The sequence below is a fragment of the Geotrypetes seraphini genome, chromosome 5, assembly GCF_902459505.1.
Source record: "Geotrypetes seraphini chromosome 5, aGeoSer1.1, whole genome shotgun sequence".
Classification (NCBI taxonomy): domain Eukaryota; kingdom Metazoa; phylum Chordata; class Amphibia; order Gymnophiona; family Dermophiidae; genus Geotrypetes; species Geotrypetes seraphini.
In genome coordinates, this window is record NC_047088.1 from 147,934,768 (window position 1) to 148,006,856 (window position 72,089).

The 72,089-nt window shown below is 41.8% G+C and overlaps 1 protein-coding gene across 1 annotated transcript; it reads right to left on the reverse strand.

Annotated features, from left to right (window-relative positions):
• Positions 1-16,702: 16,702 nt before the first annotated feature.
• On the reverse strand, positions 16,703-35,174 carry LOC117361523 (cytotoxic T-lymphocyte protein 4-like). The gene is made up of 4 exons (XM_033946972.1): positions 35,120-35,174; positions 28,234-28,584; positions 21,092-21,201; positions 16,703-18,182 (listed from the first exon to the last, which is right to left on the reverse strand). The coding sequence occupies exons 1-4, from the start codon at positions 35,172-35,174 to the stop codon at positions 18,078-18,080; spliced, it is 621 nt and encodes a 206-aa protein (XP_033802863.1). The 3' UTR covers positions 16,703-18,077.
• Positions 35,175-72,089: the final 36,915 nt, after the last annotated feature.

Below are 72,089 nucleotides of genomic sequence, written 5' to 3' on the forward strand. Positions count from 1 at the left end.
GTGAAATTATTATATAATGACCTCTGTAATAAAAAATTCCCAGATGCAATAAGCTTATTCTCTAGTTTTAAATGTATTTCAGTGTATTTAAATATTGAAAGATCCCTTTTACATTGAACAATATTTTAAAAAGATTATTCAGCAGAAACATATTGTACTCACCACACAAAGTAAATAGATTAGTTTTTCAGAAAAGCCCTAAAATAAGAATGAAAAATAGTTCCAGAGAGAAAAAACAGAATCTTATAACATTTGGCAAAGGAAGGAAAGAAAACTAAAGATGATCGTGGGGCAGAAGGTCAGGGTGAGGGAGGGACAGAATTCCAGCCATAGCAGATATATCTTCCTGGGCCTCTACAATTGCAGAGGAAGAGCAAACAACAAAAGATGCAGCAGGAAGAAGAAGAAAGAAACTGCAGAGCAATGGTCAGACAATAGCAAGAAGGATAAATAAAGGAAGTTGCAGCTAACTGAACTGTGTTGAGGTAAAACTATCTGATCAATATTCAGCCAGTGGTAGTCAATAGTTTTTAAACACTGATGACCATGAGCAGAATTAAGCCCTGCTATTCAGTGCCAAGCCATATCCAGGCACTGATTAGAAATTGTAAGGCTAATGGCCCTTATGCAGATCACAACTGATAGTCTGCTGGTACCTGCCTAAGACAATTAGATAGGTCCTGACTGAATAATGTCTGGGAACCACATAGCCCTGTGTCCATGCTCCCCCTCACACCCTTCTGACAAGTAAATACCCCCATCCCACCTCCCTAAACAAGTAAAGACCTGTCTCTCACCCACCACCCAGTCAGATTAGGCCTGGGCAGGAGTATACCCTATTCACTCCTGCCCCTAATGACTAGTGGCAGTCTCTTAGGGTTTGCTCATGTAAGCCTAGGGTGGGACTTATTTTGATTGGGGGGGTGGGGGGGTAGGGAGGGTTAGAGTTACCAAATGGCTCTAGAAAAATGAGGATGGATTGAGACATCCAGGTTTTACTTCCATTTGGATATCTCAATCTGTCCTCTTTTTTCTGGAGCCTAGGGAGGGTGGAAGTGAGGTCTTTACTTGTCAGGGAGTGGGAGGGGGTCTTTACTCAGAGATGCACCTTCTTGTCCAGTTTGCCTGTCTTGACTAGATTGTAAGCTCTTTTGAGCAAAGACTGTTGTTTCTGTTGTAGAGTGAAAATCACTTACCCAGGTAGCAACCTCCCTGGTCTTAGTAGGGGAATTCTCACTGAGTTGCTAAGAGAGAGAGGAGAAACATACCAGGCACACACAACTAGAATCATATAATATACTGTAACTGAAACTTCAGGGAGATTTCTATCTGATGCTTATGCAGCCTCATCAAGAAAATGTCTCAGAGAGGCAAACAGCACCGATTCCTTTTCTTGAGAAGTTTGGAGGCAAAATAACAAGCAAAAATCAAATTATTGGTAATGATTACATATCACACAATATATATTATACCACTTATTCTGAAAAGTGTTATCTAAACCACTTGGGTTAGTTATCATAATGATTACATATGTCACAAGATGCAAGCCATAGGTCATATGGTCAATGGACAAAAGATACATTGCACATGTCATAAATCACAAGGTCATAACATCATAAAACCCTTTATCTTCAAGCATGGATGTGTTCTAGGGCAGAGTGCAAACTTTCTACCATTGCAAGTCTTAGCTAATATATCAGAGCAATATTTTCTATACCTATATTTCACTATATAGGTTTTCAGCGGGGGGGGATGGGGGGATCCTCACATAGCCCCTTTCAGGGTCTACATTTCGATGTTTTGAAGTACAGTGCTTTGTTTTTCTAGTAGCACTATAGAAACAAGAAGTAGTATTAGCAGTAGATGCAAAGGGTGGCCCATTCCAAAGCTGGAGTCTTATCACTGCTATGCTGGAAATTTAAAGTCGAGTGAGGTTTTTCTCATGAGCCCCAGCCACATCTTAAACTGGACGAGGACTAGGGGGCATGCGATGAAGTTACTAAATAGTAGATTTTAAACAAACTGGAGAAAATATTTATTCACATGTGTTATTAAATTCTGGAATTTTTTGCTGGAGAATGTGGCTTAGTGGGGTTTAAAAAAGGTTTGGATAATTTCCTAATAGAGAAGTCCATAGGCCATTATTGAGGTGGCTTGGGGAAATCCACTGCTTATTCCTAGGATAAGCAGCATAAAATCTGTTTTACTACTTGGGATCTAGCTGGTTACTTGGAACCTGGGTTGGCCACTGTTGGAAACAGGATACTGGGCTTGATGAACCTTTGGTCTGTCCCAGGATGGCAATTCTTATATTCTTATGTTCTAACGCAAGAGGAAGAGAGTGAACAGCAGTATATTTGGCTGCTTCATTCCCCTGTGCTTGCCTAGATTAAGGCACAGGGGGAGGAAGCAGCCCAACATACAGCCTATCACACTCTCCTCTTCCAGTGTGATTTTAGAAGGGAAGAGGGATAGAGGGTGAACCGCACAGCTTGAGGGGGGGAGGGGGCAATACCCCTGTAGAATCAAAATTAGTGTTTAAAATTACATGTTTAGGCCTAATGGGCCTGATTCTATAAATAATGCCTAACTCCTAGGTGCCAGTTGGCACAGTTGTCATTCAACCACTAGGTACCATTTACAGAATCATGCCTACTGGAGCCTAACTTACTAGTGGAGCCTAACTTACTAGTGGAGCCTAGTTTACTAGTGCCTGCCACAGACACCTAACAACGCCTAAGTCATATCACACCTATTCTCCACCCCTAACCATGCCTAATTTTCAGGTAGGGGTTGTTAGGTGCTGGTAGGCGCCACGTGGAATTCTAAGCACAACTTTAATTAATCCCTTTTTAATTTTTAAAAAAATCAGTTTTCATGGAGTGGTCAAATACCATTCCAATTAAACTAATTATAAAAATAAATTGCAAATGGATTTTGGCTAGGCATCACTAGGAATTGCATATTAGGACACCATTTATAAAATTCCCCCCAGAGGGGAGGTTCAAGATCCAAGATGGCGTCAGGCTAGACGCGCTGAGGAACTGCTCTGAAGAATCTCTCTTCTAATTAACTTTATGGTGAATTCCTTTTTTCTTCTCACCTGAATCTGAAGCAGAGAGGTCGGAGCGCCGCTGGCACCTTGCGGCACACCGATATCCCTGTCATAGGCAATATTGAAGAGCTCTTCAGGCGGATACAAGGAGCTCTCTTGGCATCAGAGAACAGCCTGCTGAGGACCCAGGGAATGAGTGAGACCGTGGCAGTTCCTCCTGGACTATAAACAACTCTAAGCCCTGATGTAAGGGCGCCACCCCCACAGCCTCAGATTTCCAGTTCTCTAAAGGGCATGAAAACCCTGGAGGTTGGGGGTTTTCACTCTCCTGAGGCATGCAGTACATCGAAGAATTTGACATTTGGAGCTCATTTTAGTGTGAACCCTATTGAAGTATCTGGGACAATTTCAACATCGGAGGGTGGATTGAGCCAACAGGGACAACGACAAGAAGTACAGCAGTCCGGTGAGCACTATTTCACTACTCAACCTTTAATTTCATTGGAAAAACCTTCAGAGATAACCCTGGATTCATCATGGGATCTTATGGACGGCCTAGTGAAGACCATAAGCCCTAATTTTCAGCTAATTGAAGGAAAATTGCTTGAATATACTAAAGAGTTGAAAAATTTGGAAAGTGAAATGACTGCCTCTAATTCCTCTGTTCAGAAACTTGAACAGGAAATAAAGACTTCCAGACAATTACAGGAAAGTTTAATGAAAGACAATATTAGCCTTAGGAGAAAGGTGGAAAATTTGGAAAATAACTCCAGATACAACAACTTAAGACTGATCAATTTCCCTAGGTTAACGTTGGTCACACCTAGGGAAATGTTTAAGAGGTACCTTCTTGAAATTTGGGGGGTTTCGGAAGACTCGTTACCCCCCTTATCAAGAGTGTATTATCTACCTGATAAAAATCAATCTCTAAAAAGGTCCTCAGACCAAGAATTATTGAATGTATCGGAGCTATTGGAGAAATCAGATAAAGAGGCAGCAGTGCCAAGTACTTTGATTCTATCTGTAGCTCTTTCTATTGATAAAGTCTGGTTGCTAAAACTTTCTTAAAAACAGACAGAAATAATTTATGGGATTTAAAATACAGATGTTCCCTGATCTTTCATGGGAGACTCAAAAGCGTTGCCGTGAATTTCTTCTGATGAAACCTGGGGTTGTATCTTTAGGTGCCACATTTTACTTACGGCATCCTTGTAAGTATATAGTGCACCACCACACTGCTAAATATGTTTTTTTGAGCTTACCCAGGTGACTTCTTTTTTAGCGTTGTCCCATTTGGAAGTAGAAAAATCTTAAACCCTAAGGACTAAAGAATTTAACTCCTATACTCAGCCTTATAGCCATTATCATGTATTAGAATGTACATTTAGTTCACTTTTTCTTCTTATTTCTCACCAATTGTAACATCTTGGATCTTATAATTGAGGACTTGAGCATAATTGGCTAAGATTTATTCTTATGTTATTGTATGAATTTCTTGATGTATATATAGTAGCCAATCTTGCTTTCTGTACAAGTTATTCTTGGTTGTTTGATTTGAGAATCAATAAATATATAAATAAAATTCCCTCCAAAATGTATTGGTGGCCTCCAGAGCTTTCTCATCTCTACTTTGCAGCTCGTTATGTGAAAAAGGTTGGAAACCAATGCTCTAAAGTTAAAGAATTAGAACATCTTTGGATTAGTTACATCAGTACAATAAATCTTATCACAGTCTTGACAATATAGTTTGCTGAAAGTGTAATACAGTTACTAGAGCTCTGCTCACATAGTTTAATTCTTATTTAAACTAGAACCAAGAATCAGATGGAAGAAATATGTTTTTTGCCTGAAACAAAAAAATGTTCCAGGTTACTAAATCTGTTGTCGAGAGAATACTTTGCATGTGAAGGGAAATGGCAATAGCACTGTGCTAGAGGTTTCATAAGTTTTGGTAACAGCATGGAAAATATTAATCATCAGCAGCTAATCTTATTGTTATGCATAAGATATCATAAAAATACAGAGCCATATTCTGAACCGTTACCCACAAGGTATAGCCTCTCATTCTCTTAAGATAAAGAAACCAAGCCATGCTGCTGAAAAGTGCTCACCATGCTGTCTTTCGTGCTTACAAAGTGTGCAGTCAGTAGGTTGTCAAGGCTTCGAAGGTTCCCACATAGTCATTTACCAGAAGGACTGGGCACATTTGCAAAAAAAGAATTGTTTTGCTTCTTTTAATCAAGATCAAATATTGCTAAGAATTCATGTTCCATGCCATTCTTTCATTTTTAAATGCTAACAATGTAATGAACATTTCAGTTGATTTTCTTTTAAGTCTAACAAAGGGGTTTAATAAATATAAAATATTTTTCTTTTATGTGTATGAAATGAAAATTGTTTATAGGTCTATATATTATGGAGGGAAGAGGGATAGAGAGAGAACCGCACTGCTTGGGGGTGGAAGGGGAGGAAGGCAGCAGCCATGGGCAATGGAATGGGGTAGGCAATATGTTGCCAATATTATATACAGGTTAAGAAAGAATCTATAATTCTTTAAAAAATACCCTTCTCAAAAATAGTTCATAAATTTAATCCAAATCATTCAGAGGTGTTATTCTGCTCTAACACGCTCCTTAAACACCTTCATCACTTTAAATATTATTAATTTTAAGGACACAGTCACCGGGGCGCAAGATCTTCATATATCACGTATCAACAAAGGATCCAAGAGGAAAAAGAACAAAGAACTGGCATGGCTCACTGTAGAGGTGAAGGAAACGATCAGAGACAAGAAAACCTCGTTTAAGGAATGGAAAAGGTCAAAAACGGATGAAAACTGGAATAAGCACAAATAACATCAACGCAGGTGCCATAAGGCGGTAAAAGGAACAGTGAGAGATGGATTTGGAGGAGGACAGAGGGAGCAAGAGAGGGGGAGATGGATATGGGGGAAGGCTGAGGGGGTCAGGTAGAGATGGTAGAAAGAGGTGAAAGGAGGTAAAAGGGAGAGAGGGAGAGATGGAAGAGGGGGAGAAAGAGAAAGATGAATGTGGAGGGGCAAAATTGGGATAAGAAGAGATGGAGGGGGCAAAATGGGGAAAGAGAGAAATGGATTTGGTGGAGAGGGCAAAATGGGGAAAGGGAAAAAGATTCAGGGAAGGGGAAGAATGGGGAGGGAGAGATAGTTGACTTGGAGAGCAGAGGAGGGAGAGGAAAGATGGACAGGGAAAGGCAGGTATGGATATGGACTGGGGGCTGAAAGGGATAGGAAGGAGAGATGGACAGATATTGCACTTGTGGAGGGAGAGAGAAGAGAGGAAAGAAATGAGGGTGGAGTAAGCCATAAGGAAGGGAGATTCTATAAATAGTGGATCCATGTAAGAGAACTGTCAAGGAAATGAGTGAGCAGAATAATGAGTATACGAGGGTAGAAATGTGGTAATGGGAAGCAGATAAAAGGGAATAAGAGGATGAGAAATGTGAAAGATAGGGGGTGGAGAAAGAGATAGAAAGTTGATTATATAAAGAGTGAAAAGGAATAAAGCAATGTTTCCTCTAAGCTGCGTAGCTGTACACCTTTTGGTAGCAGTCCACTCAGCCAGCACACCAGGACTTCTGGTCATACTCTGTGGCTTTGCGAAGAAAGAAGTGCAGCTGGACGAAAGGAGAAGGAAGCCTACTTGGATGTTTTAGAGCTGGTCAGAACACAGGTACACACCCTTTGGAGGGGGGCACAAACTTGGGACAAAGGCTGGAAGTAAGGGAGGGAGCATGAAGTTGGTACATAGGATGGAAGGAGGGAGGAAAAGAGATGCTGAGGTGGGGCAGGGAATAGAAAGGGAGAATTTTTGAGAATGTTTCAAGTTTATTAGTTTTTTATATACTGCTTATCAAGGTTGTCTAAGCAGTTTTACAGTCAGGTACTCAAGCATTTTTACTATCTGTCCCGGTGGGCTCACAATCTATCTAATGTACCTGGAGTTATGGAGGACTGAGTGACTTGCCCAGGGTCACAAAGAGCAGCATGGGGTTTGAACCCACAACCCCAGGGTACTGAGGCTGTAGCTCCAACCACTGCACCACTGAGTGAGAGGGAAAGAGATGGTGTACATGGGGAAAGGAAGAAAGAGGAGAATTTCTGGATATAGGGAAAGAACTGTTGGACATGGGGTGGGAATGAAGTGAGGTAGAGAGAGATAAGAGGGAAAAATTTGGGTTATGGTGGTGGAAAGGGAACAGTGGGACAGACTGAAAAGAATGCAAGAATGCAACAAATTGATAAAGATTTGATTGTGGATATCCAAAAGTTTGGAAGGAAAGAGGAGGTGCTGCTGTTGGGAGATTTAAATCTATCAGATGCGGACTGGAATGTTCCATCTGTGGAAAGAAGTAGGGAGATTGTGGATGCCTTTCAAGAGGCTCTGCTCAGACAAATGGTGACAGAACCCATGAGGGAAAAAGCGATATTGGATCTGGTCCTCACAAATGGAGAGAGTATCTTTAATGTTCGAGTGGGTGCTCACCTGGGAAATGGTTTACCTTACATTAGTGACTTCTATTCCGCCTGTACCTTGCAGTTCTAGGCGGATTACAAAAGATCTAACTGGACATTTCCAGGATAGTTACAATTTTTTGATTACACGTGAGATAAGAGAGCTGGATATTCTGCCTGTACCTTGCAGTTCTAGGCGGATTACAAAAGAGCTAACTGGACATTTCCAGGATAGTTACAATTTTTTGGTTACACGTGAGATAAGAGAGCTTGGTTTGATATAACAGTTAAAGTGGAGAGCGGCCAAGTCCTAGATTTCAAATGACTTTAATTAAATGGGAGAGTACCTGAAGAAAGAGCTGTTAGGATGGGAGGACATAAGAGAAGTGGAAAGACAGTGGTCTAAGCTGAAAGGAGCAATAAAAATAGCTACAGACCTTTATGTGAAGAAAATAAATAAAAACAAGAGAAAAAGGAAACCGAAATGGTTCTCCAAACTAGTGGCGGAGAAAATAAAGGCGAAAGAGTTGGTATTTGTGAAATATTAAAAAAAAACTAGAAGAGGAGTCCAGAAAGGTCTACAGGGTGAAATTGAAAGATGCCAAGAGAGAGATATGTCTGGCGAAAGCGCAGGTGGAAGAACAAATGGCTAAAAATGTAAAAAAGGGAGCAAAAATTTTTTCAGATATATTAGTGAAAGGAGGAAGATGAAAAATGGAATTGCTAAACTAAAAGATGCTGGGAACCGATATGTGGAGAGTGATGAGGAAAAAGCAAATGTGCTAAACAAATACTTCTGTTCTGTGTTCACAGAAGAAAATTCTGGAGAAGGACCGAGATTGTCTGGCAAAGTTACACAAGAAATTGGAGTAGATTCGGCACCGTTCACGGAGGAGAGTGTTTATAAGCAACTTGAAAAACTGAAGGTGGACAAAGCGATGGGACCAGATGGGATCCATTCCAGGATACTGAGGGAGATCAAAGAGGTTCTGGCAGGTCCTATTAAAGACTTGTTCAACAAATCTCTGGAGATGGGAGTGGTTCCTGGGGATTGGAGGAGAGCAGATGTGGTCCCTATTCACAAAAGTGGTCACAGGGATGAAGCTGGAAACTACAGGCCGGTGAGCCTCACTTCATTTGTTGGAAAAATAATGGAAGTGTTGCTGAAAGAAAGGATAGTGTACTTCCTTGAATCTAATGGGTTACAGCATCCGAGGCAACATTGCTTTACAAAAGGTAAATCGTGTCAAACGAACCTGATTGAATTTTTTGATTGGGTGACTGGAGAGCTGGATCGAGGACATATTCTAGATGTAATTTACTTAGATTTCAGCAAAGCCTTTGATATGGTTCCTCATAGAAGGCTCTTAAACAATTTGAAGGGCTGAAGTTAGGACCCAAAGTAGTGAACTGGGTTAGAAACTGGCTGTCGGACAGACGCCAGAGGGTGGTGAAAAGGTTCTGGTCCCAATACTGCCTCACACGCTCTGTCGTGTAGCATTATACATGGGTCAGTTTTTTCAGCATATGACTGTAGGAAAGACCATATTTGGTAACAGGATACATTAGAAAGAGGTAGCAAACATAAGGGGGGGTTTTAGTGGGAAGTTTCCATCTAAGGTCTAGCAATATTTCTTATCTCTCTAAAGCACAAAATGTAAGACACAGAGCTCAGAACACAAAGAGAAAACGGCCTTGTGATTTCTTGGCACATACAACCTGTTTTCAGCAGTTCAAATAGAAAACTTACAAGGAATATATACAAGGAATATATGTGCCCCTTCAGGTGGTGGTTAACGGAAATCGCACGGAGGAAGGAAAGGTGAGTAGTGGAGTCCCTCAGGGTTCGGTGCTGGGGCCGATCCTGTTCAATATGTTTATGAGTGACGTTGCTGAAGGGTTAGATGATACCAAGATTTGTAACAGAGAAGACACCGAAGAGGGAGTGGTAAATATGAAAAAGAATCTGCAAAAATTAGAGGAATGGTCTAATGCCTGGCAACTAAAATTCAATGCAAAGAAATGCAGAGTAATGCATTTGGGGATTAATAATCAGTAGGAACTGTATATGCTGGGAGGTGAGAAGCTGATATGCACGGATGGGGAGAGGGACCTTGTGGTGATAGTGTCCGAAGATCTAAAGGCGAAAAAACAGTGTGACAAGGTGGTGGCTGCTGCCAGAAGGATGTTGGGCTGTATAAAGAGAGGCGTAGCCAGTAGAAGGAAGAAGGTGTTGATGCCCCTGTACAGGTCATTGGTGAGGCCCCACTTGGAGTATTGTGTTCAGTTTTAGAGACCATATCTGGCGAAGGATGTAAGAAGACTTGAAGCGGTCCAGAGGAGGGCAACGAAAATGATAGGAGGCTTGCGCCAGAAAACGTATGAGGAGAGACTGGAAGCCCTGAATATGTATACCCTAGAGGAAAGGAAGGACAGGGGAGATATGATTTAGACGTTCAAATACTTGAAGGGTATTAACGTAGAACAAAATCTTTTCCAGAGAAAGGAAAATGGTAAAACCAGAGGACATAATTTGAGGTTGAGGGGTGATATATTCAAGAGCAGTTAGGAAATTCTACTTTACAGAGAGGGTGGTGAATGCCTGGAATGCGCTCCTGAGAGAGGTGGTGGAGAGGAAAACGGTGACTGAGTTCAAAGAAGCGTGGGATAAATACAGAGGATCTAGAATCAGAAAATAATATTAAATATTGAACTAAGGCCAGTACTGGGCAGACTTGCACGGTCTGTGTCTGTATATGGCCGTTTGGGGAAGGATGGGCTGGAGAGGGCTTCAATCGCTGGGAGGGTGTAGATGGGCTGGAGTAGGTTTTGACAGAGATTTCAGCAGTTGGAACCCAAGCACAGTACTGGGTAGAGCTTTGGATTCTTGCACAGAAATAGCTAAGAAGAAAAAATTAAATAAATTTAAATTGAATCAGGTTGGGCAGACTGGATAGACCATTTGGGTCTTTATCTGCCATCTACTATGTTACTATGTTACTATGTTACTATGTAGACATGGCGGTGGAGGTAATGGATGAAGAAATGTGGCATAATGCTAGAGAGGGGTGATAGAAGGAGGAATATTGGGCATGGGGTTGGTGGGCAAGGGCAAAAGATGCTGCACACTGTCAGGTGATAAGAGGAGAAATGTTGGCTGTGGTACCAGAGGGAGTTGGAGAGGTACAGCCTGGATTCTCCCCCCCCCCCACCCTCTCTTTAAGGTTAAGTTTATTTAGGTCTTAATTTACCACTTTTATGTACAAAGTGGTTTACAATTTATACAAAATCTTAAAATGATGTAAAAAATATAAAATCAAGGGGAACAATTTTGCAAGAACATTACAGACAAAATGAGATACATATTGGCAAATAGGGAGGATATAGTACATTGCTTAAAATAAAAGAAAGGGCAAGCAAAATACAATAGGGGTAAGGGGAATCTTAATCTTTCCCCACTCCCTTTGCTACAAGGGAGGGAATCAGAGAGATGGATGGTAGACAGTGTGAGAGAGAGAGAGAGAAAAATATTGCACATGGGGGTGGAAGAGAGAGGAAGAAATGTTGTGCAGGGGTGGAGAGGGGGAAAAAAGTGTGCTTTGTGTAGTTTAATTTTGTGGCTACCACTATGTATTGTTGTTTTTTTAAAAAAATTATTTATTCATTTTTAAACATACAATAAGTGCATCAATATAATATAACAAATAGATCATAAATATATCACTTAATAGTCATCAAGAGTACACATAAAATGCTATTAACCCCCATCCTCCCCAACCCTTCCTATTATATAATCAAATACAATGTACAATATACAATAATAAAATTATCCCCCTCTCCCCTCGTAATTGAACCTGTAAATCAAGGGAAAAGAATCATTTAATCATTGCAATATTTTGTTAATGGTTCCCACACATCTTGAAATTTTCTAAAACACCCTCGCTGTATTGCAATATATCTTTCCATTTTATATATATGACATAGGGAATTCCACCAAAAATTATAGTTTAGTCTACTCCAGTTTTTCCAATTGTATGTAATTTGTTGAATGGCAACCCCGGTCTTTTAAGTAATAATTTGTTATTATTTGAAGAAATTTGACTTTTTGCTCTCATTGCCATACCAAACAACACAGTATCGTATGACAATGCCACTGGATTGACTAATAAACAATTAATCTGGTCCCAAATTGATTTCCAAAAGGTCATAATAAATGGACAATAGAACAATAAATGCTCTAAAGTCCCTGCTTCGAGATGACAATGCCAACATCTATTAGACTTAGAGCTATCCAATTTTTGAAACTGAACAGGGGTCCATAATGCTCTTTGTAACAGAAAAAACCATGTTTGTCTCATAGATGCTGACATTGTACATCTCAACCTCCAAGTCCAAATTTGTGTCCATTTAGACACAGAAATTTGATGTTTAATCTCTATGCCCCAAATGTCTCTCAGACCAGTGTTTGGTTTCTTTTTAATAAGTCCAGTTAATAATTTATACCATTGGGCAGCCTGATGACCCAGGAAGTCCGCCTGAAAGCATAAGAACTCCATACTATATTGCTCACTAAGATTTTTCCATTCAGGGTACCCAGCCTGAATGGCCTGCTTCAATTGCAACCATCTAAAACTTTCTGATTTATTAAGGCCATATTTGTATTGCAATTGTGAAAACTCAAGCAGTTTACCATTAGAGATAACATCATTTAATAAACGTATACCTGCAATCATCCAATGCTTCCAGACGATCCTTTCTCCGCCGATTTGAATCTTGGAGTTCAGCCATATAGATTGATTTGTAGATTTGTAAATTGGAATAGTTGTTAAATTACTTACATACCGCAATGTTTTCCATGTATAAGCTAATATTCTATTATCTTTACTGTAACTAGGCATTTTAATACTGAGCACACGGCACCACTATGTATTGTTAATTAGATTATATTGTGTGTATATGAAAAATGAATGGAAGAAATTGCATTACAATTAGTACTATTATTATGGGGGTGGAATGTGGGGCGGAGTTGGGCAGAGTCTGGGATGGAGCTTGGGCATTCTGGGGCAGGGTCTAGGGCAGAGATTTTGGGCCTCCCCAAACAAAAAAGTGTTCTGCAGCCTATGGGCAGTAGAGGAGAAGGGTACAGATAAGAGAGACTTACCCAATGTTTCTAAAACCACTCAGGAACGAAGAAAGGATTTTCTTTCCCTACATCAAGAGACAATTAAGTTAGGTGCTACATTTCTTCTTGTGTATTCCTGTAAGTGCCTGGTTAGGTACTTGGGTGTCAAATACACATTTTATTCTCCAGAACACTTGAAGCAGTTCCTAGATATTAAGAAAATCATCAAGGAATGATTGGAAAAGGGGACTGTTTTGATAATTTAGTCGTTGATTCACACTAAGCTTTTTCTGCAAATGATATGTATTTCATTTCTACTTGTAATATACGTTGACTACCTCTTTTGTTATTGTGGTCTAAGAAAGGGGATTAAGATCTGGATATATTATAAGAATTTATTTTTTTTTATAATTTTCCTTCTCTGTGTTTCATGCAGCAAGATGTATTCTTGTGAATTTTATTTGAAAGTTATAAATAAATAATTTTTTTTTAAAAAGAGAGACTTACCCAATGAACAGGCGGAGTTTAGGGAAAGATAGGAGAGGAGAGGTACTGAGGAACTGCAGAGTGAATACACTTGTAGGTCAATAAGAGGAATTACAACTGTATGCAGAAATGTCAGGGAGCCAGTATAGTAATTTGAGAAAATGGATAATGTGAGCATAATGACACTGGTAAATACGAGGCATGTATCAGCATTCTAAACAGATTGGAAGGGAGAGAGCTATTTTTTCCTATGATATGAAAAAAACTGGAAACTTGCTGTTCTATAGGGCTGATTCTATAAAGGGCACCTAATTGGCAAACTACCCTTAACAGCTTCAATAATTGGTTAAAAAATTAATTGGGTGGTAGGTGCCTATCACAATGCACTTAGCAGTGCCTAATGCCTAAGTGGCTGTTTCTATGGATGGCTTATGCATCAGGTGCACTGGGGAGGGTTCTAAGTCCCTGTTTGGCCCAGGCACCTAAGGCCCCTCCCATAGGAGGGGTTTTAGGCACCTGGGCCAACCAGAGTCATAGGCCTTCTTCCTAGTGCATTCTGGGATGCACTGAGAATGGCCTAAGACTCCAATTGACCAGATACCTAAAGCCATTCCCATGGGTAAAGTTGATGTTGAAATAGATGCTTTAGGATCAATAAAATATATTGGAACCTACTATACATTACATTACATTAGGGATTTATATTCCACCATTACCTTGCGGTTCAAGGCGGATTACAAATGGATTGTCCGGAGATTAGAAGTATTTAGGGAGTAGTTTGTACATTTCTTTGAGTTGCTAAGGATTACATCTGAGTTGTCATGATATTGGAAGTTCATATGTAGTAGTTGCAGTGATACAGGTGATGCTTGGGACATGTCTGATTGTGTTAGTTTCTATAAATAGACCCTATCAGTTACTGGGGAGGGGGGAGGGGTGTCAATTCAGGTTTCTGAATCCTTTTCCTTCTTTGAATTTTTTTATTCTTTGAATTTAAGCTTTTATGTTTTATTTAGAGATCTTTTGTTGGATTGCTTTGTAAAAATATCTTAGCCCTGCCCTTATAAAGCCTTGATTGTAACATAATATTTCTTTTATCTCTCACCCTCTTTCCCCTGTAATTTACAGGGTTTTAAAAAATTTGTAAACCTCTTAGATATATTGGCTATTTGCGGAATATTAAATGAAGATGAAATGTGAAATGTGACACCTAAATCCTTTACCTGGGCAGTTACTCCTAATGTGGAACCTTACATTATGTGGCTATACATTAGTTTGGGCTTTTCTTCATCAAATGCATCAGTTTGCACTTGTTCACATTAGATGTCTTCTATCATTTGGATGTCCTTTCTACCAGTCTCAAAAGGTCCACTTGCAATTATTCGCAATCTTCTTGTGATTTAACAGCTTTGAATAATTTTGTGCCATCAGCAAATTTACCCCCAACCCAACCCCCCCCCCCCCCTTTTTTTACAAAAGCGCAATAGAGATTTTTAGTGCCGGCCAGCACACTGAATACTCTGCACTGTTCCGATGCTCATAGGAGCTCTATGACTGTCGGGGCAGCACAGAGCATTCAGCATGCTGGACAGCACTAAAAACCTCCATTTTATTTGTTATTCCCATTTCCAGATCATTTATAAATATGTCAGAAAGCAGGGGTCCCTGCACAGACCCCTGGGGAACCCCACTATTTGCCCTTCTCCATTGAGAATATTGACCTTTTAACCCTACTCTCTGTTTTCTATCTTTTAAAGGAGCAGGCTGTTGCTCTAACCACTATGCCACATTCTCCTCCAGAAATATCGTTGCAAGTCCTCCAGGAACAGCAACATATCTACTGTACATAAATGTACAGTACTTCTATAGTCTTTAGGTTTAAAAGTGGCTTATATATTTAGATACAATAGGTATTTTTTTGTTTCTGGAGGGATCACAGTTAAAAAAAAAAAAGTTTAAGTGGGATTAGCATCTTGGGTCCCTTGACTTACAGTCCTCTGCACTAGGCTACTCCTCAGACTTGCTTTGTTAAAGTTGCCCATAATACCTGAAGTCATCATAGAGCCTTTTTCAATTTTACATTCAGGGAGATGGAAAAAGACAGCAGCCGCTGCTGAATAGCTTCTCAAATAAAGCACCTTTTTGTACTTTGGACGTGCCTGAAACAGGCCTGAATAAAGATGTCTATTTTTAGACATGAACATTTCTCCCCCTTCTGTAATCATTCCTAGATATCCAGATTTCAGTCCCTCTTCAATCCCACCCATAACACACCACCATGCTATTTGAATGAACTGAAGAGTTGGATGTCACTTTCCTCTCTTTGCAAACTCTGTACTTGGACGTTTTAAGCACATAGACATCCATTTCAGCCTTTTGAGACATCCATATGCTTCAAAAATAAGCACCATAGTAATATAATAGATGACTGCAGATAAAGGCTTGTACGGTTCAACCAGTTCTATCCTTGATGCAGTCAATGGATAAAACACAACCATGCTGGGTATTTTTCAAATATAATTGTCTTTTATACTGTAATTTGGAGGTTCTGTTCTTTTTAGAGCCTAGCATCTTTTTGTGTAACTATAGAGGCAGGGGGCTCACAGATGGGTACGGGAAAGGGTGACAGGGGATAGATTTGTGCGAGCAGGCAGAGCAGAAGTGTGAGAGCTGGGCTCCAAAGATCAAGAAAGGTTGCAAATGACAGACTTGGATGGTTCACAGGTTTACGTATTAGCTCTTCTCCAGGCAACAGTGCTAGCAATGACAGAGCATACTGCAGTAGTGCTTATTCATCTTTATTGGTGACATCCCAACATTTGTCTTGCATTCAACATGCTACACAGATTGGGTATAGACTTTGAGAACACTGCCCATAACATGCCCCTAAACCACTGTCAACACACTTTCAGCCGTTTTCTGTTTAGCTCTGAGCGCTTCTGAGATCACAGTTTAGACAGTTTGGGAGTTTATATGTCAATATGTGGGCTATCCATATTTGAAATGAGAATAGCACTTCTAAAATTGCCGCCATAACTTTTACATATAGCTAAGCACTTACCTATACGAGTGCAGCTGAATATACAAAAAATTTTGAAATGTCCAGTTTAGACATTTCAAATAATGTTGTAGACACAATGAAAATTTGAGCTTTATGAATATGGAATACTTAGACCAGGGCTGCCCAAGTCTGGTCCTCGAGGTTTTCTGGATATCCACAATGAATATGCATGAGAGAGATTTACCTGCACTGCCTTCTTGGTAAGCAAATCTATCTCATGCATGTTCATTGTGGATATCCAGAAAACCTGGTTTGCCAGTAGATCTCGAGGACTGGACTTGGGCAGTCCTGGCTTAGACAATTGCATCCATTTCATAAATCGGATCATCCAAATTAGGAACGGAGCAAAACATGGGACATGGATGTCTGTATGACAGCATTCTTTGAAAATGGCCAGTCTTTCCACTCAGTTCTGAATATTGGAGTGAGCTAATTTATAAGAATCATTACAAGTAATTAACAAATTCAGGCAAATAGTTTCTCTCAGTTTATTAAAGTACTTAATAGGAATAATACCTTTTTTTATTTTCATGGAAAATAGACTGTTAAAATAACAATATGCTGATATCACTTGCTCATTCTTCATTGGCACTCAGGTAACATTCATCTTTCATCAAAAGAAGAGATCCATCAGTATCCAGTAAGATACAATTACAATACAGTAGTACTGTATTTTGGCAACACAAAGATAATAACTGTATTTGGATGACACAAGCCTACTGATACCATAAAATAAGATCTTTACCACACTGAAATCTTATTATCTATAATCCTACAACTGCTGAAGAATTCTTGTTATTGTAAAGTATACGACATGAATAACATTCTTAAATGTATTACTGAACTGCAAAATTTGAAATGAGATTTTGTAATAATCCATTTAAAAATAAATTTTACAACAGAAAATAGGGAGTCTCCAGCTGTTAGATCAACATCTACAGTAGATGCTCATTGCAAAGCTATGCACTTTGATTACAAATTTATGGTCAGAAAGTTCTATGATGCACAGACTTCTCAATGATAGAGAACATTCCTTTGGCACGTAGACCAACAATACTAGTTGCATAAAGAGCTCACAAACAATGTTGATAACCATCAGCTTTGATTCCTAGCAGTGGTGCCAAGATCTGAAGCTATACAATCAAGACAGTATACTAGTACCAGTATGAGAATTAACATCAGTGCTCCAACTCATTAGTATAATGAAACTGGCCATTAATTAGATTCCCTTTAGATTCTTATAACAATCAAATTATAAGCAAGCATTTATCTTTAGTGTCTGCATTTGAAGCCATCCTTAAACCTGCCTTTGTATAATCAGTGTCAGCTACAAATAATGCTCATTTAATTAATCTTATAAAATAATAAGCCAAAAGCAAATGATCTTTTATGAAAAGTCATGATGAAATAAAAGACATATAGAGGAGGGTAATACAAAACCAACAGAATAATGTATTTTTTGCCAGATACTAGTGACCTGGATTGGGCACCGTGAGGATGGGTTAATGGGCTAAATGGACCATTGGTCTGACCCAGTAAGGCTATTCTTATGTTCTGATATTAGCTAATCTTCTAAATACTTCTCTGCTTTTTTCTAATTCCATGCCTAAAAATTGCACCTAATTCCAAATCTCCTATGTCCCTCACAAGGTCTCTTTAGCATTTATTGTTGGACTAAGTGCAGTATCTGCCCCAACTATTCATCGTTCTCCATCTCATTGTTACAATTCACATTTTATTTCTTACTTGATAGATGTATGATAGATTTTAGGGGTAAAATGACCAATTGCAGTCTTTACAGTATACATTAGCACATATAACATGCATCACAGTTTACTGTCTTCATGATACTCTATTACTGTCAGTTCTTCAGAATCTCATATGGGTGAACTTTTCTCTCTCTCTCAAGGTCAGCAAGAGGCATTTTCATATAGATCCCAGTGGCCGACCAGCTCTTACTTTGCATCTGTAAAAGCATGCAAAACAAAATATAAACACATTTAAAGAATCAGCAGTGCTAACAGCACAAATAGCATCTGAAAATAGTAGATAGAAGGCAAGCAAGGTGTATTTTAAAATTGTGCTATGGTATACAAAAATGTTTCAATAAAATAAACCAGGGGAATGGTTGGCATGTGTATGATATAACTTGCTTTCGTCTTTTTCTTACATTCTAGAAAACTAATACAGAATCACTCCCCAAAAAACAAAACCTGATGGCCCAGGACAAAAAGAAATAAAAGAGCAGGGATGTGTTTTTGGTGTCTGCATTCTGTTCATTACATGTTTAGGGTCCCTTCTGCTAATGCTTGGCACAAGCTAACAGACATTTGAGTGCGCTAAGTGCCACGTGGCCCATAGGTATAAAATAAGATGCATAGAATTTAATGCATGTTAATTCTGTTACCATGCACTAAGCTTAGTGAAAGGGTCCCTTTGTTAATTAGTATGCATTAAAATTTTGTAATGCTCATTAAGGTCCTCTTTTACTAAGCCGCGGTAGAGGTTTCTACCGCAGCTCAGGGCGCTAAATGCTCGGACGCTCTTAGGAATTCTATGAGTGTCAGAGCAATGTCGAAACATTTAGCACTCTGGGCTGTGGTAGAAAATTCTACCGTGGCTTAGTAAAAGGGGAGGGTGGGGGTAACATTTGTGTCAAGGCAAATTGCTCTAATGAAGCAAGAAACTTCTGAAAATTTGGGAAACAAAAGGCCAAATGATTTGAAAATGTTGGCCTTGTGCTCATTTCTAAAAATGAAAGACTATGAACATTTCAAGCATTTTCTTGGTTATGTGCTTTTCTCTTCTGAAACGTTTTTGTTTGGGTTTTTTTTAAAAGCAAATCAGTGTTTTACTGTTACTGTAGTAAGAATTTTTCTCCATTTTGTAGCAAACGTTTTTATCATACACAGAAGGGATGATTACCTTAGGAGTCCTTTTACAAAAGCTTAGCATGCCACATAGCATTCAGCACATGCTACACAACTTATGTTTATTAAATACAATTCTAGTCAATGTTTTATGTCTGTGTCTGTTGAATCTAAAATTGTAATCCTCTCGTAAAATCATATAATCATCAGCTTAATTCCAATCATCAGAAAATATGGAGTCCTAATAAATGAGCAGCACAAGTAGTTATGGTAAGGGACATTTACAGTAAATGAAAGGGAAAACAAAGCTAAAATTACAGAGACTGCAGTCTCTTCCCTGTGAGAAACACAAATGGGTTTGGTGGGTGAGTACATGTAGTAAAATGGATAGTGCAGGGTAGGAACTAGGGATGACATGGGGACAAATTTGTCCTCATCCCTACGGGAACTCAATATCCACGTCCCGTCCCTGCGAGTTCTGTCACTGTCCATGTCCCATTCCTGCAAGCTCAGCTTTAAGAGAACAAACCTCAAACATATGTGATTTTAAAATATTTGAGGCTTGTACAGATGAGGACAGAGCTTGCAGGAATGGGACGGGACAGGGACAGAGCTCGCAGGGGTGGGACAGGAATAGCGAGATCCCATGGGGATGGGGCAAATTTGTCTCTGTGTTATTCTCTAGCCAGAATTCAAATCCTGCTGATAGTTCTTGTGACCTTGGGAAAGGTCACTTCACCCTCCAGGTACAGACTTAGAATATGAACCTCTAATTGATAGAATAATATCTCTTATACCTGACTGTAACTTGTCTTGAGCTACCAATGAAAAAATGTCTTCTCAATAACATCAACAATTTCTCACCCTCCCATAAATATCTCTGTTTCTATGATTGGCTGAGGCACCCAGAGCAGGGAGGAGCCCGAGGCGCCTCAGCCAATCAGGGCCTTAGGCCCCCTCCCCGTGCATCGGTTGATGTGCTGGGGCATGGCCTAGGGCCACTATTGCATAGTGGCCAGCAGCAGCAGGAGGACTTTACACTTCCTCCTGATCCCGAAGAGGATCGAGGCCTAAGGAGTAGGAGGGACGAACACCCCTCCTGCTCCTGAAGATGGATCCTGGGGGCCTAAGGAGCAAGAGGGACTGGGCATCCTTCAGGTCCCAACATTCTTAAGGTACGCGGAGCAGGTGGGCAGGGCCCAGCCAGGGGTGGGCCGGTTAGGGGTGCGGCAATTGAACCAGTGGGGCTGGTGGAGAGAGGGAGGGCAATGGAGCAGGAGGGACTGAGTACCCTTCTTGCTCCCAACTTGTATGTACAGAGGGGGGGGTGTTGGGCCGGTAGATTGACTCTCCTGCTCTCTGCCAGCCCTGACTCTCTGCCTCCCCCGACTCTCCATGGGTTTGCACTGCAGTGAAGGGCAGCAGAGAGCAGGAGAGTTGGGGCAAGCAGGCAGGAGAGATATGGGCAGAGCAGGGCGGCGATTCGGGGAGAGATCCGGGTAAGAACATCGGAGTGGCAGGCAGGAGAGATTCGAGGCAGCAGGCAGCAGACAGCAGGGCCGGCAAAGAGCAGGGCTTTAAATGGAGCTGGAGAGTCAGAAAGCCGTTTACGACTGGTCCCCAGCAGTCGCTTTTGGGGTTGATCGGCCAGCCCAGTCAGATTGGAAATTTTCTTTAGTGAATCGCGTCCCTGTCCACTTTGCATGCGTTTCTTCTCATTTGCATGCATGGATCAGGAGGGGATCATTAAACACTTTAGTGAATCGGGTCAGAGGGGAATCAGGTCGCAAAGGGCTCGCAGACCGATAGATACATGATCGATTTGCTTAGTGAATCTAGCCCATAGTTCATACATCTCACTTCAACCTTTTGAAGAGTTCCATCCTTGTGGTCAAAGTGTGCTATTGCCTGCATCAAATGTGTGAATCCCTCCTTCCTTTTATTTCATCATAAGCCGTACTTTCATATTAACTATGACCACCCATTTTCATATGCTAAGACTGACCTTATTAATCAATATAATAATTGTCATAAGGATACTATAGACAGACAATCCCGTGATGACTGCTACCAGCTCTGTGGGGACCAGGGTGGGTTCTGTGCATGGCTCCGGCTCTGAAACAAAACAAGAAAACATTATTTATTCAGGTTATCTCTCAAAATTCACAAAGCCTCCCTTAAGAATATTAACATGAATTCCTAGACAGAATATTGTTCTTTATACATGTGTATACACACATACCCATTAGAAATATAACCAATTGCGAGGGGCTGCTGAAAAGTTCTCAGCCTAACCAAGAAGAGAATGATGTGGAGCCATAAAACTTACAAATTATTCCACACTTTTCTTGACACTTTTCATTTCATATCATTGTAACGAAAAGTGTCAAGAAAGTGTGAAATAACTTGTAAGTTTCATGGATCCTAGAAGATTTTATGTGGTTTGTTAAGTTTTAATATTATTTTAATATTAATAAAGTCCATCTCAGGAACATCATTTCTCCACTTTGTTTTTTGTATCTCCATATCGTTCTCTTCTTAACTGGGCTGAGAACTTTTTAACGGCCCCTCGTAAATGCTTGTATATTTATCACTTACGTGCGTTCTTGGTGCCTAGCTGCTGGCACTCTTCTTATAGAATTACTCGCTATGGGGCAGTATTATGAAAGAGTGTTAAGCAATTACTCATTAATTTTGTATACTTGCTTGCACAAATTTTGCCTGCAATTATATAACATGGTCAATCATGTGAAATGTAATTTAATAATTGGCTGTTAATTGAAGTTAATAGCCAACTATATGCTAAGTGGTGTTAATTGGTGCTTATTTACATCAAGAACATAAGAATAGACTTACTGGGTCAGACAAATGGTCCATCTAGCCCAGTAGCCCATCCTCATAGTGGCCAATCCACGTCACTAGTACCTGGCAAAAACCCAAAGAGTAACAACATTTCATGCTACTGATCTAGCAATGCTACTGATATAGTGGCTTCCCTTAAGTCTGTCTCAATAACAGACTATGGACTTTTCCTCTAGGAAATTGTCCAAACCTTTCTTAAAATCAGCTAAGCTATCCACTCTTACCACAACCTCTGGCAATTCATTCCAGAGCTCAACTGTTCGCTGAGTGAAAAAATATTTCCTCCTATTGGTAAAAGTATTTCCCTGTAACTTCATTGAGTGTCCACTAGTCTTTGTAATTTTTGAAGGAGTTAAAAATCAATCCACTTCTACCCGTTCTGCTCCACTCAGGATTTTGTACACTTCAATCATATCTCCCTCTCAGTCGTCTCTTTTCCAAGCTGAAGAGCCCTAACCTTTTTAGTCTTTCCTCATATGAGAGAAGTTCCATCCCCTTTATCATCTTGGTCGGTCTTCTTTGAACTTTTTCCAATGCCATTATATCTTTCTTGAGATAAGGAGACCAAAACTGAATGCAATACTCCAGGTGAGGTCACACCATGGAGTGATTCAGAGGCCTTATAACATTCTTAGTCTTGTTAACCATCCCTTTATTAATAATTCCTGCCATCTTGTTTGCTTTTTTGGCCACTGCCGCCCATTGGGTAGAAGGTTTCATCATACTGTCTACAATGATACCCAGATCTTTTTCTTGGGCACTAACCTCCAAGGTGGACACTAGCATCTGGTATCTGTGATTTGGGTTATTCTTCACTAAATAGCAATTATGCACCCAACTGTTCTTAGCTGCTAATCTAGAAGTTTGACATGCAAATTCTATTACATGCAAGTTCCAGGGGATGTGGATGTGGGAGGGCCATGAGATAAGCATGCATGTTATAAAATACTAACAGTTAGGCCCACATTTAGGTGCAAGCATTTAAACCAGCTTCCAACATGATATAAGTGTTTGCACCTATACCTAGGTATGACACTGCAGATTTAAGCTGGTATTTAAAACAGCAGTTCCATGCAGAACTGCCATCATAGAACTCACATGTAGCTCACATCATCTAGGCACTTAAATTGTGGTATTCTTTCTTGAATCTTAGCAAATAGTTAAGGATAGATTCTATAAATGGTGCCCTAGTTAGGTGCTGCTAGGTGCCATAATTGAGGCCACCTAGTGACGCCTAACTAAAACACATGCCTAACCTAAATTAAATCAATTAGCATAAATGGCATGGTAATTGACTGTTGATAGAGGACTGCACCTTAACTTTGGTCTTTGATCCAAAAAAAAGCTGGACTCTCCTTGCTACTATTTGACTACAGCACCTTTATTGAGCTAAGTAACTGGAGGGACAAGTGATTAATTTTTTCATTCTCTGTTCAGGTCAGTGGGTTAGGCATTCGGGGCATTGCAGGACAGTGAACTTTTTATCTTCCACTTTTATATATATTTATTTATTGCACACTGTTTGCACTTGACTTGCATTTTAAAGCACACAGGAGCATCCAGATGATGGTATGCAGCTGGCAGTGAGTGGTAATCTCTGCTCAGTGTTTGCTGGCTTTGCTATTCTAAGCACCAGAGCTTCTCTTCGAGTTGCTCTTTAAAGCTTTCATACTCACGCTGAGGGTGCTCCTTATCTTAAAAATTTAGATTTGAGGTTTGTATATTTTTGGTAGAGTCTAGGGAGTTAACTTTCTGCAGTATCCTAGGGCACGCCCAACTTATATTTTGGTGTCTTTTAAGGATATTTTGTATTGGGGTTTTTGCTATGGTAATTGACTGTGCTATTGAAGTTAATTGAATAATTCATTAAAAAAATTAAAATTAAAAATTAGGTACAGAATTCCACATGGCGCCTAGTGATGCCTAGGTGGAGGCGCCTTTCGATGCCTACCTGAAAAATAGGCATGGTTAGGGGCAAAGAATAGTTGTGGTTGACTTAGGCATTGTCAGGCATCAGAGATAGGCACCAGTAAATTAAGCCCAGTAAAACTTGGCCTAATATACCAGGGCCTACCTCCAAGATACCTAGTGATGCCTAAGTATGCCTAGATGCCGCTAGGAAGAATTCTATAAAGTTTATAGAATTCTGCCTAGTATATAGTTCATAGTATAGTATATAGTATAAACGTTGCCTAGCGGTTGATTGACAGCTGTGTCGAATGGCACCTACAATGTAGGTGCCGCTAGGTGCCGTTTATAGAATCATGCCCTTAATGCCCCAAAACAGACTACCATGTGACTGCATTAATGGGTTTTGCAGTAGTTTGCCTGTTACCACACATTAAACCTGAAGTTACTGAATTCTTCAGAGGATTTCTGTCTGGTTATATGGCATGGGCAGAGGGTGGGCATAGAAGCATGAGCTAGCTTGTGCTAACGCAGAGTTAACTCTCAGCAGGTACCGCACATTAACACACAACCTGCAATTAAAAATACTGGAAATGCCCCTTCTTGATTTAGTTGTTAGTTTTGGGCTTGCTGCACATCAAAATCCTATGTTAAAATGTGTTACGCCCAAAATATACTTTAGTAAAAGAGCTCCTATATGTGCCAATAAATAAATTCTGGTATTAAGAATAAAGCCTGGTATTAACTCTAGATGTTGCTACACATGAAGTAGCCTATAATATACAATTGATATTGATATAATCTTGAGTGTGTTTATATATTTTTCAATAATTTGATTATGAGCACTTTGTGAAAAATGTTGACCTGCTTGGATGTACCGACATCCAAAACCAGTGGTTCCCAACCTCTGGGTTACAAAGCTGTGGTGGTTCAGAGACTAGTCATAAAATACAGAAAAGGGAAAGAAAACAAAGCCATTTACCCCAGACAATGGCCACTATCTGAATAAAACTTAATTGGACCTATCTGATATTTAGCAGCCCTATCTAGATGGTGCTATGTAATATCATTGCAAACCAACTCAGAACTATCCACGATATTCAATCTACTAACCAGGTCGCTATCTGAACAGGGCTACCAGATTTTACTATTTTAAAATCTGGACCCATGGTCCGGTCCCCAGGCCTTCCCAGTTACACCCAGCTCCGCCCTGTTCTGCCCATACCCCGCCCCATTCCTCCCCAGCCCCGCCTCCCCAGCCCCACCCCCTCAATCTGTCCTCGTGCTTGGAGCCACGTTAGGAGGGCATCTGTGCGCATGCACACGACATCGCCACATTGCATCCGCGCAGGCGCAGATGCCTTCCCGACGCAGTTCCGAGCTGGAAGGTTTTCAAAACCTAGACAAAGAGGACATGTCCAGGGAAATCCAGACATCTGGTAACCCTATATCTGAGTGAATTTAGGACAGCAAAAATAAACTTCCCTACCTTTATCTGGTTAGCTATATGGATAGCAGACTGACTATTTTTGCTATCCAGATACTCAAGCACCAGTTACTCTCCAGACACTACAAACAAAGGTTCTCTGAAAGACCGCAAGAAACCCTGATCTCTGAGGGAGAATGCAAATAAAGTACTGATGTGTTTGAAACATTTCAAGAATATTTCTTCATTGCAAGATAAGTTGAATATTTATGATTATATTATATGTGTCTTTGGCCCTTGTGTGACTGTTTATTTCTAGACAGCATTTTCTATGAAGAGGATATATCATATTTTCACATTTTGATTATCCTTTGGTCACTACTTGAGTGGTGCATATGAACAAACACACTTGTGGGATCCCATGAAGGTATGTGGTACAAAGTAGCAAAAGTAAGCCAATTGTAGCATCATGGCTATTACTAGAGCTGTACTGAAGAAAGGAGAGGACTCACTTTCACATTAATTTATTATTGGTAAAATTGTCTTTATTTGCATTCTCCCTCAGAGATAACGTTTTTTGTGGTCTTTTGGAGAACTTTTATTTGTGGTTTGCGTGATCATTCTTCAATCTGGCTCAGATTTGCTTTGGCCACAGTGGCTGGTATGTAGAAAAATGCCAACTGCTTAGGCTGAATATCAGGCAGAAAGATCCTTCAAAAGGCTAATTCGTGCTGACTGGAAGCTGCAGGACGCATGGAGTTAAGATCAATATGGCTGTGTGGGCTGAAAACAGCTGCAGCCCTGGAAGTGGAAATAATAATAATAACAGTTTATATACCGCAATACCGTGAAGTTCTATGCGGTTTACAAAAAATGGTATGGCCATGAGAGATGGATGGGGTAGGAGCTATATTTGCTGTGGGAAGCTGGAGCAATGATATCAGCATCAGTATCTAGGGACCAGGAACAGTGACGTAGTAAAGGGGTGCGGGGGGTGACATCTGCCCTGGGTGCGGTCTTCCGAGGGGTGTGGAGGCAACCCTCCTCCTCTCCGCACCCTGCTCCATACTTGCCCACTCACTCCCCTTACCTCGCTTACCTTCCCCCATACCTTTTAGGCGCGCTCTCTGATATCACTTCCAAGAACCGCACCTAGGAAGTGACGTCAAAGGGAGCCGACACCAATGTGGGTAGCATGCTGCTCACGCCAGAAAAGTTTAAAAGGTACGGAGAAAGGGAAGGGGGCATGCGTGCAGCAGGGGGCGGGGGAGGGGCACCTCTCCCCCCCACAGGCGCCACTCATCCTTACTACACCACTGACCAGGAAGTACCACAGGTCCAACAGCAATAGATGAGGGGAGATAGAGACAATGGGAATGGTGGGGATGTGCTACAAAGCTGAGAGATTGGTAGGGCTGTGAACAGAGGTTAAGAAGTGGTGGATGCCAAGAAAGAGAAGGAAAGACAAAAAGAGTATAATGTTTATGGGTAGAAGGAAGGAATGAAAAGAAAAGACTATAGGACTGGGGAGATGAAAATGGATGGGATTTGATTTACTACCTTTGTATGGTTACAGTCAAGCCATTTACATATTATATATAATCTCACTGTTGTTCTTCACGTCAACCCTCTCCTTATTGTTTTTTCCTTATTTGTTCTTTTCTTTACTAATTTGTAATTCCTCTCTTTCCCCTCTTGTTTTTACTTCTGTTCGTCTGGTGTATGTCTTTGTTTTTACTAACCAATAACAATGTTTTGTTTTTAACCTTTTGTTTTGTGCCATTGTATGCCGATAATGAATTTTATTGTATTTTATTGTATACCACTTTGAATTTTGGCTTAAGCGGTATAAGAAACCTCTGCAGGTACATATTTTGTACCTGGGGCAAGGGAGGGTTAAGTGGCTTGCCCAGAGTCACAAGGAGCTGCAACGGAAATTGAACCTGGATCCCCTGGCCATTGCACTAACCATTAGGTTACTCTTCAACATACTGTAAGTAGAAAGAGTGATTGGGCTGGGAAGCCCAGGAGGAGAGAGAATATGGCAAGAGATTCTGTATCAGTGTCATATCAAGGTCATTAAGAACAAAATGTACCTAAAACCTTAATCTACTGTGCTTGTTTGCTACACCATACAAAACTGCTATTAGAATATCAGAAAACAGGCAAGAGAAATAAAAATGATACCCCCCCCCACACACACACACACACACCTGAGATTTAGCACTGTTTAACAAGTCAGTAATAACTGCTGGCTGCTTAAATAGTATTTAGCTGGATAACTGCGAATACACAGTGGGAGATAGACTGCTCAATATTTGCAGTTAATGCATAGCAGCTGACCAACTACCGTATGTCTCACAATAAAGCTGGTTAATACCTATTATTCATCAGGTTTAGCAATTAAACTAGGCCACATAAATACTAGGCCTATCTTTAACTGCTAGGAACTTAACTGGATAGTGCTGAATATTAACTTAACCAGTTGAGTTCCAGTGGCCAAAAATGAACCCAGAAAATATAATAGCAATTGCCACACACAGCTCAGAATTGAATTTCCAGGTTATGAGGCTGCAGCGGGCTTTAACCTCGCTGTCCGTTACTGATGAATGTCAACACTGATATGCAGTGACGGGGCGCATGGAGAGGTTGAGGGGCCACAGTCTGCATGTCGGCTCCGCCAGCCCCCTCACCCTCTGATGTCAATTTCCTGTTCTGGGGCAAGGGACTGGCAGAGCCAACAGATACATGCATGCAGACCACAGCTACTCCATGCAGCCCTCACTAGAGGAGGGGGATGCTCTGGCCGGAAGAGAGAGTGCTCTGCCCTGTGCATAGCTTAGGAAACATGGTAGGTCTTTATTCTGTAAAAAATATAAATTTAAATGAGTTAAAAAAAATCTGAGCTCCAAATATCTCCATACAAATCGGTTTGATAGATGTCCACTTACCACTAACATAGATCAGAGTTTCATTGCCTATGCTGGTGCGATATGGTGGAGGATACATGATCTCCAGCCTGCATGCATATCTGCCGGTGTCTGAAGTTTGTAGCCCCATGAGAGTCAGGGTTACATTATTTGGGCCAGGTACCCCATGGCACTGAATGATATTTTTAGTGGTAAAAGGCTCATATTGTGTTGTGTAGGATGAGGCGCACATCACAGAAGACTTATCATCTGTTCCCTTGAGCAAAGTCACACGAATCTCTGTCACTTTGCCAGTGAACTTATAGCCACAAACCAGAGTGGCATTCCCTTGCCTGTTGGATACTATCACTGGTGGCTGGATCACTTTGATGGCTGGAAGAAACAATATATATAGTAGAATGCTTTAATAGACATATCACAATTATAATGTTTCCAAGCAGTTCAAATTCTACAAGATATGATGTATGCAATTAGTCTGTGAACTATTGTGAGAGGATGTAGTCAAAATGATTAATAATTATAGTAAATTTATTGTAGCCTGCTAATGCCCAACAATTGAAGGTTCAAAGCGATCAGTGGTGTAGTAAGGGGGAGGTGGACCGCCCCACCCATCCTCCTCTCTGCCCCATGCTACTTCCCAGCTCCCCCCCACACACACACACACTGCCATATGTGTGCACCGCTTCCCTTACCCCGTACCTCTGTAATGTTCCTGGCAACCCCCTGCTGTCGCTCCAGCATCGACTCTTCCTCCGACATCACTTCCTGGACCCACGCCTAGGAAGTGACATCAGAGGAAGAGTTGACACTAGCACGTTACAGAGGTAGGGGGGAAGGAAAGCGAAGCGCACGTGGGAGGAGGGGGTGGGGGAGGAGTGGGTTGAGGTGGGGGATGGAGAAGAGGGTGGGGGAAGGGTGCCACCGCCCCAGGCACCTCTCATCCTTGCTATGCCACTGAAAGCGATTAACAAAAGAAGAAAAGGAAAAAAAAGAGAAAGAAAAGTCATAAATTATAATAAATATTTTCTAAATAAGGGCTTTTTATAGCCATGGTAGCGATGCTGCCATGGTAAATGCATCAAAGCCCATAGGAATTAAATAGGCTGCGGTGCATTTACTGCAGAAGCATCACTACCACAGCTTTTTAAAAGGGGGCCCTAAGTAAATCTTAAGGTTTTTACAGAAGGTATCTTAAAATAATAATGCACATAACCAAAAGCAAACTGCCTGATGGCTAAGAGTCACAGAAATTTTTCTTAAAGCATATCCCTGAGAAAGATGGGAATAGAACTAGAAATAGATTTCTAGTCCTAGATTCTCTTTGGTTAGCAGGGAATGAAAGTCAGCTCAAGAAATATTCTGGAGTGGATCCTTCAAACATTTTAAATACTATGCATGCTCATTTAAATGAGATATGGGCCTCAATAAATAAATAGGTTTCTGGAGGAAAAGTCTATGAACTTTTAGCCAGGTAGACTTAGGGTTTCCTAGCTATTATTTGTGGGCATAAGCAGCAGGGAAGAGATCTTCCACCAGCGTCATGAGCCTAAATCACAGAGAATTACACAAGACAAATTTGTCCCTGTCCCCACAGGATCTATCTCCATCCCTGTCCCGTCGAGTTATGTCCCTGTCCCTGCCCCATCCCTGCAAGCTCTATTCTCATCTGCACAAGCCTCAAACACAGGAATGGAGCAGGGACAGAACTCGCAGGGATGGGGACAATTTTGTCCCTGTGTCATTCTCTACATGCATCAAATCCCCTAGCATGATACCTGAGTAAATTGCAGGTAACCTAGATTGACCACTGTCTGATTCAGGATGCTGGATTTGATGGGCCATTGGTCTGACCCAGCATGACACTTATAACGCATGACTATAAAAATGTATTAGTTTCCGTCCATTGTGAAATACCTATCTCCATTACCAATGCTAGAATAGCTAAGAATTGATGCTTTTTAAAATATATATATTGCACTGATACGTAAAACAGTGACCATTTATTTTTAAATTGTGAAAGCCTTCCTAAAGGTTGGAGTGCATTTTTCTTTTGAAAGTAACTACTGCATTTCTATCTGTTTGTTAGACTGTTTTTTTTTTTTTAATTAGTTTTTATGCCTGTATATGGAATTTCTATGTATTTTTAAAATATCAGTATCTGATTTTTATGTTTTATTTATAGGACAAAGCAATTACAGCATAGCTGTTGCTTTTAAACACAGTGCGTTACAGTTTTACATCTCACATTCAATTGCATTAGTAATATTTCAGTGCTGTATTGTTATTATGTGGGATTCTCCAGTATGGGCCTGACTCTATATATGGTGCTAGAAATCGGCACCAATTAGAATGTTGGCTAGTGCAATTCTATAAGATGCACGTACCTTTTATAGAATCACTCTAAATGCCAGCGCATTGCTTAACTTTTAAGTGCACCAATTTAGGCCAGTTAAAACCATGCCTAAAAACCTGCGCCTAAGTTGTGCATGGATCAGGCATATTCTATAACAAAGTGCATAACTTTTAGGAATATCCATTATCTGCCCCTGGCAACACCCCACTTTTCAAATTCACACACTGCGACTGGCGCATACTTTTTATAGAATCGTGCTGTCCAAGTTATGTGGGCAATGTATAATTAGTGCCAATTAGTATCTATTACAAGGTATTAATTGCCAGTTATTGACACCAATTAGGCCAATTAATCGAGCTGTGTGTGCAAATTAGGTGTGTGCCCCAATTTGCACGCATAACTTAAGGCGCCATATACAGAAGTTTCAAGTTTCAAGTTTCAAGTTTACCTTTATTTGATGAATCGCTTATCACAGTACCTAAGCGATGTACAATTAAAAACCATCAGGGTGTGGTAATACATTTAGTTTCTAATAATCAAATAATAGACAGACATACATTTAGTTTATAAAAATCACTTTAAAAAAAACGACAAAGATTGACGAACATGAAGGGGTGGGAAGAAAGGGAAGAAGTTACAATTTTGTTATTTATAAAGGTTTAAACATTCAAGGGTAGAGCACATTAGGTAGACATGGGTTAAGATGGAATAGAAGAGAATGGAAAACTTAAAAAGACTATGTTTTATAGATCAAATGCGTCCTGAAATAAATATGTTTTTAAAATTTTCTTAAACGCAACAAGGTCTTTTTCGATTTTGATAAAATTTGGAAGGGAGTTCCACAGTGTGGGCGCTTTTACAGAGAATATATCATTGCGTCTGGTGCCTATGATTCTTAATGAAGGGACTGAAAGCAAATTTAAAGAAGAAGATCTTAAGGAACGAGCAGATTTGTATGGGATAATTAATTTTGCAATAAATTGGGGTTCGTTGAAGCATAATGTTTTGTAAACCAAAAATAATATTTTAAAGGTAATTCGGTGGGTTATAGGAAGCCAGTGAGATTTAATGAGTAAGGGGGTGACATGATCGAATTTCTTCGCATTGAATATTAATTTTACTGCTGTATTTTGGATGATTTGGAGACGTCTATTTTCTTTTTGAGTTATGTTAATAAAGAGAGCATTGCAATAGTCCAGTTTGGAAATAATAAGAGAGTGAATTAAAATATTAAGTGATTTAGCTTCCAGAAAAGTAGAAATTGAGCGTAAGAGACGTAATCTGTAGAAACAGGATTTAACTATTGCGCTGATGTGGTCATGAAAAGATAGATCAACATCTATTATTACGCCGAGGATTTTCAACTTAGATACTGATTCTAGTGGAATGTTATCAAGAATGAATGGTGTTTTTTGAAATATGTCTCCTTTCCAGTTGAAAAGCATGGTTTTTGTTTTTTGGGTATTTAAAGCCAGTTTGTTATTATTTAACCAGGTTTTTATTTTTTCTAATTTATCAGTGATAGTTTTTATTTCTTCGGTGTTTTCTGGATTGAGAGGGTGCAATAGTTGAATATCATCAGCGTATGAAAATGTTGTGAATCCTAGTGACTGTGACATGGTGATAAGTGGGGATAAGAAAATGTTAAATAGTAGAGGGGATAATATTGATCCTTGTGGAACTCCGGAAGATAAAGAAAAGTTTTCAGAATAGGACTCATTGAATTTGACTCTCGAGATTCGGTTTGAAAGAAAGGATGTTAACCACTGTAAGACTTGGCCATCAATCCCTAGTGATTGCAGACGATTAAGGAGAATTTCATGATCTATGGTATCGAAGGCTGCGGATAGATCTAAAGAAAAAAGTGCTACGGATTTATGATGGTCAAGAAAGTAATGAATGTTTGTAACTAGACCAATCATAGAGTATTCTGTGTTGTGATATTTTCGGAAACCTGTTTGGTTGGGGTGTAATGCATTAGTGGATTCGATGAATTCCGAAAGCTGTTCAAAAACCAATTTTTCTGTCAATTTCATTAGGAATGGTAAGTTTGAAATGGGGCGATAGAATTTGGAGGTTTGTGGATAATGAAAGATTGCAGTATCCTTGAGAGCATTCAGGTCTCAAGAAAAGTTAAGTCAATCTTGTTCAGCATTTTGATGCATCTACAGTAGAATCTCAGCTATCTGACACCCATGGGGTATGTGGATACAGGATAACTGTTTTCCAAGTTGATTGAGAGTTCTCCCTCCCTCCTTCCCTGAAGCATCAGAACAGCAGCAGTCCTGAACCACAAAGCCCTCCTTCCGCCCTCCCTCAAGTCCTAAGGGGGCAGAAGCAGGCGGCAGTCCTGAGCTGCAAACTCCCTCACACTGTCCCTCCCTCCCTCCCTTACCCAAAGGTCAGCAGGAAGCAGCCTCAAAATAGGTTGCTTGCAGCCAGCAGGACTTTGCCTCTGATGCATCGACACTGGTGTTTCAGGGCAGGAGGGAGGGGGTTCATGTCTCAGCTGCTTCGGGGCTTGGGGGCTTGAAGGAGGGAGGGAGGGGGAATTTCTGGCTCAGGACGCTGCCATGCTGGTCGGTAAGGAAGGGGGTACATGTTTCAGCTGTTTCATGGCTTCAAGGAAGGAGGGGGATTTGCAGCTCAGGACACTGCTGCGCTGGTGCTTTGGGTTGGGAGGGATGAGGGCTCATGCATCAGCTGCTTCAGGGCTTGAGGGAGGGAGGGAGGTTTGCGGCTCAGGACCGCTGTCACCGAAGCTTCAGGGGACTTTTTTTTTTTCAGCGTCGATTTTTGTGCCGGTTGGGTGAGAGTGCTGGTTAACCGAGAGCCGGCTAACTGAGATTCTACTGTGCTTTGATTGTTCCCAATATCAGCAGAACAACATACTCCTGTAAACAACCAACGAAAGGGGTCGCCATTTAGAATATTTATCTGATTAAGTTTGAGAGTTAACTGAATAAATTATATATCAACCTTGAGGGCTTGTCATCAGTTAACTTTTGGCTGGATAAATCTACATGTAACCAAAAAGGAAAAATGTCCCAACAATTACGTAAAACTAGGGTCTCCTTTTACTAAGGTGCACTAGCGTTTTTAGTACATGCAGGAAATTACCACGTGCTATGCTTCTAGAACTAATGCCAGTTCAATGCTGGCATTAAGGTCTAGCGCGTGCGGCAATGTAACGTGTGCTATTCCACGCGTTAAATCCCTAGCGCACCTTTGTAAAAGGAGCACTAGGTATTGAACTAGGGCAGCTGACTGAAGTGGAGTAGCAAAGAGCAACTGCAGTTCACGCAAACCAATAGGCTCAACAACCACACAAACATAAAAGAACCATCAGCCTGTACTTTTACCCACAGGAAGAGGGGGCACTTCCAACTATTCCACTGGCAGGTAAATAGGTGTTTGGAAATTGCCCTCGTCAGATTTTACTGTAAATAAAGTTTAACATTTAAGATATATGATAGCCAATATGCATTATTACAGGCTTGTTCTGGGAGGCATAGAATTTAGTTGATCATGATTGCTGAATTTATCAAAATCTCAGGGGAGTGCTGAGGGGCTTTAATGTTAATTGAGGGAGGTGCATGGCTGAGAATTTACCTAGAACACCTAATACACTCATAACTGGCCCTGGCCAAAAGTCAATAGGCTATGAAGAGACAGGATCAGAGATATGCGATATCAGTTTTCTTTTAACAGGAGAGTACTGAAATTCATTGCTGTCCAGTTTTAACCTGCTGCTCTATTTATTTCTTTATTGAGATTTGGCTCTTTCCTCAGAATGAGTTACATTCAAGTACAGAAGATATATTGAGCGGCACCGACTAAATCAGTCATGACTCCGAATATTCAGCTGAAATTATCTTTAACTGGATTTGGCAGTGCTGAATACACAACAAAACTGGATCAGCTAGCTATTCCTGGCAATCTTCAGTCAGCTGGGATTATTCTACCATTTTTTGAAATACTTGCAAAAAAAAACAAACAAAAAAACCCCCACAAGACCAAAACAGTAAAGGGATATGGTTTTGTAGACCATCTTTTGTGTAGTTATACAACCACACTCAAAACGGTTTACTTGCAGACACTTCAAGCATTTTTCCCTATCTGTCCCGGTGGGCTCACCACGTCATTTATTACCAAATATGCATTCAAAAAACTTTACCATAGCATATTGTAACTGCTTTATAAATCTTATTCTTAAACAGCCCTTTATGTACACAGAATTTGGTTGTATTGCAAACGGAAATAATAAAATGAAAGGGAAAAAAGGTTATTTATCAAAATAGATATGCTTTCAAGCATTGACAGTTAAAAAAAGTATCTGTTTTCCTTTATTCTTCCCTGTCTTTGCTGTCTTGCATTACCCAGCATCATATTGCTTTATTCTTACGAAGATTAAAATTAGCTCATGATTAATGTTTATTCTCCAGTGTCTGGTTTCTAAATGAGTAAGTCTTAGCATTATACAAAAATAAAGAGCAGATGAAACTGTGAAAATGTAAATTCTCCTTTCACCCTCCATCTCTTTTATCAACCCACCTTTGGAGACACCAGCAGATGCACTCAAGACCACGGTGAGCAGTAAGGTAAGCATCCCAATGCCGAGGTACAGCCAAGAACTGAGAAATCCTCTGTTGCCTCCTGTTCAAGTACAGCAGGAAAGAATGTGGTGTGTATTATTCTGATTTGGAGGAATCAGGTCAAAACCTTCCAGGATATTGACGTTATGAATTCTGTTTGAAATCACACCAGCTCTGCACATATATAGCTGCAATTACACAAAGCTACCTGAAAAGGTGCATGAGGCGTTTGTTTTGGTCTTACGAGAAAGGAAGCAGTGGGTTAGAAACCGAGCAGCCACAGTTAACCTCAAAGCGCCTATTATGGAAATAAACATTAACGAAACAAACCAGCTAGCAAATGGAAACTTTATATTCAAATTGAATCTCTCATACATTCTTTTTTTTCTAGGAAATCATGGAGTGGCAGCCTTAGGTTTAACTTTATCCCCTCTCTTCCACTGAATTCTCCCTAATGCCACCCCTGCCCCAGCTTGCTAGCTGTGGCCTCTTGCAATCTGCACATTGATGAAGAATTAGATACCCATTATTCCCTGGGGCTGCCCCTGAAAGGAGCATGGAACTCTTGCTAGAAACCACACATTAGATGTGGGCATCCTCTATGCAATGGTATGCTGAACTATGTGCTCTTACTGTACCAGGGAAGGAGTCTTCCTCCACACTTTCCCACTTAAGGACTCCCCACAGCAGGAGGTACCTCCAAACATACCTGAGCTAGTAAACCCCCCTTTTATCTCCAGAAGTAAGTTTACCCCCATTTGCTGCTCCAGGACAGCTCATAGAAGCTGGTCCACACTCCCTACTATAGCTGGCATACCCGAGCATCAAACAGAATGCCTTCTCCATTCTGGGCCACCATTGCTGTTAATGTTGTTGGTCATTTGTGGGAGTCATGAATGTCTTGAGGGCCCCAGGAAATGCCAATGCACTAGATGAAGCAAGATGAAGCAACAGCAAACCACAGCAAAGATGATCAAGGGTGCTATAACTCTTTATTGACTCAAAATGAGCTGACAAGTACAGTATCTGTTTCGGCCCTCTGGCCTGCATCAGGGGTTTTATTATCCAAAACAATCTTATTAGATGTAGAATTGTCTGCTCACAAGAACCTTATCAGCTTGCTTATTTGGTTACATATTTGAAGTGCCTAATAGAATCTGCCTGATAGTGCCACAATGACACTATTAGGCAGATTTTTTTAGTTTTTCATACACCACATATGAACTTAGCACTTCGGATATGCAACCAAATAAGCAAGCTGAGGTTTTTGTGAGCAGACAATCTACATCTAATAAGATTGTTTTGGATCAATAAGACCCCTGATGCAGGTCAGAGGGCCGAAACACGTACGTGTTGGATCATTTTGAGTCAATAAAGAGTTGTAGCATACTTGGTCAGCTTTGCTGTGGTTTACTATGGCCCCAGGAAACAAACATATTCCCATGGAAGCACTCATCATAATTAAGCCAGGCCCACCTTTCATAATCCTTATGGGTCCCCCAAATTATGTTTACATATACTAGCAGCACCCTGGGATGTATCCCTTCTGTTCCCATTGTTTTGTTTACTTGTAGTTCAGATAGCTTCTTATGAACCCAGGCTTCTGAAATTCATTGAAGGTCTTCCTCACTTCCATTTCTCTAGGTCCTTGTTTTCTAAAACCCTAATCCCAATCCTATACAGAACAGATATTTGTTAAGCACTTTATCTTCCATCAGTTTCTCCATATTCCTCCCCTTCACCCTTGAGTCTCACAATGCTACTTATGCATTTCTTCTTGTCATTAATATAGTAACACTAGTGTTTAAGCCCGTTATATTAACGGGCTAGAGTAGATGTCTGTCTGTCTGGGGGGGTTTCTTTGTCTCTCTCTCTCTTCTTAGACGCTCTCTGTCTGTCTGTCTTTCTTTCTGTCTCTGTCTCTCTCTGGCCCCCTGTCTGTCTTGTCTTTCTTTCTGTCTCTGTCTCCCTGGCCCCCTGCCTGTCTATATTTCTTTGTTGCGCCATGCCTGCCTGACTCTCCGTGGCCCCCTTCCTATGTCCATAGTGTCCCATCCTATGTCCTTAATGCCCTCAGTGCCTCCTTCCTATGTCCTTAGTGCTCCCAGTTCCGCCTTCTTATATCTTTAGTGTCCCAACCTATATCCTTAGTGCCCTCAGTGCCTCCTTCCTATGTCCTTAGTGCCCTCAGTGCCTCCTATGTCCTTAGTGCCCCTTCCTATGTCCTTGGTGCCCTCAGTGCCCCCTATGTCCTTAGTGCCCTCAGTGCCCCTTCCTATGTCCTTAATGCCTCCTTCCTATGTCCTTAGTACCCCTTCCTATGTCCTTAGTGGCCCCAGACCTCCTTCCCATGTCCTTAGTGCACCCAGTGTCTCCTTCCCATGTCCTTAGTGCCCCCAGTGCCTCCATCCTGTGTCCATATTGCCCCCAGTGCCTCCTTCCCATGTCCTTATTGCCCCCAGTGCCTCCGTCCTGTGTCCTTAGTACCCCATTGTCTCTGTCCTGTTTCCTTAGTGCGCCCAGTGTTTCCTTCCCGTGTCCTTAGTGCCCCCAGTGCCTCTGTCCTGTGTCCTTAGTGCCCTCAGTGCCTCCTATGTCTTTAGTGCCCTCAGTGCCCCTTCCTATGTCCTTAATGCTCCCCAGTGCCTCCTTCCTATGTCCCCCCTCACTGCCTTCCAGACTTTGTCCCACCTCACCCTCCGAAGCCTGCCTGTATCCCTCCCATCCCCATTTGCAGTATAATCCTTGAGAAGCATGTTTCCATTTCCTCCCTTCCCCCTGCCACTATTGCCGCTGTGCAGCCGACCCCACTGTCCCTCCCATTGCGAGTCAACCGACGGTTTTCCTGGCTCCGGCAGCGTCCGCAGCGCTCTGGGTGCGCTGCTTCGCAGCCTTCTGCTGCCCTGATTTCCTCTGCCGCATCTCTGATGATGTCATCAGGGATGCGGCAGAGGAAATCGGGGAGGTGGAGGGCCGCGAGGCAGCATGTTTTTAGTGCTGTGGATGCTGCTGGAGGCGAAAGGTTTGTGGTTGTCTCATGGTGGGAGGGTCGGGTGGGAGGGTCAACGGAGGTTCGGGTGTGGTGGTGGGGGCAACGATGACGAACTGGCTTAGAGGAAAACAGAACCTTAGGCGTGCATGCGCACTCCTACCTGCCAGGAACCTACTGATCACGGAACAAGTGGAAGTGTGCATGCGCGCGTAAGGTTTTATTATTATAGATAATAATATAGTAAATGATGGCACATACTGTAAAGACCTGAATGGTCCATCCAGTCTGCCCAACCATACCCTCTCTTTAAATTACTGATTTAATTTAAATTTCCCTTTTTCTTAGCTATTTCTGGGTCAGAACCCAAAGCTCTGGACGATACTGTGCTTAGGTTCCAACTACTGAAGTCTCTGTCAAAGTTCACGCCAGCCCATCTAAACCATCCCAGCCATTGAAGCCCAACCCATCCTCAACCAAATGACCATATGTGTGCACAGACCATGCAAGTCTGCCCAGTACTGGCCTTCGTTCTTCAATATATAACATTATTCAGCAGATAGTATTTTTTTTAGTTCTAAATAAGGTCAGCTAAATTAGCCCCAGATATATAATGCCAGGCCATGTCTAAATATCTAGGTGTGACTGGATATGTGATGGCGACCGGGATACATGCAAGTCCCAGCTGATACTCAGCCGGACCCAGCATAATATCTTTAAGTCCCAGATGAATAGCAGCCAGGACACCCCACCCCATCCAAAACAACCTGATCTGCCTTCTAAGACCCTACTCACCCAGACACACCCCCATCACCAACATACCCTTCCAGTACCCCCAACCAGAAAAGCGCCATCACCAACACACTTAATCATCCCTATAATTATCATGAATTTATATGTAAGCCAGTTTAGATTAAAACTGAAAAAGTCCCAAAAAATAGTACAAAGTTGTGTACTGGAGGCATTTCTTGGGCAGAACTAGGGTAGGCTTTTGATTTGGACAATTTTCTGCAATTATGGAACATCTTTTGCTAAACAAGTCATAGCCCCAGGTGCATTAGATAGATTGTGAGCCTGCCAGGACAGATAGGGAAAATGCCTGATTGTAAAACCGCTTAGATACCCTTGATAGGCGGTATATAAAAACCTAATAAACTTGAAACTTGAACATATTTCAATAACAACTAAGGAGCAAATTATATAAAGGGTGCCTATAGTTAGACACCTATCTTAATTGGTAAATTGGCTTCAATTACGAGCTTTAGAGCATAAGAACATAAGAATAGCCTTACTGGGTCAGACCAATGGCCCTTCAAGACCAGTAGCCCATTCTCATGGTGGCCAATCCAGGTCACTAGTACCTGGCCAAAACCCAAGGTGTAGCAATATTCAATGCTACTGATTCAGGGAAAGCAGTGTCTTCCCCCATGTCTTTCTCAATAACAGACTATGGACTTTTCCTCCAGGAACTTATCCAAACCTTTCTTAAAACCAGCTACGCTATCCACTCTTACCACATCCTCTGGCAATGCATTCCAGAGCTTAACTATTCTCTGAGTGAAAAAAAATTTCCTCTTATTGGTTTTAAAGTATTTCCCTGTAACTTCATCGAGTGTCCTCTAGGCTTTGTAATTTCTGACAATGAAAAATCGATCCACTTGTACCCATTCTACTCCACTCAGGATTTTGTAGACTTCAATCATATCTCCCCAAGCTTAAGAGCCCTAACCATTTTAGTCTTTCCTCATATAAGAGGAGTTCCATCCCTTTTCAAGCGCCACTATATCTTTCTTGAGATAAAGAGACCAGAATTAAATGCAATACTCCAGATGAGATCACACCGTGGAGCGATACAGGGGCATTATAACATTCTTACTGCTGTTTTACAAAGCCACGCAGCAACAGCCCCGAAGCCCTTTAAATCTCTGTGGGCTTCGGGGCCATTACCACGCAACAGCCGCTAGCATGGCTATGTAAAACAGGTCCTTAGTCTTGTTAACCATCCCTTTTTTAATAATTCCTAGCATCCTGTTTGCTTTTTTGTCTGCCGCCACACACTGGGTGGAAGGTTTCATCATATTGTCTATGATGATACCCAGATACTTTTCTTAGGCGCTAATCTCCAAGGTGGACCCTATCATCCGGTAACTGTGATTCAGGTTATTCTTTCCAATGTGCATCAGTTTGCATTTGTCCACATTAAATTTCATCTGCCATTTGGATGCCCAGTCTTCCAGTTTCCTAAAGTCTGACTGCAATTTTTCACAATCCACATGAATTTTAACAACTATGAACGGTTTAGTGTCATCTGCAAATTTAATCACCTCACTCGTCATTCCAATTTCCAGATCATTTAAAATAAGTTAAATAGCACTGATCCCAGTACAGACCCCTGCAGCACTCCACTGTTTACTCTCCTCCATTAAGAAAAATGACCATTTAACCCTACCCTTTGTTTTCTATCCGATAACCAATTCCTAATCCACAACTGAACTTTGCCACCTATCCCATGACACTTTAATTTTCTCAGGAGCTTCTCATGAGGAACTTTATCAAAAGCTTTCTGAAAATCTAGATACACTATATCAATCCGCTTACCTTTATCCATATGTTTATTCACACCTTCAAAGAAGTCAAGCAAATTGGTGAGGCAAGATCTCCCTCAACTGAATCCATGCTGACTCCATCTCATTAAATCATGTTTGTCTATGTGTTCTACAATTTTATTTTTTTATAATTGTTTCTACCATTTTGCCTGGCACTGAAGTGAGGCTTACCAGTCTGTAATTTCTCAAATCTCCCCTGGAGCCCTTTTTAAAAATTGGCATAACATTGGCCACGCTCTAATCTTCAGGTGCATTTAGTACCCAGGGATATATACCATCAGGTCCCAGCGATTTATCACTTTTTAACATGTTAATTTGGCTTAGTACATCTTCCAGATTCACCGAGATTTCTTTCAGTTCCTCCACATCATCACCCTTGAAAACCATTTCCAGTTCAGGTAGATCTCTTGCATTTTCTTCCGCCTACTCCACAGGGCTTTAAACTAGGTAAGTCGGGGGAGGGTACAGGCACAAACAACATACCAGGCGAACTAAAATGCCAATACATTTATGAGGCTGAGGAAAGTAGACACCGAAATTCTGGGTCAGGGGTGAGTGCACACACTTTTGAGTCGGGAGTAGAGTCACATCATATTTATGGGTCACATTGTAATTCCGGGTCTAGGGGGAGTACACACTGTAGTTCTGGGTATATGGGGAGTACACATTGTGGTTCTGAGCCTCAGGAAAGCACAAATAACACAAACAATGCTAAAGGTGTTCAAATAGCTCAAACAGGAATATCCCCACTGAGACATAACAAAGATATAACATGGAGGGCTATGTACGTCAACGCACACAGTTTAGGAAACAAGATCCTGGAATTGGAAACAGAAATAAGGAATGCCGACCTGGATGTGGTGGCGATATCCGAAACCTGGCTCACAGACTCCCACGGGTGGGACATGGTCATACTGGGTTACAACTTGCTTCACCGGGACAGAGAGGGTAGGAAGGGAGGGGGTGTAGCATTATACTAAAGATGACATTAAGGTCACGAGAATCTCAGATGTCCAGTATACTGGGGAATCCCTTTGGGTTAATTTGGCCAGAGGGAAGGACAAATGCTTGTATCTTGGCGTAATTTACAGACCCCCAAGACAACAGGATGATCTGGATATGGAAATAATCGAAGATATAGAAAATATCACCTTGCGTGGGGACACAGTATTGCTAGGTGACTTCAACATGCCTGATGTGGATTGGGTTACACTTACCTCTGCTTCCGGCAGCAGCAGCAGGCTATTAAACTCTATGAAAGGAGCAAGCCTCAGGCAACTGGTGTTGGAACCGACAAGGGATCAGGCAATACTGGACCTGATACTTACCAATGGAGAAAGTGTCACAGAGGTCTCGGTGGGCGACACATTGGCCTCCAGTGACCACAACATGGTATGGTTCAATATCAGGAAAGGTTTCACTAAATCTACTACACTAACCAAAGTCCTCAAATTCAAGGACACAAATTTCAAAGAAATGGGAGACTTCGTTCACCAGACGCTACAAAGCCAAGAAGAAACCGATAACGTGGAAGACATGTGGTCGACTTTGAAAGCAACCATACAAGAAGCAACAAACCGCTATGTAAAATCAGTAAGTAAACGGCGAAGGAACAATAAGCCACAGTGGTTTACTGCGGAGATCTCAGACCTGATCAAGGAGAAGAATAAAGCATTCATCTCTTACAAACAATCAGGGAAGCAGGACTCTAGAGCAGTCAAAACAGCCAAATCAAAAGCCGTCAAAACAGCAGTCAGGGAGGCTAAATTCCTCATGGAGGAGTCTCTAGCAAAGAACATTCAGAAAGGAGATAAATCCTTCTTCAGGTATATCAGTGATAGAAGAAAAAACTCAGGCGGGATTGTACGTCTTAGGAAACCAGACGGAGACTATGTGGAAAAGGATTCGGAAAAAGCCCAACTATTAAATGAATACTTCTGCTCAGTCTTCACCCGAGAAGCGCCAGGGCTCGGCCCTCAGCTACAGACTAGGGTTGGCTCAGTTGACCTGTTTAGTAACTTTGAGTTTACGCCCAGCAGTGTCTACGGTGAGCTGTCAAAGCTCAAGGTTAACAAAGCAATGGGGCCGGACAACCTGCACCCCAGGGTGCTTAGGGAGCTGAGTGATGTCTTGGCGGAGCCACTGTCCGCGCTCTTCAACCTCTCCCTTAGTACAGGCAGCGTCCCGTTGGACTGGAGGACGGCTAACGTCATTCCACTCCACAAGAAAGGCTCAAAGATGGAGACAGCAAACTACAGACCAGTGAGTCTAACATCGATAGTGAGCAAACTAATGGAAACTCTAATCAAACACCAATTAGATAAGATCCTGGATGAGGAGAATCTACGGGATCCCCGACAACATGGATTTACTAAGGGGAGATCCTGCCAATCCAACCTGATCAGCTTCTTTGACTGGGTAACGGGGAAGCTGGATATTTGGGAGTCCCTGGACATCGTGTACCTGGACTTTAGCAAAGCATTCGATAGCGTACCACACTGCAGGTTACTGAGCAAGATGAGTTCTATAGGATTAGGTAACACATTGACGAAATGGGTTGGGAGCTGGCTTGGAGGTAGGCTCCAAAGGGTGGTGGTGAACGGCACCCCCTCCGAAATGACGGAGGTGATTAGTGGAGTACCACAGGGCTCAGTCTTGGGCCCAATCCTATTCAACATCTTTATAAGAGACTTGGCAGAAGGGCTTCGAGGTAAAATAACATTATTTGCCGATGACGCCAAACTGAGTAATGTAGTGGGCAAATGCACAACAGACGAAGATTCAGTGCCCGACAACATGATGCACGACCTACTCCTACTGGAGCGATGGTCTAGGACATGGCAACTCAACTTCAATGCCAAAAAATGCAAAGTTATGCACCTGGGCAGCCAGAATCCATGCAAGTCTTATACCCTTAATGGCGAGATCCTAGCAAAAACGGTAGCAGAACGAGACTTGGGGGTAATCGTCAGTGAGGACATGAAGTCTGCCAATCAAGTGGAGCAGGCTTCGTCCAAGGCAAGACAAATCATGGGCTGCATACGAAGGGGTTTCGTCAGTCGTAAGGCGGAAGTCATTATGCCATTGTATAGATTCATGGTGAGGCCCCACCTGGAATACTGTGTGCAATTCTAGAGGCCGCATTATCGCAAGGATGTGCTGAGACTGGAGTCGGTGCAAAGAATGGCCACCCGGATGGTCTCGGGACTCAAGGATCTACCATACGAAAAACGGCTTGACAAATTACAGCTATACTCGCTCGAGGAGCGCAGAGAGAGGGGGGACATGATCGAGACGTTCAAGTATCTTACGGGCCGCATCGAGGCGGAGGAATATATCTTCTTTTTCAAGGGTCCCACGACAACAAGAGGGCATCCGTTGAAAATCAGGGGCGGGAAACTACGAGGTGACACCAGGAAATTCTTTTTCACTGAAAGAGTGGTTGATCGCTGGAATAGTCTTCCACTACAGGTGATTGAGGCCAGCAGCGTGCCTGATTTTAAGGCCAAATGGGATCGGCACATGGGATCTATTCACAGGGCAAAGGTAGGGGAGGGACATTAAGGTGGGCAGACTAGATGGGCCGTGGGCCCTTATCTGCCGTCTATTTCTATGTTTCTAAAGACCGAAGCAAAGAATTCATTCAGTCTTTCCACTATGGCCTTAACCTCCCTGAGCGCCCCTTTTGCTCCTTGATCATCCAACAGTCCCACAGATTCCCTCACAGGTTTTCTGCTTCTGATGTACCTAAAAAAATTGCTATGAGTTTTTGCAAGTTTCTCTTCATATTCTTTTTTAGCTGTCTTTATCAATGCTTTGCATCTAACTTTCCAGTGCTTGTGTTATTTTCTTCATTCAGATCCTTTTTCCATTCTTTACAGGATGTTTTTTTGACTCATATCTACAAAAGATAGGCACCTAACAGTAAAGTAGGCATGTTTAGGGGTGGAGAGTGACTTAGGTACCACTAGACTTAGGTAACTCCATGTCAACTGGTCCAATTTCAAGGAGGGTTCACACTTGACATCTTCCAAGATATAAAAAAGTGGCACAAATAAAGGGGACCCTAATTCTGGACCTGGTTGATATCATGCCCCAAAACTTTGGATATCTTCATTAGAGAGGCTAACGCATCCCTTGAAAAAATTTCAGCAATTTCTGAGATGGTCAAGTGGGGAGTTCTGGACAACTTGACATGAAATGACTTGTAAAGGACTTAGGCATTTATAATGTGGGCCTTTAAAATCCAGGCCTATATTATAGGTGCCTAAGTTAGGTGCCACTAAGCACAATTCTGTATTAGGTGCCTAAGAGTGATTGACATGCGATAAGTACCTATTTTGTATGTGTCAATTACAGAATCTGGTCTTAAGTGCCAAAATGATGTACAAACTGACCAGATGACCACTGGAGAGATAAAGGCATGATCCCCTCCTTAATCTCCCAGTGGTCATTAACCTCCTTCTATTCCCCCTAAGAGGTGAAAGTGATAGTACCTACTATACTCTCTGATAGCTACAGATATAAGAAGATAAGAGCATAATAATAGCCATACTTGGTCAGACCAATGGTCCATCTCACTTAGTATGCTGTTTCCATCAGTGACCAATCCAGGTCACAAGTTTCTGGCAGAAAACCAAATAAGTAGCAATATTCTATGCTAATGGCCATTCCACTTAGAGCAGTAAGCAAGTCCCTGGAGTAGCCTAGTGACTGATGCAGTGCTGGTACGCTGGTGATGGAAGTTTGAGTGCCCACACAAAAACAAAATACTTACTGAACCCACATATAGGTGACACATGCAGGCATAAGGACTATTGTACTCATGTACGGTTGGGTACAATGCATGTTTTACTGCTCCTGGAGTGGTCACCAAACAACATAGAGGGATTATGATATGATGTGTACATGAGACCTTTTATGTGAAATTCACTGCTGTCCCACTGCTCTGATGGGATATCTGTGTGACCACTGGCCAGTCTAGTAAGGCTCCTAGACCCCAGACATCCCGTTGGCTTGTTTTTGGGCATTTTTCCCTTAGACACTTTTTGTTTGAAAATGGCCCTTAAAGAAAGATATAATGAGGCACACTCTATATAAGACGTTGGTCTAAGCAGTCGCCTAAGCAGTGACTGAGAAACGCACACCAGTGTCCTATACAGAATTGCGTCTGTCCTAACAGACAGATGCCTAGCCACCCTGATTCTCTAACCAGTGTCCATGTCACAGGCGCCAGTTAGAGAATTGGTTTGCCATCAACTGATCTTGACAAGGAAATCTCCATACCATAATCAGCTGGCAGGGAACCCTCCTGAGACTGTCCGCAGCAAGAGGGATGCCCAATCTCCGCTGCCGTAACCACCATGACATTGGGTACCAGAACATCAATAAACCTATTGAAAAACTATACAAGCCACAATAGTACAAATTGATCCTGCACAATCAATACTAACAGGAAACCATCTCTTTTGCACAAGCAGACACAGATAGATCCTCACCAATAAGCCACGCTAGCGGCTGCCGTGTGGCAACAGCCCTGAAGCCCTTTAAATCTCTATGGGTTTCGGGGCCGTTAGCGCAGCGCAGCCACTAGCATGGCTTTGTAAAAGAGGCCATAAGTAATCACAAACTAAAAATAGAAATATATAGAAAAATTTAACTGAACTCTGCATACACTGAACACCAAAGAAAGAGAAATGGTGATTCTTCGCCACAAGTACTATGCAAAATATAAAGATATCAGTTTGTGAAATTTATATCTCCTAAATTGCAATCACTACATTACCGATTAACAAATACTGTACAAATAAAACAAAAATTAGAAAATATAATGATACCATTTTGCTGGACTAAATACATTTTTCAATTAGCTTTTAGAAGCCAAAACCACCTTCCACAGGTCAGAACCATATGCAGTCCTGACCTGAGGAGGAAGGTTTTCGTCTCCAAAAGTTAGTCAGAAAAATGTATTAAAATTAGTGCAATAAAAAGATAACAACTTATTTTAACATAGTAACACAGTAGATGACGGCAGATAAAGACCCAAATGGTCCATCCAGTCTGCCCAACCTGATTCAATTTTAAAAAAATTTCTTCTTAGTTATTTCTGAGCAAGAATCAAAAGCGCTGCCTGGTACTGTGTTTAGGTTCCAACTATTGAAGTCTCAGTTAATGCTCACTCTAGCCCACCTACACCATCCCAGCCATATACAGACACAGACCATGCAAGTCTGCCCATTACTGGCCTTAGTTCTTCAATATTTACTGGCTGGGGGGCCCTCCAGGACAGGTTTAAGAACCACTGTGCTACAGGAAATTATCAGAATAAGTGTTTTCCCTGCAAAATGTTCCAAAGAGACTGCAAAGAACACAGATACTGGGAGAAAAAGCCCCTCAGACAAACCAAGGAAGCGCATGAAGGAATACCCCAAAATGCACATAATGCTTCTGCGCCCTCTAAAGCTCTGGATAAAAATAAGGAAAAAAATATGGCATCACCTCTAGGAGCGCAAGTCATTCTGGTGGCTCTCTTTCTTATGAATGAAGTGATTGTCACATATCTGGTTGCTACATTTTCACTCCTCCTACAGGAGAGATTTGCCTTTTTTCTTTTTTTACTTCAACAATAGAGATGAGCTGGTAGTCTAATGTAAAATGCACTAGAAGAGGAAGATGGCAATAAAAAAAAAAAAAAGCACAAGCAGAAATTCATAGTTCACAGAGATTACAATAATAATTGCTACTACTACTTATCACTTTTATAGCGCTGAAAGGCATATGCAGTGCTGTCATTTTGACATATAGTAGATGATCTCTGCTCAGAAGAGCTTACAATCTAACTTGAATAGACAGACATGACATGGGGATGCAGAACCCAAGGTGAGAGGAGTTAGGAGTTGAAAGCACTCTCAAAGAGGATGGCTTTTAACTGGGCCTTGAACACTGTTAGAGACGGAGCCCGCTGTAGGGATTCTGGCAGCTTGTTCCAAGCATACGGCACAGCAAGGCAGAAGGGATGGAATAAAGAGGAGCTGTTAATGCAAAGTAAAATGTACCAAAGACAGAAATGCTGTATTGCTAGTCTCTCTGGGGCATTCTGCATTAGTGAGAAGTGCAGACTGCTGTCCTGTTCAAATGAAAGAAAATATGAAAGAAGAAACGTTTTCTTAGGGCTCCTTTTACTAAGCTGCGGTAGCATTTTTAGCGCACCCTGCAGATTAGTACGTGCTAACCTCCGCGCTATGCGGAAAAACTAACGCCAGCTCTATGGAGGCGTTAGCGTCTAGCATGTACGGCATTGTAGCATGCACTAAAACCGCTAGAGCAGCTTAGTAAAAGGAGCCCTTGGTCTTTCGCAGCTGGCATCATGATTGTTGTTGTTGTCCGGGTCTCGCTGTGTCTGGTTAGGTAGAACTGACATTCCAGCCATCATGCTGTGGCTTTCTTCATTGTATGCTGTGAGGTCTGCAGTTTGTCTTTATATATAGTAGGCCCACTGACCTGATTGAGAGCAGGGAAGACTGTTGATCATGAATTTGAATTGTGGCGGGAAAGTTTGTTGGTAAGAAGAAACTTGATCTCCTATTCCTGATTGTCTTTTGGAGTTTATAGAGGAAGGAATCAACTTTCAATATCTGGTGTTCTCTTATGGAAAGAAAGGACTATGTACAATATTACTGATGGTGATATTTCTGACTTTCGCTTATTAAAGCTGTTTCCAGAGGTATCCAAACATGAGAGTGAAAAGGAAAATCAGAGAGCTACCCGACCAGTGTTGAGGAGCCTGTGGGATTCCATGAGAGAAGAGATGAGAAGAAAAGTAGTGTGAAGAAAAAGTTTGAGCAGTAAAGTATTGGGTATCGAAAGGGCTCTTAGGCATCATGGAACCCAGTGAAGACACAGAGAAACCCCAAGACTAAAAAATAAGGAAGTAGTGCCCCAGAAGTATGTAAAGGGAAGGATATATTGTAAGACTCGATATCAGCCTTCATCAGGCAACTACACTGGCCACCCATCCCATCACTAATAAAATTTAAAACTTCATGCATCATATACCAAATAATTCACGGAAACTCAGCGGCTCCACTCATCCAACTCTTCTCAAAAGCATGATCTACCTCCCACAGAACCCTTAACAAGATACTACTGAACCTCCCTTCAACAAAAAGTGAATCTTTTACTCCATGCTCACCTTCCTTGGAGTGAAAACCTGGAATGACCTCGCTGAAACGACCAGAACAGAACCCAACTACACCACATTCCGCAAAAAACTGAAAACCAGCCTCTTTGACACTTAAACTTCTCAGATCTTCCTTTGCCCCATGTTTCCCCTTTTCTCCTTCCCTGCTCTCTTCTATCCTCTCTCTTCTCTTTGTAAATCACCTTGAGCCTGCTTAGGTATGTGCAACGCAGAAATAGAAGATTAGATTAGATTAGATATATTGTAAGTCTTGTTCTGCATTCGGTTCTTGTATGGCGTGAAACTGTTTTGGAACATGTAGCCATTGACTGTTTACTTGAAGAAATGTATTCAGTAAAGATTTTCATTTGGGACATCCTGTTCTGGTTTGATGTGTGTCCTTTAAGTAACAAAAGTATACTTTGATCCTTGATGTAGAGAATTTCTTCCCACCACCACCACCACCAACACACAAACACACGTGCATAACTAGGCAGAAGCATTTGAATCTCTCAAAGCCTTGAGAAAGCCTACCATGTTCCCATAAGAAGGTCTTGCAGATATGTAGGCCATGGGACTGGGACACGGAACTGAATTCTTAGGGCTCCTTTAATCAAGGCGCGCTACGGGGGGTTAGCGCGTCAGACATTTCATTATGCGCTAACCCCCGCGGCAAGCCAAAAAACTAACGCCTCATCAATAGAGGCGTTAGCGACTAGCGCAGCAGGTGGTTTAATGCGCGGTATTCCGCACGTTAAACTCCTACCGTGCCTTGATAAAAGGACCCCTTAATCTTTGAGTACATAAAAGACGGTTTCTACTTTATAAATTGAAATAAATTAATTAAAAAAGGAAGCTCTAGATGAGTCTTTAGCATTGTAATTTTTCTCTCTGCTTGTTCAGTTTCTTAGCAAATGTATTAGAGGGTTGAACTGACTCAGACTGAAACTCTTAATATCAGCTTTATGAGTTTCCTTTTCAAAAGGTTACACAGATTCGCACGCAAGAAATAGAATATGAACTTCCATCTGGATGAAGTGAGGAAAAATGCTTCTTATTCTTTGTCATAGTATAGCTGACCCTTTATCTTGCTCAAGTCTCTAGGTTGCAGAAAGTTCAATTCTATCTGATCACAGCTTGTGCATTGGCTTATATCAATTTCTGCTTCTGCTGCTCTTGCAATGTTTGATATATTTTAACAAAATTTCTAAAATGCTATGTATTCAGGGGCAAAGTATGAAGGCTAAGCTGGTGCCTAAATTGAGGCATCAATGGTGCCTATATTTTGCAGAAAATTAGCACTGGTGCATGTGATTGCTACCAACAATTTAAAGTTCTGTATATAAGTGCTAAGCACTATTCTGTAACCTGCATACTTAAGTTGCATAGAGCTAGATTCAGTGCATAGGCTCAGATTCAATAATAGATGCCTAAAGTTAAGCATACCTAGCCAATTTAGTAACTAACTTACCCCCCCCCCCTTTTTTTTAATTTTTTTACAAAACTGTGCTAGTGGCTGCTTTGTGAAGCCCTTTAAATCTCAGTTATCACAGTGGCAGCTGCTAACGCAGCTTTGTAAAGGGAGGGTAATTATGTATTTAGCTTTATCAGCACTGATAACAAGCTTAATTGACTCAATAATCGGCTTAAATTAAAATTAATTGCTAGCTAGGTGCCTAAATAGGTAGATGCCTACCATTTTTGGGTAGGTTCTTAGCTCAAGGCTCCTATCAGAAAGTGGGCATGGTTATGGGAGGCTCATGGGTGAATCTTGGGTGTGTTTTACATCTAGGCACCTAAATTGGACTTAAACACCAGTAGACTGACTTAAGCGCCGATATTTAGGCCAAGAAAACCCTGGCATAAATAGGGGACACCTAAGTTCCATTTAGATGCTACTAGGCGCTATTCTATAAATGGCGCCTAATTGAAGATTGACAGCTGCTATGTACCACGTTCCTCAGTCCCTAGTTTTAGGCACTGTTTATAGAACCAGGACCATAGTGTTCAAAGTTAGGTCCATTAAATTCCATTCTAAGGGCCAATGTTATAAGCAAACTTTATAGAATAGCACTTAATGTCAAATCTCATGCCCAACTTTGGGCATGAGGACTTAACACCTCCCAAAAGCTGGTATAAATCTTTGAACTCAATAATAGCAGTTAGTTGTACAAATTCAAATATTCTATCATTCAAATCCTTTATCATTTTATTTTTACATATCATCTCAGATGAAACCTATAATGTCAGCTTCCTGGCACAGATGCTTGGTCTACATAGCAGTAGCATTTCAAGGTCTATATGAAAGCAGAATGAGAGCTACAGGCATAACAGTAAAACTGAAAAGTCCAACATTTGCATAGACTCACTTCAGAACATCCCCATGACGTCCTACAGTATTTGATCATTTGTACTTGATTCATTACTTTTGATAATGGCTTTAGATCTTAAATTAGGTTGGTGGGTATCTGTTTCTTTAGATGAAGAAATGGAAAATGGAACAAAATTTTTAATTTTTTTTAATGTACTAAAGTAAGGGAACTTCTAGGAAGGAAAAAAATGAAAATTGTTGCCTTCAGTGGCTGTGTAAGTGACAAGTAGAGATGAAAGACTCAAAGAGTGAAGCTCAGGTGGGAGAAGAGGAGCTGCAGGAAGCAGGACCTAGTTATCCATATCTTTCATGCTGCCTGTTAATACCCACACATCAGGGCTCTTGCTGTATCTAGAAATATAAGAACATAAGAATTGTCAAACTAAGGCCAAAGGCCAGTCAAGCTCAGTATCTTGTTTCTATTAATGGCAAATCCAGGTCATACATACCTGGCAGGATCCTAAACATAGCTAGATTCCATACTTCTTACATCCAGGGATATGCAATGGCTTTCCCCAAGTCTAGCAAAAACAGAAGAACAAACTCCACAGGATACAACAGCCACACAAACACAGTGGAGATGACCACGAGCTATAGTAAAAAGTCTTTAACAAGGACTCCCCAAGTTTACCATGTTAATAATGATTTATGGACTTTTCCTTCAGGATCCAAACTTTTCTAAAAACCCAGCTATGCTGACTGCTTTTACCACATCATCTGGCAATGAATTCCAGAGGTTAGCTATGCATTGAATGAAAAAATATAATCTCCCCCCCCAATTAGCTGACAGTGCTCAGCGTTTTTGTGTGTGTGATGGGGGGCGGGTTAATGTTTACTGGCACTGGCTAGATTAACCCACAATATTCAGTGTTGGGCCATGTCCAGGCACTAGCACTAAGGGGTAAATTCTCTATACTACGTCTAACTTAGGCGTGCTTTAGACGTCCGGAAAACGCAAGTGTCAATCAAACGATGCTTAGGCGTGCGGTAGATGTCTCTACAGACGCTGGGCGCAGGATAGACGCAAGTTTCTGAAACGTCATCTAGACTTCTCCAATGGACCCTTCCTAGACGCCAGATAGACGTTGGTACGATGTTTTGTTTTGTTTTAAATTATACTTTTTTATACTCTTTACTGATTTATTATCAGTCATTCAGCATTGTAAGCTTTCACATAATTAACCCAAAGTATAGGATGATGAAAAGGATAATCAAAACACAGTATACCATTTTGTAAACTATATATTAGTTGATCTGGGAATATCAGTGAGGTAGGGAATGGCAGACAGAGAACACTGCTGTGTTGTATCTTTTTCCTCTATGATATCAGAATTGTTTACCATTAATACAACGTAAAAAAATATGTTATGTTTGAAAGGAGAACTAGAAGATGAAACGTACCAAGTGGGTGTTGAACTTACAATATCAGTATGGAAGGTGGGAACCTGTAGATGTATGCTACACAGAAAGCTGTACAATAATGTCATACTCACCTCCTATTAGAAGTGGAAAGGATAGGACTTTGAACACCATATAGACTTCTTATAAACTTCGTTTAAGTTCCACAAAGATTGGCAGTATAGGCACCCTAAGTCATCCAATAAGCTTTCTCTGGATTTCCCAGAGACATTATTTCAGAGAGGATACTTTAGAAGTGATATCTTGCTCGAAAGAACACTCTCCTGGTCTTAAAACATTGCTACAATCAGCTCATTCTTCAGAACAAATGTAAATCCCATAACTTACACTGGCCCAACTTAGAAACAGAATCAAAACACAGATCAGACCTGAAGGTGGCTTCTAGTTCACAGGAAGAGGAAGTAGCCAGCAGCACAATGCTGACCTCATTGTGACATCATCAAGGTGCACCTGGAAGGTAGATATGCCACAAGTAAAAGACAAGCCGGGAGTTGAACTCACAACCTACGGATGATCGATACAGTGCTTTTACTCACTGACCTACACCACCTTTTACACCAGTATCTCTGGCTCCCCTGTCATAGCATACCTTAGTGATATGCTAAGGTATAATCTACTTATCTATCATCTCACAATCAGTTGAGGTAAAAGACTGGTAGCTCAATGGTGTAAAGCACCGCTGTTATGGATGCAAAACCCATATTCTTAAGTATGGTTCAATAAATGTAATACAGAGTCAAAATTATGCTGTTTATTTTATCAAACCCAAGCTCAACTTTGTAATGTATTGTGTATAGTCTTGCTAATGTGTTTGTGATGAAAATGAGAAGCGATAGGTCTATCAAAAATAATAAAATGCTAGCCACGCATGTGCACTCAGACCTGCGTGATCGGTAATCCCTGTTCTGTGAGATGCTACACAGTAATGTTATAATCATCTTCTATAAGAGGTGGAAAGCATCATCAAGGTGCACCTGGAAAGTAGATATGCCACAAGTAAAAGACAAGCCGGGAGTTGAACTCACAACCTACGGATGATCGATACAGTGCTTTTACTCACTGACCTACACCACCTTTTACACCAGTGTCTCTGGCTCCCCTGTCATAGCATACCTTAGTGATATGCTAAGGTATAATCTACTTATCTATCATCTCACAATCAGTTGAGGAAAAAGACTGGTAGCTCAATGGTGTAAAACACCGCTGTCACGGATGCAAAACCCATATTCTTAAGTATGGTTCAATAAATGTAATACAGAGTCAAAATTATGCTGTTTATTTTATCAAACCCAAGCTCAACTTTGTAATGTATTGTGTATAGTATTGCTAATGTGTTTGAGATGAAAATGTGAAGCGATAGGTCTATCTAAAATAATAAAATGCTAGCCGCGCACTCAGACCTGCCTGATCGGTAATCCCTGTTTTGTGAGATGTAGGTACATGGCTTTGCAGGAGTGCGCATGTGCGGGTCCCCGGCCACTCCCCTCCTCCCGTCCTCACTCAATATGGAAGCCAGGCAAGCTCTCTCCCTGCCCGCGTCCTCAGCAGGGAACACACCTCCCGCCCTAACTCGCCGCTGCTGCTGCTGATCCTCCTGTAAAGAGCAGCCTGCGATGGTGTCCGGAGGCTGGCTCCAAAGAAAATGCTACCGCTCTGTCCAAAGCCGCGGCGGCAGACTCCCTCAAGAGGCGCACCAGCGTCAGAAGCCTTGTCTCTGACATTGTGACGTCAGAGAGGTATCCGACGCTGGTGTGGCTCCCGAGAGAAGCCGCCGCCGCAGCCCCAAACAGAAAAACAACATCTCCATGGGAGCCAAACCCGGACACAGGAAGTCTCTCCTGGGCCGCAACGGAGAGGGCAGGGGGTGGTAGCGGCCAGCAGCTGCCACTCCGCACCACCTTTCGCCTCAAGCTGCCGCGGCCTCCTCCTGGCAGCAGCCGCTCCGTACTGCCTTTAGAAACTTTGGCCGATAGGGCCGAAGTGTGAGGTGGAGAGCAGGGAAGGGCGCGCATGCGCACTTGTCTTGCCACATCCCCGACAGAAAAGGGATCAGGGAACACGCGAGGCAAGTGAGCATGCACGGTTAGCATTTTATTATTTAAGATGAGTTGAACCCAAATTATCAGCATGGAAGTTTAGTTTTCATGCTACACAGTAATGTTATAATCAACTTCTATAAGAGGTGGAAAGCATCAAGGTGCACCTGGAAGGTAGATATGCCACAAGTAAAAGACAAGCCGGGAGTTGAACTCACAACCTACGGATGATCGATATAGTGCTTTTACTCACTGAGCTACAGCACCTTTTACTTCAGTGTAGTTGAGAGGAAATGAATGTATCTGATGCACAATGCTGATGAAAATATCACAGATCAAGCACGAATGCACAGGAGTGTAAAGGAAACAAAATTTTGCTATTTTTACAGCCCTCTATATCCTATACACGTCTAATTAACGTCTGACGTATAGGCGTCGTATGCGGAAAAAACGGCGTGCTTAGCGTTTTGCGGGCCTATAAGTACGCCCATGTGGTGTCTAGTGACGTTATGCCGTTTCAGAGTTGTGACGTCACAGAATCGCCGATTTTTACAACGCAATTGATTTTGGAAAACATGGCTGCCAGGAGGAGCCCTAACTTTTCCTCTGAGGACTCCCACCTCCTAGCCACACTATTCCTCCCCAAGGAGCACCACTTTTTTAAAGTTGCAGGGCGCAGGAGGACTTTCCTGCAGTATCGTGCCTCCTGGGAGCGCCTGACCAGGAGGTACAACAGACTGGCATCCTATCCCAGGAATGTAAGTATTCATATTCAAGTGATCAAAGAATAAAGTAAATATATTTTCTTTACATAAATCTGTACAGAATATTGCTTTCTTATTAACCCCCCTCCCCCCCCAAAGGTGGCAGAGTGGGATGTGAACTTACAACCTCCAGTTCTTAATCATGGTCATTCATAAAGTGCACTTTTTAATCTTTGTGCCACATGTAAGTGATTCCAAACAGCTCATATATAGTATAAACTTATTGAAGTGTGCTGCTGCTTCTCATCCTAGCCAACCCATTGTATTGGCACACCAGGATAAGAGAAGAAGGCTGAATGCATTTATTTAAACTATTGACATAATGCTGTACAAACATAAATTTACTCATGTTGCTTCCTGTAGCCCAGGTTGCAGCATTGGGGCCTGCTAACATCCATGTGTGCTCCCTATCCTATTATCACTGAAGGCCAGCAAAATTTAACACCCATTTTTCTGTGTTATAGAGGTCAAGACATAAATAAAACAGTTAGGTCACAGTGCGATATGACACTCATCCTTTCTCTCCACCCTCTCCTTTTCCATTATGTAGATGGAGGACCTCCGCAAATGTGGCCGGCTCCTGAGACAGGAGGAGCAGGCTTTTCTCCAGGGGGTGCGGCGTGAACTTGCTGCGCAAGCTGGTGAGTAATAATATTGGAAACCATTCAGTGAGCACAGTACACGTAACCTCTTCATGAAATCATCAATAATAATAAAATGTTAAGAGCGCATGCGCACTCGAAAGTCGTGTTCCCTGTTCCGTCGCGACGGCATGAGTGCGCATGCGTGCTTAACGTCACAGTCTCCTTTTTTTCAAGCCGCTGCTAGCGACGCGTCGGAGCTGGACCCCCCATTGACCCTCCCACCGCTACAAGGCTGACAAACCCGGCAGGAGCAGCAGCGTCGCAGGCACAGTAAATGCTGCGTCGGGTCTTCTACTGGCATAATTTCCTCTGCCGCATCCCTCTGCCAGTAGAGGACCTGAAGCAGCGTTTACTGTGCCTGCCGGGTTATCAGCCCTGTAGCGGTGGGAGGGTCAATGGGGGTTTCGGTTGTGCCTGGTCGGCGGCGGGAGGGGGGGAGGGAGTCAGGCAGGTGGAGGGGGAATGGGAGGGATGCAGGCAGGCTGGCATCGGAGGAGGGGTTGGGGGGGTTTTCAATGGAAGGCAGGCTGGCATCGGAGGGGGGGAGGAAGGTGGCACTGGGGGCACAAAGGACATAGGAAGAGGCACAGGGATATTCACAGACAGAAAAAATGACAGACAGGCAGGATGCAAGGAGAGAGAGACAAAGAAAAAAAATATCTAGACAGACAGACAGACATCTACTCTAGCACCCGTTAATGTAACGGATAGAGATTTGCCTGCACTGCCTTCTTGCTATGCAAATCTCTCATGCATATCCTGAAAGCCTTGTCTACAAGGAGATGTCGAGGACTGCAATTTCCCACCCTTTGTCTTAACATCTCCTTTTTTCATGGCCAAATGTGGGCAAGGTGTAATAGTAGAAATCTAGTAGAACTCATTGTCTGTTGTCAAGACTTTTAAGATTGAGTCTCATACCTCACAAATAGGTACTGCTTTGGCACAAGTAGAGCTAGCAGCAGGGCTTGCAGATGACACCGGGTATTGCCTGTCTCCTAAATGTTTATAAAGTTCCGTTTAGGAGGTGCATGTTTTTGCAGTTTTATTAATATTTCATGGAAAGAAAGCAGTAAAATAATGCCATGTTCAATAGTTTGCTTCACCTACCTGATGGTATCCTGTTTCCTTCCTGTCTAGACGAAGCAGCAGCTGCACCCCCTGAGGGTCCAGGAGCCGGCCACGAGGAAGCAGAGGCTCCAGTGGAGGTGCAGGCCCAGGCCCAGGAGGAGGCAAGGGCCAAAGCCCTGGGGGAGGCCTTGGCGAGGGCACAGCCCCACGAGCCGCCATCCCACATCCCACACCCCTTCCCCCCTTCACACCGCCCCTTCTGTTTTTGGACCCCTCCCCATCCCCTTCCCTCTCTGGCTCCCCTCCAGAGCAGCATGACCAGCCTCAGGAGGAGGCCGGCTTCCTCCATGCACCCTCAACCTCTCCAACACAGACAGTTCCAGGATTAGGGGCTGTGTTGGAGAGGTTGGGGAGAATAGAGGAGGCCCTGATCACCCTTATCCAGGAGCACCAGTCATTAAGGGAACGGCTGGCTCGGTTGGAGTATGGTGAGGAGGGAGGGCATGCGTCCAGCCATGAGCCACCATCCTCTCAATGACTGGCCTTTCCATAGCTCCTCACTCCTCCTGAGGTAGCTCAAGCTGCTCTTGGGGGTTCACCCACCCTTTCTTTTCCATCCCTCTCCTCCCCTTTGTATATAGTTTTGTTTTAAAAGTTTTAAGATATTTTATATTTAATTAAAAAAGTTTATATTGGTTTATAGGTTTCCTGTGTGGGTTTCTCTTTGGAGGTAGTGCTGAATGGGCCCTGCCATTCCCTTTCTAATTAACAAGGTGACTTAGTAAATGTATATAGGCCCTGATATTTATAATCTAAACATATATAAGCACAAGGTGAAAAATGGTATATGATTTTAATTGGACAGGCCAGGAAAACAGCATGGAAGATGGATTGAGACAATGAAGAGTTGATTGGTTAATTTCTCTTTGTAAAAGAGAGCTTAGCACTCATCCATGTACAGTTCTCTCATTAAATACCTGTGAAGGGAAAAAAAGTGTAGTTAATCACAAGGGCAAAGAAAGGTTGCATGACATCATTCTCACCTATTTTACTTGTTGGTACTTGAGCTCTGGCCTCTTGGAAAAACACAAGGCTAGGGACAGAGATAGCTTTGCTCGGGGGGGGGGGGGAGGAGAGACAGAAAGATACAGACAGCGGCCAAGGAGAGAGAGATAAAGGTATAACTCAGGTATAGTTCTAACAGTCAAGTGAAGAATAGTAGAGTAAGCAAATAAATGTTACCATATAGCTTTCTCACCTACAATTGTTTGTCCAGGTGCAAGTTGGTGTGCTGAGCTGCTCTTCTGGTCTCTCTCTGGCAAACACATTGGGGTAATGAGCATATTCAACCTGAAATGAAGAATAGAGAGAAACATGTTACAAAGACCTATGTCTCCTAAATTAATCACTGAAGTTGTGGCTGATTGTCACATCAGTCTCCAACACACACCTAGAAGTAACAGAAGTGCTAATATACCTTTGGACTCCTTATTAAAATTAACAGCTACAGCTGACCCCTTTTGATAATAAAGATGTCTAACGCATTAGGCACTCATTAGGAGTTTTCCACCTGAACCATGTACACTGATTTGATGTCCACTGAAAGGCAGTATTCTCCCCCCCCCACACACACACATACACACACAACACACCTGACCTATTCTTATCAATGAGGTAGTACACTGAACCATTCCTCAAATGATTTAAACTGGCCTGTAATTTGATTCTACAAAGAATGAACTTTAGCTCTATTAGTAAACCCTCTCAGATGTTTACACATACATTTTACTTACATATCCATTTTGCTACCACCATAATTTCTACCAGCATGAGTGCTCTTACAACAAACTCACCTTGACTTGAATGTGTTATCACTCTTTTTTGTCAGCCCTGTGGAATGGAGAGTAGGGGATACCAGAGGTAGAAGAACTATTATAAACAATAACACACAATGAAAGTCCATAAAAAGAAGTCAGTTCTTGCTGGTTGGTTTCTTTGGTTCTATCATAGGGACACCTAAGTAGCTTACAAATTATCATTCTCACCTGGACTTACTATCTGAGCTGCTTCTAGAAAAGATAAAACAACATATTAGAATGACATGTAGCTGTTAATGGCTCTGTGGAATAGAGAGAGGTGGGAGGCAGAGATAGGAAAGCAAATTTAAAAGACTAAGATAGAGTAAAGTCTCAAACGTCTGCATAAGCGATAGGACAGAATAGAAAGGAAACTCTGCTCACCTGGACCTTCTTATACTCAGTTAACCACGCCCACCACACCTCATTGGTTGTCCGATGTTCTATAAGTATCTTGAAAAGCTGGCTGCACCTTGCACCTCTATGTTCTAAACAAAGTTCTCTCTATAGCTCAATGCCTTAAAGCACTGCTTTTTATCTTCCATACATCAGGGGTTCAAGTCTTGAATAAGGTTTGCAAATAGTTTATATTACTGTTTCTGGCAGGAAAACTGGTAACTTTTTAGCCATGCCTTTACTTCAATATATTTTGCTTCAGCTTTTATTATCTGCCTGTTCTCTCTCATGCTGAACACCCTCCCCCACCCCAACTTCCCCCCCCATAAATGTCAAGCCAAACTGCATTTACCAATACTAATGTGTGTAAGATCCATCTCACCACATGTATCATCCTTCAACACTTATCCAAGCCCTCTGATGTTTGATTTAACTCATAGCTGTTGGCCAATGCCTATATTGCATCAAAAGAAACACATTCGTACTAGAAAGGCTTGCAGTTGGGAGCAAATGAAAGTATCTCATGCACCTGTGGCTGCAGAATGCTGATGAGAAACAGCAAATTCCACCACTTCTGAGAACTGTTAGGATGCAAGGAAACAAAAGTGAAGGTGAGCATGGGATTTGAACCAGGGTGCTTGAGAAGATGGACAAGGCATAATAGAGCACATTAACCAGGCGATCCACAAATGTCATCTTGCTGTCAGAGGAAAGATTTCCTCTCATCACTGCTTAGGATGTCCGAGCCATGGTAAGTTGAAAATAGGTTTGCCTGGAAAGGGAAATGTGCACCTTACAAATGGCAAAGTCCACCATGTAGACCCTGTTATAAGAGCTAATAGGAAAAAACTAGGACCTTATTAAAATGAGCAAAGGTGGGAGTCGAACCGGGGAGTTTGAGAGGTCAAAACAGGCACATTAACGTGTTAAGCTAGAAATGCTTTCTTGTGCTTATAGCAGTTTTGATTTGCTTATACCGCTTCTTATAGGCAGTTAATTCTGCTAGGAGACAAAACACTGCTGTTTTATATATTGTTTCTTCACAATTTCAGATATGTATACTTTACCATTATAAAAATTAACAAAGTATGCCATGTTTAAAAGGAGAAATATAAGATGAGTTGAACTCAAATCTTAGCATGGAAGGGGGAAAAGTTTATTTTTCTGCTACACAGCAAAGTTGTACAGTAATGTTATATTTAACTCCTATAAGAAGTGGAAAGCATCATCAAGGTGCACCTGGAAGGTAGATATGCCACAAGTAAAATACAGGCCAGGAGTTGAACCCTCAAACCTAGGAAGATCGGTACAGTGCCTTTACTCACTGAGCTACAGCACCTTTTGCTTCAATGTCTCTGGCTCCCTTGTCATATCATACTTTAGTGAACTGCTAAGGGAAAAGGAGTTTAGCTATAATCTCATAGTAGGCTGAGACAAAAGAGTGGTAGCTCAATGGTTAAAAGCACTGCTTTCACTGAGCCCCAAACCCATGTTCCCAAGTATGGTTGAATACATGTGAGGTGGAGCTCCATTTTTCTAATGTCCAACCCAGACCATGCTCACATGCTAATCTTCATTCTATCATTCTAAGCACTGTACTAATGGATGTATGACTGTAAGTAATCTGTTCCGTTTAGGCATCATACCCGGAAAAGCGGTGTTTTTTGCCCTTAACAATCGGCGTCATTTGTGCTGCAATTCCTTAATACATATTTGATATTTGTTTTCTACCAGAAAACCTTCCAAATCTTTAGGCATTCCTTTGCTTAAACTTATTTGAGTTGATCCTTAAAATGATCTCCACAAATTCTCAGCAGCCTGTTCTCTGTCATCCTGGACCCCCCTCCCCAACCCCAACCCCAACCCCAACACACACTCCTGCAGCATAACATCCTAACCGTAACCATGAAAAACAGCAAAGTCCACCATATATATATATACCACTTTGAATGCTAATAGGTAGCAGTGCAAAAGAGGGATGGTGAGAGTGGGAGTCAAACTGGTGACTTTGAGAGGGTGGACGAGGCGCATTAGCCTGTTGAGACAGAAATGCTTTCTTTGAGCTTAGTGTGACATGATAGCTAATGAGCTGATACATAGGCAGCTCAGTCAAGTATGATATGAAAGGGTGGTGAGATGGACCTAAGTAGAAGCAGCTGTAGCTCTATGTGTTAGGAGCCTATGCTCCTAGCTCACATCCAGAGGTTGTAAGTTCTACACCCAGCACATCTTTTAATTGTGGCATACTACTTTGAAGGTGCAGATTGATGAGGTCACAATGAGGTCAGTTTTGTGCAGCTGAAGACCTCCATTTTGCAATGAGGGAAGCTGAATGTTAAGGTGTGTATCTGTTTATTCTCTTTTTAAGTGCTGATAAATGAAGTAATGTGTGCAATAATAATATGTGTTTGCTGTTCTTTCTTTGCTTTCAAAAGAGAGCCGATTGCAGTGGTGTTTGTTGAGAAAAAAGGGGGTTGTTTTTAAACAGGAAAGCCATGTGTAAATTATATTATTGTTTGTGCAGAAATGCAGTTTGTTATCCATGCAATATAATGTGTTCTATTGATATGGTGTCATTAAATTTATTAGGACAGAGAAAAGATGAATATTACCTATTCAAATCCATTATTTGAATTATTGTTGCAAAAGTACCGAGGACGTCTAACTCGCGTCTAAAGGGGAGCCGGGATTAAGAAAGTTGAAACCGCATTGAAATGAAGCAAAATCCACGTTAGACCAGCGTTTCTTACATCTACAATATAGACGATATTTAGACGCGGTTTGCCGCCTAAGTAGCGTCTAAGTAGTGCCCGCCCATCAACACTCCCATGTCACGCCCACGTTACGCCCACGTCTACATATGTAGATGCGCCTATGTCTTACATAGACGTCTAACCCCCGTCTATCTTTTGTGGACGTCTATCTGCCGTCTAGCTACGTCTATGTCCCAATTAACGCTTGTTAAGACCCTTAATGCCGTAATTATTCAACTACTATGGACGTCTAAAGCACGCCTAAGTTTAGACGTATTATAGAGAATTTACCCCTAAATGTTGGGAGTTAATTCCTATGGGGCTGGCTGACTGATATCTAGTCTCTGAATTCTTAATTACTTAGTTAAACTGAGCTGACTCTATATATCTCTATTTGTGGTGTACTGCTCTGTTTTCAAACCTAGACCTCTTTCTTCCTGAAACAAACAAAACAAAAAAGGTTTACCTTCCTTTTATGCTAATCTTGGTGTAAGAGACTTTCTTAAGCCGCTAGTTTTTCTAAACTTTCCTAAATTGGGTTCTTGAACTGTAGATAAGCTCTGTAAGGTTTATTTTGCATTGCCAAAGTTTGGATAGGTAGCAGATTAACCCCCTCTTCTATTAAACTGCACTAGCAGTTTCTTGCGCGGGGAGCCGCACTGAATGGCCTGCACTGCTCCCGATGCTCATAGAGTTCCTATGAGCGTCGGGAGCAATGTGGGCCATTCAGAGCAGCTCCCCACGCAGTTTAATAGAAGAGGCCCTAAGTCTTGCAGCTGATTTATTAAGAACATAAGAACATAAGAAGTTGCCTCCGCTGAGGCAGACCAGAGGTCCATCTTGCCCAGCGGTCCGCTCCCGCGGCGGCCCATCAGGCCTATTGCCTGAACAGTGGTCCCAGACTAATTTTTTAACTTACCTCTAATCCTAACCCTAAACCTACCTCCACTCCTATCTGTATCCCTCAATCCCTTTGTCCTCCAGGGCAGGAACTTGGTATATATACATTTGCTAGCCTCCTCCCCACACCCCTTGACTGTAGGCAGGCTCTATTACATAGAAAATTACATTGGAGATAGGTTTCATAGATAACACAGCTCACAGATCTCTGATGATAGATTCTGTCACCCTTCATAGACATAAGATCCCCATCAGCAAATCAGTGAAAATCTCTGGAGCAGTTGTTGACTCTGACCTAACATTTAATTCTCACACCTCCAATGACATTTGGAAATGTTTTTTTTATAAACTGCGCCAAATTTGGTCTATCCAGAATTTCCTGAAACCAAACACACTTCAAGTTCTGATCCATCCATTAGTCTTGATAATCTTGACTACTGTAATGCTTTGTTCATGAGACTCGAGGGAAGTCAGACACTTGCAGCTGATACAGAATGTATCTGTTAAACACATCTCTAGTGCTACAAAATTCCCATGCTTATCCACAATATTGAATTCACTAGACCCCCCCCCACACACACACACACACCCACACCCTCCTTATGCTACTGCTCATCCTCTTCGAACCTTGCAATATAATTTACTGCATGTCTTTTCCTTTCAAGAGGATTTCCCCCAAAATTTCAGGACTCTATGTTTGCAGCAGTTTACATTGCACTCTGGTACAAACTTCCTCTGGATCTATGCTCAGAATCTTCACATATGAAGTTGAAGGCTTCTTTGAAGATTTACTTTTTTGTGAGGTCTATGGATGTTAACCAGCTATCTCTGTTTCTTTGCAGCCAGAGGCGTAGCCACTTTGTGCTCAGGCTCACCTAGCAACAACTTTGTTCCTTCCCTCTTTGCCGGTCCATGGTATTAATCCTCCAAGCCCTTCTAATATCTGCCAGGCCATGGTGTTAGTTCTACAGCAAAGCCGTGCAAGACCACAGCTCTCTGCATGTTTAGCTGCAGCTGTTTCCTCTAGGCTTGCCCAGTCTTCTCTGGAAGAGAAAGTTATATCTGAGAAGGCAGGGCCAGACCCCAGGAAGCAGCCGCAATCACAGCATACAATGAAAAATCAATACCCAACAGCCACTCCACATTTTCACTTCCCATAGATAAGTATTGCATTGAATATTTTTGTTTTTCTCAGCAATTTGTTTCATGCTTTACATTGTTTTAGCAGTGATTCTTAATCCAATCATTTGGACGCTAGTTTTTCTGACTGGACAGCAGCGATACAAAAATACTTTTTGATTTATTGCACTTTAAGGTTGTGTAAAATCACATTTAATTCACTTAATTCACGGGAAGGGTCCAGGGATGTATCACAATATTTACCTTTGTGGGTTTATTGAGTGACAATTCTGCTGTAGGGGCTAAGTGCTCCTTTTCAGATCTGAGTTATGAAAACTGAGGACCCTCCCCCACTATATTTTACATTTTGTTGTGTATTTAGGCCTCGATTCACTAAAATATAACGATTCAATCGCTGTTGGCTGATTCCTGGTAGATTTTAAAACAGCGATTGATTCACTATCTTGTTTGCTCAGTGAGCGATTGAGTCGGGGAGAGCCCTGACAGTAGTGACAGGAGAAATAGCCTCCTGTCACTGCTGTCAGGGCTTCTGCAGGCTTTTTTTTTTCATTTTATTTAATGGGCCGCAAAATATCAGGCCAATTAAAAAAAATGAAAAAAAGCCTCCCCCCACCAGACAAAGCATCCCCGATAGGAGCCTGAGGCGCCTGAGCCAATCAGGGCCTTAGGCTCCTCCCCATGTATCACATGATGCATCGGGGGTGTAGCCTAAAACCCGCATTTGCATTGCGTTGGGAGGAGGAGCAGGAGGACTTTGCAGTTCTTCCTGCTCCTGAAGACTGCGCTGGAGGCCTAAGGAGCAGGAGGGACTGAGCACCCTTCTTGCTCCCAACTTTTAGCTATGGGGGGGGGCGTTGGGCCAGTCTGTGGTTGCATCAGTTGGTGGCAGGAAGGAGTTGGCAGCCCTTCTGCCATTTGTGGATCACGGAGGGAGGATTGCATTTGTCAGGGAGCCGGCGTTTTTTTGAAAGGTCTGCCTGTCTTTTCATTTTTTTTATGGGGCAGATTTTTTGCGTGTGTAACACGTGCAAAATATCTCTGCCATGGAAAAAAATGACACAAATAGGGAAAGGCTTTGCTGAAATCTAAGTATATCACATATAGTATTGTCCTTCAGTTCAACTTGTTCATCAACCAGTTTTGCCTTTCTCACAGTTAATCCTTCAGAAAGGCTGTGATAGTAGATGGAGATTGTCCCCCCCTTCTTCCCCCGCCCTCTCCCACACACACACAGCCTTTGATTGACAGTTCAATTGACATTTCCTTTGTACACATTAAGGAGTCTTTTTCCTTAATGACACTTATGATCCAGGTTGGATTTATGGTAAATAGTTCACAAGTTTCTGATTCAGGCAGGAGCACTGAAAAATGTCAGGCCTTTTGTGACTTTTTCACTTTTATTAGACTGGATGGTAGTTGCAAGACTACTTCAATAGAATTATAGGTTTAATATCTTTATGTAACTATGGCTTTTATTTGTGTAGTATATTTTATTGGTCTTTCGTTTTACTACTATGACATTTCTTGGCATAATTGTTGATCAAGTTGTTCATGCCTTCCAGCATAGGAAATGGAGATTTTTTTGTTTAGATTGTTTTCTTATAATCAATATTGATTTTTATCTCTGAATGGAATCAAAACTGTATCATTTCTGGATTGCAGTGGCTATTTCTGCTTGCTCATAACCTCAAAGTTGCCATCAGTGCCTGCGATACAAGCTCTACAAATGATCGAGTCAGCAGAATGAAACATGAGACAGCAACAAACCTTAGCTGCACTTCCGGCCATTGAAGGAAAGGTTTGAGTCAACCAGTAACGAGTTCCACTATTCTATGCAACCAAAACTATTTTACATATCAAATATTCTATGCAAACTGCTAAACACATCTAAAATGATGGGAACATCTCCCTCAATACCACAGTTCTCGTAAATACTCATCTAGTTTGTAGCAGCCTTTTTGGTTTTCTTTGTCAGCAATCTACCTTTTCAAAGTATACACTCGTATCCTTAATCATTTGATAATGCCAAGTGCATATACAGCTATTCACATGCATTAGTGATGTGCCTTAAAAAATCGTAGCATTGATCATCAAAATAGTGATAAACTTTTCCACTATTTTGTCTTACAACCCTTGTTAATATCTTATTTTTAATCCGGATCCTCAGCGGCACCACTTAGAGCTCAATTTATCTCATCGCTCTAAGATTTACATGTCAACTCGTCATTGGGTCTCACTTTTTAATTAATGCGTAATTTAAGGTACTATAGAAGACTCAAACTATATCTGAGACACTCCTGCAAATCCAGTTGGCACATCAGTTGGGCCTACTGCAGCTGGTAAATAGTTTTGGTTTTAAATTCTGGTACAGTTGTTTATTTGTTTTCATTCTAATTTTGTGGTTTCTGAGAAAGCAATGACACCTGAAGCTGCTGGTGATATTTATAATGTAGGAAGTCAGCAACCCACCACTTGCTTTGTTCCTCTTATCTAGATTGTTTCTAGGGCAAAGATCTATCTTATTGATTCACCTAATTAGATATATTGGTCCTTGTCTTTAATTAAATTGTATACACTATTCTAACTGTCAGACTTGTTCTTATCCCTTAGGCTGACTATGCACTCTTAACTTAATGGGCTAGATTCACTTACCTTCCTGATCGTGTCCAATATGTGTCCGATCCATGGCAGGCCGACAAATTCTCAACGCGTCATCATGCAAATGATCATAGGCACGCCCCCCACTGATCGTACGGATCGTTCTCCAGCAATCTTGACACATGCACAGACCATCTCACCGCAATGACACAGAGCTGGAAACTTTCGCGAGCCTGTGATTTTAACCCATGGGTTGAAAGCGGGGCTGCACCACAGGTTAAAACCACGGAGTCAGGGCAGAGAACAGGAGATCGGGGCAGAGAGCAGGAGAATCAGAATCAGGGTAGAAAGCAGGAGAATTGGGGCAGAGAGCAGGGGTTTTTAAACAAGCGACTGGTCCTCAGCAGTCGCTTGTTTTTTGATCGGGCAGCCCAGTCGGTGTTGCTGAAATTGTTTTGTGAATCGTGCCTTCCTACTCTGCATGCCGTTCCCCCTCATTTGCATGCGCGAATCGGATTGGATCAGAGGATGATCGGCTCAGAGGTTAGTGAATTGGGTTGGAGGAAAATTGGGTTGGTATACGATTGCAAACAATCGGTGGGCCTATAACTGCCAAGCCTCCCCCACACTCCTAAATACACATCAGTGTCACCGCCACTGCCATAACCATCATTACCTCTTATGTTTATCTGTTTCTTATTAAATTGCAAGCTTCAAAAAGCAGGGATTGTCCTCTATTGAATAAATTCAATAAATGGTGCTGAAGAACCTTTACCGTTTTGTTTTGCCCCTGGGACACTCCAGACTCTGCTCTGTCTTACGCATGTGTCAGTACAGAGAGGCTTGATCAGCCGGTAGGTCTCTCCGTACCTGTCACACTATCTACTGCTGAATATTGGTGGATAGTCGGCCAAACTGGTTTAGCTATACAGGAGCCATTCCTGGCCGGCTAAGTTCCGCTAAATATCAGGAGGATTGTATTTTAACTCCAAAGATGTTATTTTTTTGTATACCATAGTGATTCCGATTTCAAAGGGCATGAAGATGTTTATGCACCGAGCACTATTGCAGGGTAATAAAGTAATTATATTGCACTAGTTGGAATCGACAAATCATCAACCTTCTTCGGATGGAGTGCCATGCTGTGGATGGCATGGGTTCATCACAGGGATTGATGAGCCAAACCATCTGAAACTGTTTTGGATGTCATTAATATATGTAACATGCAGTCACCTTTTGAATTTGTAACTTGATGTTATTGTTTCTATGAATCGCCAGTTTATCATGCAGGTTTTCTTGGTTGGGTGTGGGGTAGGGGATTATAATTACTAACCCTCAGTCGTATTATGCATTGCTTGTGATGCTAATTTGCTGTTCATGATTTGTATTCGGTCCTTGTATTGCATGATCTTGACTAATAAAAATATTTTGATCTAAAAAGGAGCAAAAGAGCATATAAATTTCGAGATTTACAGTCGTATGTCATTATTAAGTTGCATCTCAAATATTATCAGAGCTCTATTAAATAATTTTATGACATCATCTAACTTTTCGTCCAAGTCAAAAATGCCTAGAACAAGCCCTGTTGGATGTGGGAAGGATCTGCAAAGTGATGGACTGAACACCCAGACATGGCACCTAAATAGTGGGGTACCTTACAGGGCACTGCTGTGAACTTCACAGAAAGGATGCCATGTCATCATCTCACTACAGCTCCCTTATAGGTCATGGTGAGCCCCCCAAATCACCTCCAGAATCCCCTAGACCCACTTATCTACCACCCTAATAGCCCTTATGGCTGCAGGAGCCACTTATATGCCAGTACAAAAGGGTTTTGGGGGTGTATAGGGGAGTGCACATGTTTCAGTAACAATGCAGTGATTACAGAGGCTTATAGGCATGGGGCCTCCTCTCCATGGGTCCTTAACCCACCCCCAAGATGACTTAAGATGCCTCTGTGCAGCACCACTAGGCTTTCCTATGCCAGGCTGCCAGGTGATGATGTTCTGGAGGCAGAATTTTAAAGGTGTGATTACGATTTTTTTGGGGTTTGGGGGGGGGTCGGTGATCACTGGGGTAGTGTGTGGGGGTCTGTATTATGTGTTTGCAGTGCTTATCTGGTGACTTTAGGTGGGTTTCTGTGACTTAGACCATGTTTTAAAATGGTCTAAGTCACAACGTCCAAGTTCTGTCGATCCTGTGCTATATAACTTACAGTTAGACATGCTGTATGACTAAGTCTAAGCCTGTCCACGCCCTGCCCAAATCCCGCCCTCAACACTCCTCCTGATATGCCCCGTTTAGCTATGGTAGTTCAGCGGCACTATGAAGGCCTAGGTCGTTTAGAAATACGTCCAAAACCCAGTTTGATTATCGGCACTTGGACGTCTTTCATTTTTGATCGTCCAAGTGCTGACTTAGGCCGGTTTTTGGACGTTTTTCTCTTTCGATTATGAGCCCCTTAGTGTCTAAACCTGCATTAGAATGATTGCATAACAAACTAACCTTCACATATAATTGCATGCATCTATGTCTGAATTTGGAAAAAGTATTGTAGTTGCTATATTATTCCACTTTGAAAGGGAATGAATAGAAATATTTTTTATTGGACTAACAATACAGTTTTTGACTGACTTTCAAAGATTAAAACCTTATTTTTCATGTTAGACGAGTATGAGCAAAAGTTGGCAGTGTCAGAATATATAAGTGAAACATAAAACTATTCTAATGGCAGTCCCAATGGCAGTTGGGGGGTGAGAAACAAGTAGAGATGGATTTGGACTTGGAAAAAAACCTTTTAGACAGCAGCCTATTAGCATTTAATACAAAATAACCTCAATGCCTGTATTTAATAACCCCCCTCCCCATTTACAAAACTGTAGTGCAGTTTTTAGCGTGGGCCACGGTGGTAACAGCTCTGAAGTTCATAGAATTCCTATGAGCGTCGGAGCTGTTACCACTGTGGCAGGCACTAAAAACCGTGCTACAGTTTTGTAAAGGGGGAGGGGTTAAAATGAGGCAGCTACTGATGGCTTTAAGGAGACAAGGGCTTTAGTTCTCAAAGAAAAATAGAAGGATGTTCTCATCCATAGAAGGGCTATGTTTTTTAATATTCCATAGATTTTTATTATCATACACGTACAACCAAATATATCTAGTATTTTTCCCACAAAATAAGAGAAAGCCCATAGTACATCTTGTCTTTATCAACACTTTTTTTTAAGTGAAGTCTCTGCTATGTATTGTACTTTATGTGCTCCAAATAAAATACAGTTTGCAGGTGCACAGCTGAGACTTACATAATGGGTTGTTCACTGTATATGAGGTCCTGGTTTAGCAGAATGAAATCTGAATCCAACCCTACTGACTTTCATTATCTTGGCTATATTTTTCAGGATTTCCTCATATTTTTTAATCTGTTATGTAAGTTTTATATTCGTTTTTTTAATATTTCTTATGTTACTTGTCATTCTTAGAATGATAGGTGGTCTATACATTGTTTAAATAAAATATATGAACAGCTTAGCTTAAGAATACAATCTAGGTTCCAAAAACTATCATGTACAGATTGTCTTTTGAAGTCTGTGCTCATTATTTTCTGAAGAAAATCTACCTCCACAAAATGTAGGTGGAAAATATCTGTGGGCACTTTGTACCCATGACCCAGATTCAAAATGAAAGTATATAGTGTGTGTACTTTCTCTTTGAAAATTGGTGCAAACTTGATGGGTAGAAAGCAGCTGCAGATGTGGTCCCAGTGCAGACAGCTTGAAAGCTTGAAAGTATTTGTAATAAAAATGAGCATCAGTGGAATCAGGATAACAGTGTAACTCACTTCTGTCGGAGGACCTGCATTGGCAACTGTATTAAAAGGAGGTTCACTAAAATGTGTAACCATATTTGTTTGCACCAGTGCCTTTTGGAGGGCAATTTTATAGCATGAAGTCCAAAGCAGCAAAATCACCAAAAATATTCCACAGAGAAAAAGGGAAAACAAAAAACAAAAAGGACTGTGGAGACGATGTACTTGATTTAACAGTTTAATACATGTTCTTCATAAATAAACATAAGAACATAAGAATTGCCACTGCTGAGTCAGACCAGTGGTCCATCATGCCCAGCAGTCCGCTCATGCGGCGGCCCTCTGGTCTAAGACCAGCACCCTAACTGAGACTAGCCCTACCAGCGCTCATTCTTGTTCAGCAGAAACTTGTCTAACTTTGTCTTGAATCCTTGGAGAGTGTTTTCCCCTATAACAGCCTCTGGAAGAGCGTTCCAGCTTTCTACCACTCTCTGGGTGAAGAAGAACTTCCTTACGTTTGTACAGAATCTATCCCCTTTCAACTTTAGAGAGTGCCCTCTTGTTCTCCCTACCTTGGAGAGGGTGAACAACCTGTCCTTATCTACTAAGTCTATCCCCTTCAGTACCTTGAATGTTTCGATCATGTCCCCTCTCAATCTCCTCTGTTCGAGGGAGAAGAGGCCCAGCTTCTCTAATCTTTTGCTGTATGGCAACTCCTCCAGCCCCTTAACCATCTTAGTCACTCTTCTCTGGACCCTTTCGAGTAGTACTGTGTCCTTCTTCATGTACGGCGACCAGTGCTGGACGCAGTACTCCAGGTGAGGGCGTACCATAGCCCGGTACAGCGGCATGATAACCTTCTCTGATCTGTTCGTGATCCCCTTCTTTATCATTCCTAGCATTCTGTTTGCCCTTTTTGCTGCCGCCGCACATTGTATAGACAGCTTCATCGACTTGTCGATCAGAACTCCCAAGTCCCTTTCCTGGGAGGTCTCTCCAAGTAGCGCCTCGGACATCCTGTATTCATGCATGAGATTTTTGTTACCAACATGCATCACTTTACACTTATCCACGTTGAACCTCATCTGCCATGTCGATGCCCATTCCTCGAGCTTGATTATGTCACGTTGCAGATCTTTGCAATCCCCCTGCATCTTTACTACTCTGAATAACTTCGTATCATCTGCAAATTTAATCACCTCGCTCGTCGTACCTATGTCCAGATCATTTATAAAGATGTTAAAGAGCACGGGTCCAAGCACCGAGCCTTGTGGCACCCCACTGGTGACGCTCTTCCAGTCCGAGTATTGTCCATTTACCCCCACTCTCTGTTTCCTATGCTCCAGCCAGTTTTTAATCCACGTGAGTATTTCACCCTCAATTCCATGGCTTGCAATTTTCTGAAGTA

What these genes read in the sequence shown, in the direction of transcription:
- LOC117361523 (XM_033946972.1), bottom strand. Translation starts at nt 35,174, where the DNA reads ATGCTTACCTTACTGCTCACCGTGGTCTTGAGTGCATCTGCTGGTGTC. An exon ending in AACTCTGATCTATGTTAGTG is followed by an intron (nt 21,202 to 28,233) that starts GTAAGTGGACAT and finishes GTTTTGTTTCAG; the next exon opens with AGCCGGAGCCATGCACAGAA. An exon ending in TTATTATATTGATTAATAAG is followed by an intron (nt 18,183 to 21,091) that starts GTCAGTCTTAGC and finishes ATGCTTTTACAG; the next exon opens with ATGCAAAGTAAGAGCTGGTC.